At 35.2% G+C, this 70,575-nt stretch overlaps 1 protein-coding gene across 1 annotated transcript; it reads right to left on the bottom strand.

Moving 5' to 3' along the window:
• Positions 1–12,691: 12,691 nt before the first annotated feature.
• On the bottom strand, positions 12,692–44,826 carry LOC134257884 (uncharacterized). Its single transcript, XM_062740462.1, has 9 exons — positions 44,642–44,826; positions 37,448–37,608; positions 27,895–28,098; positions 27,004–27,185; positions 26,759–26,933; positions 20,430–22,493; positions 16,026–19,751; positions 15,432–15,581; positions 12,692–15,291 (listed from the first exon to the last, which is right to left on the bottom strand). The coding sequence occupies exons 1-9, from the start codon at positions 44,806–44,808 to the stop codon at positions 15,164–15,166; spliced, it is 6,957 nt and encodes a 2,318-aa protein (XP_062596446.1). The 5' UTR covers positions 44,809–44,826; the 3' UTR covers positions 12,692–15,163.
• Positions 44,827–70,575: the final 25,749 nt, after the last annotated feature.

Here is a 70,575-nt window from a genome sequence, read left to right as displayed (position 1 = left end):
TTACAAAAGCTGTGAAGTGGGTACTTGTCACAAATTTCTTTTGATATTCATGAAAATCAAGGACCGCACCTTCAAAACACAGCTTGCCGTGTTGTTTTTTGCAATTATTTGTTATTTTTAAAAGTTGGCGCATATACATGTACTACAGACTTAAGAGAATAATATAATTTACTTTTTAAGAGTCTTAATGAAAGTTTAAAATTTGACGAGTAACCAAGGACCACAGATAATGGCTTATTGAGACTTCTTCTTTATATGAATAATTTAACTAAACTAGATATTTCTGTCTTTTTCTTAATATTTTAGGATATATTAGTTATTTTCATATGCTTCCTATTAACTTTTTCTTATTTTCACATATAATAAAGAGTGACTGTCTTATAAATGTACAAAATGATACAAAAACAAAACGTTTTGATCGTTTACTAAGAGAGAAAAAATACTTTTTATGGATTTTTTGCTCAAATCTGTACTTTGATTGCGTTTATAAGCTAATATAGTTCTAGTTTGTTTGAAAAATCATATTTAAGTTTAGTTATTTGTTATTAATTCAACTTACATTTGAAAATTTCTTCAAGTCTTTTATTGTGTAGAAATTATAACTAAATTCATTGTTCTATTATAATTTCGAGAGGCAGAAAAGAGGATATTTTCATACGCCACCATTCCGCCAAAAATATAGTCCCTGCTAATTTTCAAACGTAGTTTACCATTTCTATTTAAAGTTGTACAATTGTGATGAGGAAAGAAAAATATGGTCTTTTTAATCCCTTACACCTACAGTATGTAAATATGTAAAACATATAAGCAAATATACTTTGAATGTTTCATCTAGTCAGAAACCAGAGAAGAATCCTACCTTAAATAATCAAGCACAGGAGTCTGAAGTTTTTATCGTAAATAAAAAATGCGGAAAAAATTTCCCACCCTGAACTAAAAAAAAAACAAGGATGGCAACGTGTTTTGGGGGGACCCAACTAAACAAATAGATCTGGGCTTGGCCAGAAAAAATTCCCGACTAAATCAGTATCCGGAGCGTTTGTGTTATTTATTCAAGTTGAAAAATCCAATCAGCTTGACTACTACGGGCCGTGCATGGCCTTTTTTCAACATTGACAGCTAATCCTGGACTCCATGCCACTAAACCGGAAGTGAATATCGCAGTGTATATTTGACGTCTTCAAAAGCTTGTTCAAATAAAAATAAAATAAATAATTGTTCAATGTAATTTGTTTAAGTTATTTTAAATACAATGTATATTTAAGAGAACTTTAAAAGTTATCAAATCTTTTTCTAATTTATATGACGATAATATGTACCAGGGACAGATAATTCAGTTTTTACAAGGCGCCAAATTTAAATCATTGAAAAGCCAAGTCAACAAAAAGCCAAACAGCTAGACTTAGCGACCTGATGAGGCATTATTTTGTTTGAAAAAATTATTTTTTATTGATCACATATGGTAACATAAAATTGTACCTGAAGTTTTACATGCTATTTTTTGTTTATATTCTTCAATTATACGTCAAATATTCACTGTGGAGTTCACTTCCGGTTTAGTGGCATGCAGTCCAGGATGAGCTCTCAAAGTGGAAAAAGAGCCAGTAGTCGTCAAGCAGATTGTATTACTTAACTTGAATAAATAGCACAAACACTCCGGAGACTGAATTAGCTGCGAAATTTTTCTGACCAAGTCCAGATCTATTTGTTTAGGTGGATCCCCCTAAACACGTTACCATCCTGGTGTATTTTTTAAAGTTGAGGATGGAAAAAATTATTTTCCGGATTTTTTTATTTTGACGATAAAAACTTCAGACTCCTGTGGAGATAGAGACTTCAAAGTAGTGCTCAATTTTTTTTTTTTGAGAATGTAGTTCTTTCCCTACTGGGCTGAGTAAATTTTCTTTTTGATACTGGTTGTCCCATCCCCCACTTTAAGTTCCTGTTAAGGTAGGATTCTTCTCACACAAAACTGTATTTCTTGTATTTAAAAATTAATGAAATTTTCATAGAACAAAGAAGACAATATTACAAAGTGATGATATTAGTTGGATTAGTTTTGACCGTTCTATATTAGAGTCAAGGTCAGGTCAAGGTCATAACCTTTTCCCTTATCATTAAGAATAAAAATAACAGCATCCAATTATGATATAGGGTCTTCTATTTCAAAAGATTAAATTTTTTTTCTTTTTGCATAAAAAGATATTTCCAAATAGGGTCTATACCAAATTGACACAAATAGTTTTTAAAAAATGGATTTTGACTGATCCGAATTTTCTCTGTTTTTCTTAAATTTTTAGGATATTTAAGTTATTTTTATATTGTGCCCTATATTTAACTTTTTCTTATTTTCACATATGGTAAAGTAGTCATATAGAGATACAAAATGATATAAAATCAAAAAGTTTTGACCGTTAAGTAAGAGAGTAAAAACATCTTCTATGGATTTTTAGCTCAAATCTTTACTTAGAGTGGAAACTTTTTTTAAAGCTAACATAACTGTAGTTTGTTTGGAAATTCATATTTATTTGATATAATTTAAAACTTTAGTTCCTCATTATTAATTTAGCTAACATTTGAAAACATTATCAAGTCTTTGATTGTGTACAATTTATAATTGAATTCATAGTTCTTTAATAATTTTGAGAGTCAGATAAGATGACATTTTCATAGGCCACCATTCCGCCAAAAATATAGTCCCTGATAGTTTTCCAACACAATTGACCATTTCTATTTAAAGTTGTTCAATTGTGATGAGGAAAGAAAAATATGGTGTTTTAAATCTCTTTCACATAAATATGTAAGACATATAAGCAAATAAACATTGAATATTTCATCTACTCAGAAACCAGAGAAGAATCCTACCTTAAGCGAGCGCCAAGAGATTCGATGATTTAGACGAATATGAAGATTTTTTTGGTCAAATCATTTTAGCTCACCTGAGCCGAAGGCTCAAGTGAGCTTTTCTGATCACATTTTGTCCGTCTGCCCGTCCGTCTGTAAACTTTTCACATTTTCGATTTCTTCTCAAGAATTACTGAGCCAATTTTAACCATACTTGGTACAAAGCATCCTGGGGTAAAAGGAAGTTTTAATGAAGGGCCAAGTCCCCTCACAAGGGGAGACAATAATCAAGAAAAAACAAAAATAGGGTTAGGGCAGGGCCACAATATGGAATCACAAGTTGTGTATTGAAATATATAGGAAAATATTTTTGAAATCTTCTTCTCAAGAACCAATGGGCCTGAAAAACTTATGTGGAAGCATCCTGGGTAGTGTAGATTCTAAATTGTTCAAATCAAGACCCATTGGGGTAGGGTGGAGTCACAATAGGTAGTGCAAGTGTGAGTGTGTGTGTGTGGGGGGGGGGGGTGTCTGGTAAAGAAGAGCAAATGCCAAATTTACTCTGGTGAGCGATGTGGCCCATGGGCCTCTTGTTTTTAAAGCTACATGTATTTCTATTGTTGTGATATGTGTATTGTTTCATTATGTATATAATTAGTAACATTAAGTTTCTTGAACATTCCAGAGTGGTCAACATGTTCGGTCATTTGATCTAGAACATTCTTAAATTTTGTATATGTCCAGATTGTTCCAGTAATATCATGTTTTAACAATTTCTAGAATATTCTAGATTTATGAATACTGTATAAATACCCTGTCAATTCGATGCATATACAATAATTGTGAATACTTGGTCGTATAGGCACTATTGACATATAACTGGGATATATATTTTCACTGGGACATTGTGTGCAGCAACGGACACTCTGATGTATGTATTTTTAGATTCGATTCTTGCTAAGTTTGTACTTTATGTTTCATATACTTATTATATATTACTGTAAATAAATTATTGTTAAGTTTAAATTGTGTTATTGATCTTTGCTGGCATTTAGGGTTATTCTGACCCATAACAGAATTGGGAGCTCGTCCGGGATAAAGAATTTCTTGCACTTTTGCAGTTTATTGTCAGAATTTTGTTTATTGAACCGTTAAATTTGATTATAAGCCAGCAGAAATCAACATGGTGTTTTCGGTCACAGACTTTCTTAGTTCACCAAGTGTTCAGGTTTTTGATACGTTAAAAAAGGATGACTTGATCGCATTAGGTTTGCATTTTGGGTTAGATGTTAAATCCTCTCAGAGAAAGCAAGACATTAGAATTAAGGTTGCAAACAAACTAGTAGAAGAAAACATCTTTGAAAAATACGATCTTCCAGAATATACAGTTAAATCAGAGTTAGGCTCTTATAAAATGGCAGAATATCAGTTTCAATTAGAGTTAGAGAAAATGCGATTTGAAAGAGAAAAATTAGAAAGAGAAGAACGAGAGCGTGAACGAAAATTAGAATTAGACAAATTAGAAAGACAAGAGCACTTTGAGTTAGAGAAATTAAGACTACAGCACCAACCAGAACCGTCATTTGTCAAGAATGAATTTGACGCAGCAAAAAATATTAGGTTAGTTCCGAAATTTCAAGAAAAATATGTAGACAAATATTTTCCCCAATTCGAAAAAGTCGCAGAGAATCTTAAATGGCCACAACACGTTTGGTCAACAATGTTACAAAATGTACTGGTTGGCAAAGCAGCTGAGGTATACTCTGCACTAGGGGTAGCTGAAAGTTCAGACTATGAGAAGGTCAAAGCAGCAATATTAAAAGCATATGAATTAGTACCTGAAGCATATAGACAAAAATTCAAAAAGTATAGGAAGTTTGATAATCAAACATTTGTTGAATTTTCACGAGAGAAAGAAAATTTATTCGATCACTGGTTTAGATCCAAGAAACTTGATAAAACTTTTGCTAATTTGCGCCAAGTCATCCTGGTAGAAGAGTTTAAGGAATGTGTTTCTCAAGATTTGAAAACACATTATAGAAGATAAGAATGTGAAAACTCTTGAAGAGGCAGCAGTCATATCTGATACTTATGCTCTGTCTCATAAAAAGAATTTTGTATCAAGATCTCAGACTAGCAGTAATTCTACCAATTCAGACACATATAAAAAGAGTGGTTCAGGGTCTCAGTATTCCACAAGTCTCCAGTTTCAATCACAAGGTGGTTTTAAGTCCGGTCCAGGACGTGTTGAAGGATCGTCTGGAATAGGGTCTGATCAGTGAATGCTTTAAACTTAAGAACCACAAGCAGTTAGAGGTGATAGAGAAGCCTTAGTTTCGATTTGTTCTGACACTCCTGATGTCCAGGGTTCACAGTCCAGTTCTATTGATTCTATGGAGGATTATAAGCCCTTTATGTCTCAGGGATTTGTTTCACTCGGCGATTCTAGCGAAATTAAACCTGTCCAGATTTTGAGAGATACTGGTGCTGCACAGACGTTATTGTTAGAGGGCGTGCTTCCTTTGTCTGAGCAGACTTCTACTGGTGGGTTAGTTTTATTACAGGGTGTGGAGCTAGGCGTCATTGATGTTCCCCTGCATAGAATTTGTTTGAAGTCAGATTTAGTTACTGGACCTGTTACTGTAGGAGTTCGACCTACTCTTCCCGTTCCAGGCATTTCCTTGCTGCTTGGCAACGATTTAGCTGGTGGAAAAGTTGTACCAGATCCTATAGTTTGTGAGAAAATCACTTCAGATGTCATGTGTAATGATGAAGATGATGACATATATCCAGCCTGTGCTGTTACTAGAGCAATGGCCAAAAGACGAGAAATGGAGGCAGACCATACTCAAGTCTTTGACGAGACGAATTCCTCTGTTGATATTGATTTGAATGACATTTTCTTATCTGACCTTGATGGCACTCAAACAAGCATGGAACCACACCATATCAAGAAGCAAGAGAAGAAAGAACTTTTACCAAAATTTGGTGGTGAGGATGATGAGTTGCATCCACTAGTTAGCCAAGGCAAGGACATCCTCAGCCGAGAACGTTTACTCTCTGAACAACATAAAGACCCAGATATCATTCAACTTAGTAAGAGGGCACTTCCACCAGAAGAGGCTACTAAAGTTGGAGAATGCTTCTATATGAAAGATGGCATCCTTATGCGAAAATGGCTACCACCTGACGCTTCCTCAGATGAAATGTGGCGTGTTGTTCACCGGATAATGGTCCCAGCTACTTATCGTCGAGATGTCATGAGTTTAGCTCACGATACACCTATGGCTGGTCATTTAGGTATCAATAAGACGTATAATAGGATTTTGAGTCATTTTTATTGGCCTAAGTTAAGAAAGGATGTTTCGAAGTTTTGCAAGTCATGCCATGTCTGTCAGATGGTAGGTAAACCAAATCAGAAGATACCATCTGCTCCTCTCCAACCCATTCCAGCTTTTGAAGAACCGTTTAGTCAAGTGTTGGTGGATTGTGTAGGACCTTTGCCTAGGACTAGATATGGGAACCAGTATTTATATACCATTATGTGTACATCCACTCGATTTCCTGAAGCCATACCTCTTAGGAATATAAAGGCAAAGAGCATAGTTAAGGCCCTAACAAAGTTTTTCAGTTTTGTAGGAGCACCCAAGGCAATTCAGTCGGATCAAGGCTCAAATTTTATGTCGGAGTTGTTCCAGCAAGTCATGCATGAGTTGGGTATTAGACAGTATAGATCAACTGCTTATCATCCTGAGTCCCAGGGGGCGCTAGAACGTTTTCATCAAACCCTAAAAACAATGCTGAAGACCTATTGTTACCAGTATGAGAAAGACTGGGATGAAGGGGTTCATCTTGTATTATTTGCTGCACGAGAGGCAGTCCAGGAGTCTCTTGGGTTTAGTCCTTTTGAATTGGTGTTCGGTAATACAGTTAGAGGTCCTTTGAAATTATTGAAGGAAAAGTGGCTGACTGAGACTAGTGATCTTAATCTTTTAGATTATGTGTCTGATTTCAAAGAAAAACTTTACAATGCTTGTAAATTAGCACAAGAAAATTTGAAGAATTCTCAGATGAAAATGAAAATGTGGTATGACAAAGATGCCAGAAATAGGGTATTTAAACCAGGTGATAAGGTTCTTGTATTTTTACCTATTCCTGGTCATCCTTTACAGGCCAGATTTTATGGCCCTTATGAAATTGAAAGCAAGATCAGTGATGTAAACTATGTAGTTAAGACACCAGGTCGACGTAAAGAGAAACGGGTTTGGTCACATTAACATGTTAAAAGAGTATTTTGAAAGGTGTGACCGAAATTCTGTAAAACCAGTTTCCACTTTAGCCAATGCTAAGACTGTTCAAAATTGTATTGAAAGTGATACGAGTGTAGAAATGAATGAGAAAGATTGTAATCAGAGTGTTCGTTTGAAAAACTCAGAAGTTTTGGCTGATTTGGATGATAAACTTGGACATTTGAACATTCACCAAAAAGAACAAGTTAAAAACTTGACGAGTGAGTATCATCAAATCCTTTCGGATGTTCCAAAGAAAACTAATGCAGCTTGTCATGATGTCATAGTGGGTGACGCTCTGCCTATCAAACAACATCCGTACCGTCTTAATTCAATAAAATTGCAGTACCTAAGAAGGGAAGTGCAGTACATGTTGGACAATGACATTATCGAAACTAGTAAAAGTAGCTGGAGCTCACCATGTATTCTTGTATCAAAACAGGACGGTACCTACCGATTATGTACAGACTTTAGAAAAGTGAATTCTGTTACCAAAACTGATTCATATCCAATACCTAGAATCGATGACTGTATTGACAACATTTGAAACGCGAAATTTGTCTGTAAATTTGACCTGTTGAAAGGCTACTGGCAAGTACCGTTAACAGAAAGAGCAAAAGAAATATCTGCTTTTGCTACACCAGATGGACTTTACCAGTATAAAGTAATGCCTTTTGGCATGAAAAACGCACCGGCTACATTCCAAAGGATGATTCACTCTCTTTTTCAAGACCTTGAGGGATGCGAGGCCTACATTGATGATGTCGTCATATACAGCAACACATGGGACGAACATCTCCGAATCATGTGTGCTTTATTTGACATTTTAGCTAAAGCAAACTTAACTATGAATCTTGAGAAGAGCGAATTTTGTCATGCTTATGTAGAGTATTTAGGTCATGAAGTAGGTCAAGGTTATTTTACACCCATTATGGCTAAAGTGGAAGCTATTGCAAAGTTCCCGATTCCTACAAACAAGAAAGAATTAATGAGGTTTTTGGGCATGGCTGGGTTTTACAGAAAATTTTGTCCAAATTTTTCCTCAGTTGTTAGTCCAATTACAAATCTTTTACAAAAGAGGGTTTACTTTGAATGGACAAAGGACTGTGAAAAATCCTTTCATAAAATCAAATCTGTCCTTATGAGCAACCCAGTTCTGTCAACTCCAGATTTTTCTAAGCAATTTAAGCTTACTGTTGATGCTAATGATGTTGGAATCGGGGCAGCTTTGTTTCAAGAATATAGTGATAAGGTAGATAGAGTTGTTTCTTATTTTTCAAAGAAACTTACAAAATGTCAATAAAAGTATTACACCACTGAAAAGGAATGCCTTGCTTTGTTGTTAGCCTTACAGCATTTTGATGTTTATCTGAATGTTACTTTGCATCCAATTCTTGTATATACGGATCACAACCCCCTGACATTTTTGCATAAATTGTCAAACAAGAATCAAAGACTGACTAGATGGAGTTTGTTGTTACAGGAATACAACATAACAATAAAGCATATCAAAGGCAAAGACAATGTTATTGCAGATGCCTTGTCAAGAGTATCGTAAATATACTAGATTTTGTATTAATGTACCTATGTTTTAATAATATAAGTTTTCATTGACATTCAAACTTTTTAAGGGGGGGAGGTGTTGTGATATGTGTATTGTTTCATTATGTATATAATTAGTAACATTAAGTTTCTTGAACATTCCAGAGTGGTCAACATGTTCGGTCATTTGATCTAGAACATTCTTAAATTTTGTATATGTCCAGATTGTTCCAGCAATATCATGTTTTAACAATTTCTAGAATATTCTAGATTTATATTACTGTATAAATACCCTGTCAATTCGATGCATAGAGATAATATACTTTGTCGTATAAGCACTATTGAGATATAACTGGGATATATATTTTCACTGGGACATTGTGTGCAGCAACGGACACTCTGATGTATGTATTTTTAGATTCTTGCTAAGTTTGTACTTTATGTTTCATATACTTATTATATATTACTGTAAATAAATTACTGTTAAGTTTAAATTGTGTTATTGATCTTTGCTGGCATTTAGGGTTATTCTGACCCATAACAGTCTGACTAAATATTTATGAATAAACCTTTTGAGATTTATTGATAATTCCCTCTCCCAGACTTTAAGAAAATAACTGATTCATTAATTTAATGGCATTTCAAATTTCATTTCAAACACATTCCGCAGCCCTCAAGAAAAAATATTAAACTATACTCTTGCTTGCCTAATAATTTTTTATGTTATATGTAATATAAAAACATAATAGTCATGTGCGATTTTTGTCATGGACTTACACCTTTATGAATATGGTGATGGGAAGGGGGGAGGGGGGGGGGCTCATCACACCTCTGCCGATTTGTGCTTCGTTTGGAGAGGAAAGAAGGGGAAAATATATTCAGTGTATACTATGAAATATCATTTTTCATTGTATGATTTGATCTTATACTCATCTAATATTTTTCTTTGTTTTCAGATTCGTTTCACCAATCCCTCACCACAGGGCGTATTACGCTTCGCTACGGTACCTAGGTACTTGTTTACTGTAAAATCACATATTTTCGTGGGGTCAAATTGTCGTGGTTTGAGGAAAAAAACTTTCGTTCGCAGGCATTTGATTTTGTGGATGAATAATTGTTGAGTACTAATGTATTTACATTTCGTTGTGGACATGAATTCGTGGATCTCTTTATACCTCGAAAACAACGAAAATTAACCCCCACGAAAATCTGTGATTTCACAGTAAGTAGAACGATAACTGGGCAGAGTTTGTCGTTTCACTTCGATTCTAGCCTGGTCCCCTGTCACATCATTGGCAAGTGACGCGGAGTGTACGAAACATTACAGGGAATCAGGCTATCTTCGATTCATCATTCCTAGCTAATCGGGTGGCTCGTACCTCGCACACTGACCTCGGATGTCAAGGGTGTTCTACCATCTTGCTTATTCAGTCATGTGATCTTATCTGAATTTCTTTGAAATATTATACAAAAATCTGACTTACTTTGTGGCATGCCCAACACTGCTTTTGATTTCAAAGCCTTAGAACAAAATGTAATCAAAACTTGTTTAAAATGAAGAATTACCGGTAGACAAATTAAGAAATCTTTCCGAAGAACTTAATGCAGCGCGAAATAGGAAACAAGTGAGTAGGCAGTTTCCGGTGGAGAAATGTATCAACACAGGCACGTAGCAACGGGGGGGGGGGGGGGGGGCTTGGCCCCTCTGCTTTTTTCCCAGCATTACTTATACTACATGTATAGGAAATGTTCATTGAAAGGCTGGTTGCCCCCCCCCAACTGTTTGTGATGTAAGTAAGAAAAATATAGTGTGAAAAATTGGTACTGAAAGAGGTTGACTTCATCCCTCACACCCACTAAATAGGATATTCGACTTCGGGCAACTTTTCATTTTCTTTGTTTAACTTTTTTTGCTTGTCAACTTTTTCAGGTAAGTAAATATTTTTTCTCTGGCTGCCCCCTTTCAAAAATGATGCTACGTGGCTGCATTTGATGTATATCCCCCCATTGAACACATCCATTGAAAGGAGCGTGGCGGAGTCAATTGAGAATTGCTGATTGTCGATTCGTATTTAGAAACATCTCTTTTTCCAGTAAAACTGACAGTTATATGAGGCACCATTTCTATATTTTTGAGTTATTTTCTGATATCATAAAAGATTACTTGATATCAATATTAATTGGAAGTCTTGAAAAAAAAATTACTCATGATATCAACAAAATGTGCTTGTTAAACACTAATGCCCCCGTATGTCAACATAGTAAAGGTAAAATTTTTCCAAATACAGATCAAACAGAATGCATGATACCAAAAGTAAGGCCTTCTCATAAGAATTATACAAAAAATGTTATGGCCAATGATAACGTTTTTAAAGGTAGGTCAAATTCCGCGGTTAAGGTCAAAAGGTCAAGGTTGTTTTTTTAGAAAAGAAAAGCCCAGTCACAAAGATTACATATGGGAAGTACGAAAGCCCTAGCCCTAACCGTTCAAAAGTTATTGCCGATTTTAAACATTTTTAATTGTAGGTCAAACTCCAAATCAAAGGGTCAAATTTTTTGGTATCCAATGAAAGATCTTGTCACAAGGAATACATATGTTAAGTATGAGAGCCATAGTCCTTACCGTTCAAAAGTTGTGGCCAGGGTAAGAATATTTTAAAAGTTGGTCATTTCCCAAGGTCGAGGTCGAAAGGACAAAGTTGTTGCTTTCCAACCTTGTCCATAACTTTTGAGTGGATGGGTCTGTGGCTTTCATGTTTCACAGATGTATTTTTTGTGACAAGACCTTTCTTTGGTTACCACCAAATTTGACCTTTTGACTTTGACCTTGGAGTTTGACACTTTTTACGCAAAAATTCCAAACTTTTACTCTGGCCACAACTTTTAAACGGTTGGTTAGAGGACTTTCATATTTCACATAATTATGTATTCTTTGGGACAAGACCTTCCATTAGGTACCAAAACCTTTGACCATTTAACCTTGACCTTGACCTACTTATTCAAAAGTAACCTTATACTATAACTTTTGAAGGGTCAAGGTTGGGGCTTTCATACTTCACATGTTTAATCCTTGTGACAAGACCTTTCACTGGATACCAACAATCTTGACCTTTGACTTTGATATACTTTTCCAAAACTTCAACCTTGGCCATAGCACTTGAGCGTTTAGGGCTAGGGCTTTCATATATCATATGTGTAATCCTTGTGACAAGATCGTTCTTTAGAAACCAACAACTTTGACCTTGACCCAGGAATTTGACCTACCTTTCAAAAACTTATTTTTGCCCACAACTTTTAAACATGTGGTGCTAGTGCTTTCATATTTCACAGTTGTATTTCTGGTGAGAAGACCTTTCTTGGGGGTACCAACATATTGAATTTGCATTTAGGAAAAGTTTAATCTTTGCTATGTTACCATGTAGGGGCATCAGTGATTTTCAAACTCATCTTGTTATATATATTTTAAGCTGTCAATTATTACTTGGCAAAGAAAAATTTCATATATTTTAGTTTTAAAATTTGTTCATTTTTGTACATCTTTATATGGAGTTCTGATAAAAGGAGACCAAAATAGTCTGAAAATGACAACAACCTCCCAGCCCTCTTAACTTTGTTAATGGACAAATGTTTGGGTGACGGAATCACCATTACTTCATCAAATTTTAGTTTCAAATTATCATCCTTCTTGGGTTCTCAGTGTGTTTCATTTAAATATATAGTATACTCAAAGCAAGATTCCAAAAGAAGTGATAGTTTGTTTAATTTATCAGAAGAGCAACTCAGGCCCTTAGGCCTCTCGTACAGTTATTGACTGGATATAAGGGTAACATATGAATTGTTGAAACTACAGGGAGGAATATTGACAAAGGCTGTAGGCCAACAGCAACTTTTTTCACCTTCGGGTCCAACTACTAATATGTTTACCTAATCAGTGTCTATAACTGTTTTATTCTTTATACCCATCACTAAATATAGAACACTAAAGTGAAAACCTTTGATAATAATAATAATAATAATAATAATAATAATAATACTTTATTTAGAGAAGGTGGCCTGATTAGTGTGACACACTATTCTTCCTCAGGGCCTTCTAATTACAACAACAATATTACATCAAATTAGCAAAGATAAACAACTTAGAAAGTGAGTTATAATACACGTATTATACACAATGTCACGTGATAATAATGATAATCATAATAAAATAGTAATAATAAACAAAGATCTTTATCCCATGTTTAACCCTTTATCCCGTTGATATAGCTCATGTGATATCATTTTCGTATCACACAGTTGTGACGTCACAATGGATTTTGCGTTAGAGTGATGAAGTAAAATGAAGTGGAGTCCTATATAAAAACAGTGCTAAACATTGTTTTTGGTGTAAAAAACATGGGATAAAAAGAATCTCACATGATTTGTAGTTGGATATGATTTTTATCCAACTCGTGTTTTTATTCCCTCGCCAAGGCTCGGGGATAAAACCCACACAACTCGTTGGATAAAAATCATATCCAACTACAAATCATGTGAGATCCTATACATATTTATATGACATAAAAAGTAATATAACGTCACATGAGTTAGATTTAACATTGTATAATTATATACATGTGCAAAAGATACACATAAATCAGAGTAATAAAGTTCTGCTGTTGAAGATATACTTTTCTACATTTCGTTTAAAGATTGGCAGAGTTGGTGCATATTTTATATCTATAGGTAAATTGTTCCAAATATAAACACCCGAATATTGAAGTGAATTTCTTAAAAAAATTGTTCGGTGTTTTGGTAGGCGAAGGTCAAAATTAGATTCTGAACGTAAAGTATAAGCATTAGAAGTTTGACAAATAAATAAATCTTGCAAGTAAACCGGGCTCTGATTGTTAAATATCATGTACAACAAAATACATTTATGCAAAGTTACTAAGTCAAAAACAGATAGCCACCCTAATTTTGCAAATAATGCCTTAGATGGAGCATCAAGTATAATTCTAGCGGCCAAAGAGTAGGCTCATTGGGGGCCGCCAGAGAAACCAAAAACTTTCAAAACCATTCATAAAATATTTAAATTTCTCCGCCGAAATATGGCTGAAATATTGCCGACTCGGCGTTAAAAAACAATAAATCAAGCAATCAATCAATCCAGCGGCCCGTTTTTGGAGCTTAGGGATTCTCTCCATGTAACTACGTGGTGCATTACCCCAGACAGTCATACAGTAATTAATAGAAGGCAGGATAAAGGCTTGTAAAAAGTTTTCTAGTTTTCAAAGGAGGAAATGTAAGAAATTTGAAGAAATTTAATCAGTATATAAACAATTACTTTATCGTTAATATTCAGGTTTTTCTATAAAAATGACACAAAACAAAACGAAGGTAAAATGAAATATTTTTTTAAAAGTGTTACATGTATATCACATACATCATCTAATACAGCACATTTTTTCCATGAAGGCATCCGTCCAGCATTTTAAAGTGTAATATGTGTATTATTATGCGTATTTAAAAACATAAAAAATATGAAAGAAAGTAAAGATAGAAACATGTTGGACTCGAAATTCACCATGTTTATTTTCGAATACTAGTAATCATACCACTGCGCCAACTAAGTCATTGATGTCGGTTAGATAAATTTAAGATAAATTGCTTAATCTTACGATAATATGAGAAGAAAATATTAATATATATTTTCATCATTTTCAATTTGAAGACAACCTTAAACCAAAATTATCTAAACGTAATAAAGTGCAGTCATATCTAAATGAAATTATTCAAAAATTGTTTTTCTGGTTAAGATTGGTCTTTGGCAGCAGTTTGTCTTGGTAAAGCAAACATGAAACAACTCAAAACAGATGCAAAAACTATATTAATAAAGTTATTATGTAGAGTTATCTATTTTCCAGTGCACCTAAAATCAACATTAGTGTATGTACATTTCATATATAATTTAAGCAGACTGATTCATATTTAATTTTGGACTCGAAGCTGCCTTGCAATAGTTTTTTTTTCTTAAAATGCCTTTAAAGATTAACTTTATTGAACATTTGACCAATTCATCTTCCATAAACCGTGCATGAGTATATATGCACTTTAACCAATGCATGCTCAGGTAAATGTCATTTTATAATTTCTACATAGTCCTAACAGAGTTTGTTCGAGGATATCTATTATGTATCATTTTATATAAAATATTTAAACAGAATATCAAGCAAAAGTAAAACACTTCAAAATTGTTTTTGGCATAAATTTATCAATATTTATATGTACGTAGACCTGTATTAGTAATTCGAATGTAGACTAGATACCAACTTGAGGTAGATTGTCCTGGTCTGATCATAAGTTTTGAACTTGGGTATCTTAGCTTTTCTGTCGTCTTTAATATTCGGCGTTCGGTTGTATTCTAGACGCATTCCGAATCAACTTAATGATTTCCATCTTTTTTTAATACAGGGCGTATGCCTTTTAATCATCATTCTAAACCAAAGGTATCACTGTTTTTCATGGGACCACAGATGTTTTCTTAAGAAAGAAACCAAAGTCTGGAATGAGTGGTTATCAGACTCCTCGAAGTTCACATCCTTCCCCCCTTTAAGTTGCAAACGAAGGTGAGGATGTCCTAAAAGTGAAAATTAAAACATTCTGAAAGAACATAGTACCAATGTACATTTGATTTATGATTACAGTGTATTAACCGTTTGATTTTTAATATCATAATGATAAACGAACTACTGAATTACAATTATAATTCCTTCATACCATTAACATTGAAAATATGGAAATCATCTATATCTGACAACGCAATTTGTGTGTCCCGCTCGGAACCCAATGAAAGACTTGGCGGATACCCGGACAATTCGAAGAAAAGTTGCTTCTTTTCCCCATCATTCTTGATAAGTAGAATGTTTCCTATTAAAAAAATCAAAGGTATTAAGAATAACGTTTGCTTTATGAAATTGCAAGGATGTATTAATCAAAAGCGTCCAAAATTCTCATTTTTAATAACTTCCATATAAAGTAAAAATTTATTACATTTACTTTGAAATGCTAAAGCAACATATACATCATATTATACTTAAAATTTGATAAATTTTAACTTGATATCTGTGTCTAAGCACCTTTAAAGACGAACTTGACTCGTCTCTCCTGGTGATGCAAAAAGTATAGAATGCGCGTATGAGAATATTTTTATGAAAGTGTGATTTAACATTTTCCGTTTCCATTTTATTGCTTATTGAATAAGGAAGTCTTGTTAAAACCACACTGAAGTTAATATTTTGAAAGCTATTATTCTCTAGTTTTCATGATGATTTACGTATTAAATTCAAAAACAAAAAATCTAACGTTACTGACCTTTTGGAAACAAAGCTAAGCTTTCTTCTGACTTTGCTGGAAGTTGAATCTGGCCTAAAGTTTGATTGCAATTTTCGGGAAGTGTTTGTATGAAATCCAAGAAAAAATTTACAATACTTGAAGTATTTACACTGGAGAGAAATTCACATCTAAATCGAAATTCTAATTCTACGGTGTTTTTCGTCAAATTATGCTTTGCATAGAGATATGTTTCACAATCCATATCTGTATTCATTTCCAACGACTTAAGATGTATGCATTGCTCATCATCATCTTCCAAAGAGTCAAAAACGAAGTAATTTTTCATATGAATACTCCGATCGAATTCTTGAAGGTCCATGATTTCTACAAATGGCAACAGACAATGACCCATACATTGTTCTACAACAGTTTTATTCTCCATCAGAATATCAATGACTTTTACAAAAGAATCCTCAAAATTGGGTGATACAAGGGGAATCAGATTCGCACACGGCAAAATTACATCTCGACATTCCGCAAACTGTGAGCGCAGATCAATCTCCGTTAACAGAGAAATTCGTTCAGCAAAAGTGATTTTGTTTAATGTCATCTGAAAGGCACTGCACACAATGATAAACATTGTCAAATCATGTTTTTCTGCGAATTCAATTAGAGATTTCGGAATTCTGATTGATAATTTCTTATTTTCAAATTCAGAGTACTTTGGATTAGATTTCCAACAGCAGGGTGTCTTACATCTCTGTAGCTGGTTTTTCCAATATTCTGTGCACTTTTCAGCAATTCCATGCAATTTGTTTGCATACACAGGTAGGATATCAATGTTTGGTTTATCAAACCAAGCTGGAACGGGTTGTGATGCAAGAATATGCGCTGCGATCTTTTGTAAGTCATGCAGAATAATTTTAGCACAGAAAACATCTAGTCCAACTCTGTTGCAAGAAATGTGAAGTTGAGCTTTACTATCTACATCTTCATGTATCACGTATAGAATATCATTAGTATTTTGTAACACAAAACCAGGGGAAATCTTTGTTTGCACACATTCAAATGGACAAGTAAAGTCCTCACTATCAACAATACTGTTAGAATCTTGCAATGACGAGTCGTTTTCAGAACTTTTTACTCGTAAGTTAGGGTTCATTCTACAAAAGATATCGACTACATTTTCCCAAAAGATTGGCTGATTTTTCGATTTGGATATAGCAAACGTCGCAACAAATGAGCAGTTCTTATAAATGTCTTGAAAACTCTTTAAATGTTTTTCTACAACAGACATTGTCTTAGATATGGATTGTACCTCTTCCGGTGATTCAATAGATTCTCTGCGCAACATTTCTTTTTCACTCAAAAATTTGGCAATTTCTAATACTGATAATTCTCCTGACAATAACAGTACGATCGGAATCCTAATACTTGTTTCAGAAAATATCATATTTGTAAATTCGACAACATTTTGAGAATCTAGTCCAAATTGAGATAATGTGTGCCTGTCTGTAATTTCTGAAATATCAACCATTAGAACCTGTGACGAAGTTTTCTTTACAAGATCCACAAAATTTTGAATCGGTTCGTTGTTCTCTTTGTCATTTACAAGTTCCTTCAAAATCGATACATCAGCAAAATGTACAATGTCAGTTATCTTTGAATTTTCCTTTTTACTGCCTCTAGCTTTGACGAATTTCTTTAAATCAAAATCAAAAATAATTCCTTGTGTTTGATCTGACAAAAGCATTTGTGTTAGAACACGGTAAACTTTGTCGACAGACATCAAATTTATTCCTTTGTGAAAAAAGAAATCTTTCAATTTAGGGTCGGATCCTAAACCAACTTCTAATGCACCCCAGTTTATCACCTGTGCCGGGAGTCCTAACGACTTACGGTAGAAAGCAAAGCTGTCTAGGAATGCATTTGCTGCGGCATAATTGCATTGCGAGTGACTTCCGAATATGGAAGACGCACTTGAGTGCAAAATAAAGAAATCAAGATTCATTTCCTTTGTGAGATGGTGCAGATTCCAGGTTCCTTTTATCTTAGCCATAAGGGGTACATCAAAATCCTCAATCGACATTTTTAAAACTGTTTGATCTTGCAACACTACCGCTCCTTGGAAAACACCTCGAATAGGAATATAGGGCATTTGTTGTTTGATGCAGCTTATCACTTCTGTGAGCTTGTCCAAATTACATATGTCGACTTCTTTGTGTATAACATCAACACCATGGAGATGTTTAATGTTCTGAATGCGTTTTTTATTTTCATTAGAGAGTGAACGTCTGGAAAGCGATACTATGATCTTTGCTCCTCTTCTTGATAGATACTTGACGATTGTCCATCCTAACCCAGTCATCCCTCCAACAACGATATAAGCAGAGTCTGCTCGAATTAGATGTTCGTCTGGTATTCTTAACTCGATGTCATTTAAGATTTCATTGATTTCTAAGAGATTGGGAGTTGGAGAGTCTAGCTTTTTATCATTACTTAAAATTGCTAGTAATCTTTTTCTAAGTGATGTTACTTTTCCACACTTTGGATGAAATAAGTCAGCAACATTGATAACATCAAAGAAGCATAGATTGTGATCCATGAATATACTTGGTATTCTACCTTTTAAGAAAATGCATTTTTGTACATTTGGGAAAAGAAGACGGAACATGTGAGGATCATCATAGCCCTCTTCAGACAACACAACTAGTTGAACTGCTTCGAGATTCTGCCTTTTCTTTGAGTATGCAGTCTCACAACATGATAAAATGCATTTCTTCTCCTCAAGAACAGAAACAAGAAAATGAAAAACCGTGGAATATTTTTTACTATAATCGATGAACACAAATGCTTTTTGTTCCACTAAATCTGCAATGGCTAATGCAATTATCACTGCGTGCAAGCTGCCTAGGCTATATCCAGCTAGACTCGTTTTTTCGAAAACGCATTTTTTGTCCACTCTGATTTCTGATTTAAGCTCAATCTGCCCAAATGCTACTACTTCTAGTTCTTTGCCATCAACATTTGTTATACCAACAACTTCACAAGCGGTTATACCAAAACCTTTTATTCTATTTTCTGAACAGTAATGCTCAGGAATAAAATTGTCCTGGATGAAAAAAGTATCCGGTATGCAGGGAAGAGCATGCGTTGGTCTGATGCAATAAACATCAAGAGAGGATGAATCTTCAACACAAGGTATAGCAAAATAAGATGGCATGCCTTTGTCGAAGTTATATCTCAGACACATATTTTCTTGTTTTTTTGGAAAACCTGATTTAAACACCGTCTGGTGAAATTCGTCAGGCATTCTCTTTAGTTCATTTTTATAAATAACGTTTTGGCGTACAGCATACTCAGAAGGAGCAGACGAAGTCCCAGGATCCAATTCCGTTATAATTTTTACAATGTAGTTCATTGAATTCTCATTGAGGTCCTCTATATCTAGCAATGTGAAAGAGAGCTGTGTCCCCTCCTGTGAAACAGCTCGAACCATTCCCCATAATTCAGCGCCAATAACCCGTGTTTGACTAGACTGGCAAGCCTGTGCTTCGTTTGTTATGACTAAAGTGTGAGACGCATATTCGTAAAGTATTTTTACAAGTTCGAGAAAATAATGGGTGGTTTGTTTTACAGCGTTCATCAGCTCCTCTCCGGTTGTGTGTGTTTCTATTCCTGGTAATCCTGGGATATAAATAACATCAAAATTCCGCATCTCGGCTTTCCCTTTTAAGAATAATGAAAACTGGTCCTCTAAATTGTCTGATAATGTCAGGCAACGTATATCTGAATTCCTAAATCTCTTTAAAAAAGCATATTCTAGAAGTGACAAATATTCTTTATTCCAGGAAAGTAAATAAAGTGTTTTTCCTAGCGAAACACTTAAATGCGGTAAACTTATTGCATTCCAAGTTTCGCTGTAAGAGATCGAAAAAATGTCGCCTTCCGTATCAATTTTGGTAACCTTGTAATTTGTCACTTCGGCGACAATACTTCCATCTGTATGTAGAAGAAGAATATTAAAAACTGCAATCACTGAATTTTCATAGACAAGAACTGTATAGCATATCATACGTGCGGACGGTTTTTGTCTTACAGTGAAACAGGAAACTTGTCTAGGAAAAGTTCGCACTTTCATTCGACTCTTCTTTTGAAAATGAATCCCACAGCAAGACTGAAACATGCTGTCTATAATTATCGGATGAAAGAAAGCCTTGTTTAGATTTCTCAATACTTCATCAGGCAGAATAACTTCACATATGCATTCATTTCCGCGACAAACACATTTCTTTATTGTTTGGTACAGTTCGCCATGATGAAATCCAAGACTTTGCAAAGTTGGGTAAACATTAGTTGTGTCTTTTTCATTTTGTAATAAAGATATGAGCCTGTTAATGTTCAGTGAAGTAATTCTTGGAGCACTTGACTGTTTCATCGTACCAGTGGACAATATTGGCTGATTTTCATTTGAAATTGCTTCAAAATGAACAATATCTCCCTTTTCAAATGTTTTCACTACGATAGGTTGTACTGCATCTTTGATGATTTGTGTTCTGTGAATGGTCCAGGAAATGTCTATTTCTGTCACTCCTCTGCTCAGGAAAATTGATGTTCCTAATTCCAAAGCAATATTTCCATACAGTGCACCTGGTACAACTACATTTCCGTCTAAAGTATGGGCATAAATAAATGGTGCATTCTTTCGACTCAAAGTAATCGTAAATTGCTCAATATTTCCATTTCTCATTCTGGTTAACATACTAGATTTTTCGTACTCTTCATCCCCATTTAGTATCCTCTTCATTTTCTCGGACTTCACAAGATACTTACGTTTGCTGAATTGGTATTTTGGACAGGGGAATAATTTCTGAATTGGGACGATATTTTGCCATGCAACTGGGAATCCGTTTTCAAAAATAGTAATAAAAGTTTCTCTAAAAACATCGATTTCATTGTTTCGTTTCATGGAAGGCAGCGCTTCTTCTACAGTTTCGGGAAATATGTTTGACAGGTGGGTTCTCAAAACAGGACTTGGGCCAATTTCAAGAAAAATTGAATTAGGGAAAGTGCGTTTTGCTTCCTTTAAAGCATCTTGAAAGTGTACAGGTTTGAATACATTGTCAGCCCAGTAAGAATTTGATCCAAAGTTTTCATCTGCTCTTTGTCCGGTGACTGTTGATATAATTGTTGTCCTTGGGCATTTTTTCTCCAGGCCTGATAGAATTTGTTCCAACATTTTACTTGCATCTTTTGTCAAATGACTATGATATGCACACTTTACATTTAAAGGTATGATTCTTCCTGATTTGTTAGCGAGTTTTACTTTTAATTCTTCAATAGCGTCTGTATCACCCGATACTGCACATGAGACACTGCTGTGATAGACTGCAATATTTGCTTTTCCGGTCGTAAGATGCTTACACGTTTCTTCTATGACGTCGAGAGGACAATGTTGAACAAGAACCATTTTTCCAAAGGTTTCAGACAAATGAAGAGACCGAAAATAAATTACTTTTACAGCGTCTTTTAAGGAAAGATTTCCGCCTGCATACGCCCCTGCAACCTCTCCAACAGATTGACCAATTATAGCGTCTGGATGGATACCCAAATGTTTCCACATCGCTGTTAGACCAACTTGACAAGCAAAGATTGATAAATGGTTTATCAAAGGGTCTGAGATATCTCCCCCTGTTTCAAAAATCATACGAAGAGAAATGTCGTTGTAAGAACTCAGATGGTCATCTATTTCTCGTACAGTGTTTTCGAAGATTTTATCTTCAGTAATGAGTTGTTTACACATTTCTGGCCAGGTTGTGCCAACACCACAATATACAAATATCATTTTCGGTATTTCTCTCTTAGCAGCTGTAGGATGTAATTTTTTCTGTACAAATTCCTCAACTTCTGAAACAAACTTTGATACGTTTTCAACAACAAAGACTTTGCGAAGTTTATAGTGACTTCGAAAATGAATTGATGTGCTAGAAAGATCGACCATTGAGACTGTAGGCAAGTTATCTAGAACGAACTGAAGTAGATGGTTGGCTGTATTAAATAATGCACTCAAGTCCTTTGCTGACAAGAGAACATAAAATGTCTTACTAAGGCAGCTTTTCATGTTTTGTACTTGAACAGAAGCTCCACTTTCTTCATGGCTCCTGACGATAGCGTGTGCGTTCGTTCCTCCATAACCAAAGCAGTTTACTGAAGCTATTCTCTTCCCCTTGGCATCTGCAGACCACTTCTGAAGACTGTGACTAACTTTCATTTTACAAGCACTAAATGGTATTTGGGGGTTTAATATTTCAGCATGAAGTGAAGGAACGAAAAACCCGTATTTCATCATCAAAAGAACTTTGATCAAAGAGGCCATTCCAGCACCTGCTTCTAAGTGACCAATATTTGTTTTAACTGAGCCTATCGGTATTTCTTCTTCACAATACTTTGAAAAAAAAGATCCTAGTGCCATCACTTCTATATAATCGCCAATTGGTGTCCCTGTCCCTGAAAAGTACACTTTCTCATTTAAGAATAAAAAATAAGAAGAGGCTTAAGGACAATGATGCTCACCTGACTAGACATGACCCTTCTTTTTTCACATGATTTTACCCTTCTTTTCGTTCCGATTAAAAATAGACATCATATTTTGGTAAGATTCTAGTCCTGAGGGTCATAAATTTAACCAAACAGCAGGAGGATGTACCACTTTGACAATCATGGTTTAGCTGTTCTTGAGAAAAAAAACTTTTTTGTAGTAGTACATTGTACAATTTGTAATAGTGATTATCAGTTGGAGGTCCATTCTAATCCAAGGATACATAACAATAAAAATTATTTTCATGCACGTTAAATGTTTTATATTATAATGATTCAGTGTTGCTCTGCTATTTGTGAAAAGTATAATTTCTGATGTATTCCTATTTAAAACTCTGATCACCACAGGGAGAAAAAAAATTCATTCAATTGAAGTGGCACTTATTTGGGTTTCTTGATATTATTACCACACATCATAGCCCTGCTGTTCTTGAGATGATAGTTTTCAGAGATTTAAAAGTTGATCTGAGTATATGTACGCAAATGTATGACCATGTAAAAATGTCGTAAACTTTTTAAACAAGTTTTTCTCCAGAGCCACAGGACCAATTTCATAATTGGGGCAAAGCTTTTGTACAAGGGAGAATTATTAAGAAATAAAAAAAAATAGTAGGTTCATTTAAAATCCTCTAAAGAACCGCTGAGAAAAAGATGACATTATGAAAATTTAAGTTTGTACACAGCGGTTGGGTCGGGCAGTTATAAGCTACAGAACTGTAGCTCTCCGAATAAAATAATATTGACATATCAGAGAGCTACAGTGCCACCCATTGAAACAAGAGGCCCATGGGCCGCATCGCTTATCTGAGTAACTTTGGCCATGCTATTTTTTTTTTACAAGATTTCCCCTTTGTAATACCTATAATGATCCTGTCCTACCCCCAGGGGTCATTTATTGGAGAATGTAGAATCTACACTACCCCAAGATACTTCAACATTAGTTTCAGCTTTTCTTTCCCAACGGTTCTTAAGAAGATCTTTAAAGAATTTTCCTATATACTTCAATGTAAAACTTGGATTCCCTATTGTGGCCTCACCCTACCCGAGGGAGGATGTTTTGAATAATTTAGAATCTACACTACCCAAGAATGCTTCCACATAAGTTTCAGCTTTTCTGACCAAGTGGTTTTGGAGAAGATTTTTAATGCCCCCGTTAAAATTGACCCAGTTGTATTGAGAGGAAGTTGAAAATATGAAAAGTTTAAAGACGGACGGACAGCTGGATGGACGACGGACAACGGGCGTTCAGAAAAGCTCACTTAATCTTTCAGCTAAGGTGAGCTAAAAAAAAGTGTATATTTATTGATAAAAAGTGCGCTGTTTCTCGATTTATTTCTTCATATATTTAAGATGTTCCTTACACATTTCTTCACTACTTACACAATTAAATATTCCATGAAATCGTTGTTTATAAACCTGTTGGGTCTGAAATTAAGTCTCTCGAAAATTTCATTTGTTTATTCGACTATTTTTAATCTCAAGACAATTTGATCAAACGCGCATCGGACGTGACTGGTACATAAAGCTGGAAATACAAGTAGTAATAAAATAGTATACAGTTATGGAATGGGTACGAGGGAAATAGCAAATTTATGGTTGCCCGAGGTAGGAAACTATTTCCCGAGGCGGCGAATTCCATAACTGTTTTATTATACCAAAACAATCATAGGGTGATTTAATTTTTTTTTACCAGATATTCCGACATTTAAAAAAAGTACTATAGAGGCATAAGTTAAGTACAAATGCATACGGTTAAACAGATTGTATGATAAGTAATGAATCGTGTCCTAAAACAATTAAATTATTTTTTAAAAGTATTTTCATTGACATTTCGAAGATAACGTTATCTTCATTTTGCTAGTATTCGAGTATGATTTTGACAACGCATGTCGAAATGTTTTGACGTCATAGTTACATTACTAATAGCATGACGTCACAGACTCGAGATTTCTTGAACGCTCCGCCCACTGAACACTTTGATTGGTCAAAATTACTAATAAATATTCATGAGGGAGTAGTCCCAAGGAGTAGCTCTGCTTTTCCAGGGAGTAGTCCTCGGATGAGTGAAAAATTCTCTTCTCGGGGAAATAGACAGTTTTATGGTATTACTTTTAGGGTGAGTTGGGTTACAATGGATAATAAAGTTTTACATGCCCTAAATGTATGTAGAAAATATTCACACATTAAAATCAGCGATGCCATGCCCATATATAAACTTCGTGTAATGTAGATTTAAATTTGATAAACTCATGGTCTTAGGGGTAGGGTGGAAACACAAGCTACACTTGAAGAATGGAGATTGTGTTGTTACCCCCTCCCCCTTACCAGCTTCTGCGATTTCTTATTAAGCATAAAAACTTATGAATACTAGTAATACATTAATTCTTCCTATGAATCTTTTCTATATCTTTTCTATATTATTATCATTATTATTATTCTTATTATTATTATTATTATATATTCTACCACGATTATTGAAAACATCAACATTAGCAGTAAAACAGGAACATGAATTTCTTATTGTATAAATTATTCATTTTAACTGATCAATACATATTATGAACAAATTTGTAATTTAAAAAGGCTGTTTTTAATGTAACGAAAGCTCAAATCGTCTGCATTCTATACACAGGTGAGCAAACAAATTTTACCTCTGGTGTTAAATGAAACAGGGTAATCGAGACATGGTGACCTAATTCGTTTCTCTATAGAGGAAACGACTATCCGTAGTTTAGCGATTGTAGTTATACATGGTAGAATAGAAATGAAGTCCTTGTTGTCGTGAATGATGCAGAATAACCTCCTCGGTCTCGAAATGTTGTTTGAAAAAATAAAAGCCTCGCCTAACGCCTCGGCTTTTATCTTTCAAACAACATTTCTCGACCTCGGAGGTTATTCTGCAACATTCACGAAAACGCGGACTTTATTTCTTAAATAAACGAATAATAATAAGTTATAATTATAATAATAATTGAATAGGTTATATAGTAAATAAAATAAATGATTTCCTATCTTTCCTGTATTACAACATCTGATATCGTTTTTGCTTTTGTATAGTTTTAGAGATTTGCTCTATATGGTATATCCACTACTAAAGGCAGGAAACAAAAACACAGGGTGTCCTGCTTCCAGGGAAATTTTCAACGTCAATACTATACTGACAGTCAAAAGAAACGCAACATCCTCAGGGGGGGGGGGGATTATATACAGGTTATTACTAGGTACCCAAAAAGTCTTTAACTTTGCCAAATCAATTATTCAACGGTTGAATGATTTTCATTACATTACCAGAAGTTGCTTTTAGCCCTCTTAACAGAAATCAAAATTTTGCATTTTTAATAAAATATTTAACAAAATTTTGGGTTTTCAAGGTTTTGTAGCTGTTAATCATAAGTATTGTACTAAAATCCTGGGAAAAAATCCTTTCCTTTCGGGATGTGATGCCTATATTTCCTTAAAATGACTGATAGCATTTCATTGCTAATGCTGGAAATGGGTTTTTGCATTTCTTTTGACTGTCATTATACTTAACCAATTGAATTAATGCAAGATGAAATTCGGGGAGATATTGCTTAACTATCCTCTTATAGTCACAATCGGTTAAAATGATTTATCTGTCCTGAATTCGCGTTAATATACATGATTTTGTCTAATTTCTCTTCACTGGCATCAAAACAGGAGATGTTGCTAGTACATGTAGGTTGTAGAATATTTCCAAGGGGTTTCGATTAGCTATATCGGGAAATTTTATTTAGCAAAATATTTAAGTAGTACAAGATGACCTCTGTTAATCAACAATCTACATACGAATGCATAAAAATCTTATCCTCAAGAACGGCGAAGCCATGATCAGTCACATGTATACAAAAGCATATTCCGTAGTTAAGTAAATTCAAGTCTGTTCAAATTATGATCCCGAGGATAGGGTTGGGCTACAATTGGCGATTAAAGATTTACTTAAGAAAATGTAGGAAAAGAAATCTACTGATAAAGATCAAGAAGGATCATTGTTAGAAAGGTAATGTCGTGTCCCATAAGCCTTTCCATAACCAATGGTTTGAATACGGAATTTCCTGATTATTTCTGTTCTTATGTTAAGCCTTAAGTCCTTTGCATAAAATTTTTATTTGCTATTTATATTTGTTGTCAATATTAATATTTCTTTTCCTCCTTACCATGTGCTTCAACGTATTGTACAGAGGACGGTGACGTCTTGCTTTCTTTGAAAATTTGTTCTAACAAACGCTCTTGCTGTTTGCCAGAAGGGGATGTAATTGGAGTACTCATATGGCCATCCTGATTCAGCTTCGTATAGATTGTCCCCCATATCTTGTTTTTGTCGTGGATTGCCTTTTAGAAAAAAAGAATTATTCCATCTCGCAAATTTGTAAAAATACAAAATGAAAAATGTTCAACTTACGTTTGTAAGTCTTTTTAACAACACAACACCACATCCTTCCCCACGGGCGTATCCATCTGCCTCGACTGAAAAGGTGTGACATTTCCCTGTTGGCGAAGCCATTCGTGCGCATGACAAGCCAATAAAAGTATCTGGATCTAGAATGACATTGACTCCACCGCAAATAGCCATCGATATTTCACCTGTTTGATATAGAATGAATAGTATTTTGTTTTCTAAATTGGATAAAATATCACTTCCAAATGATTTTGATGACATGCATTTTAATTTCTGGATATTTTCAATTAGAGATTTATTATATACTATCTTTTCCCTTCAAAGATGAAGCATACAATCGTCATGTATGTCCCACTTGATGCACAGTGTATATGTTTGTCTAATGTAGCCTTTTTCAATTCTGTTTTATATAAATTTTTTAAATACCGTGATATTTAGTGAGGTTCTATAGTTCGTCACAGCGTAGTATACTGTGGTTCGAAACGCCGATAATTCACTGAGAAATCTTTCACATACATGTACAAGGTGTACATTCCATTAAAGATGGAATGTATACTTTTTCAAGCGACTAGGGCTGATAAGTTATTCTTTATTTTCATTTCATCTGTTGCACAGGATACAACATAGAAATTGTTAAGTAAATCATAACGTCTTTTGACAAGTGACGTGCGAAACTTTGAGGGATGAATCATACACTTTGATAAAGGATCAAAGATCGGATTTTAATCTAGATTATTCAAATGAACACATTTTGAAGATTTTTTAAAAAAAATAAATCAATAATATGTATTAACTAGAGCAAAAGTTTGTATGTGGATGGGGTTGGATTAATTTAAAGTTCAAGAAACTATCCATCTTTATGATCAAAGCTTTGTTATGTTACAAAATATTCACCATTTTTCAATGCCTGCATTGCTGTATCAATTGCCACCATTGAAGAAGAACAGGCTGTGTTAATCGTCAATGCAGGTCCTAAGAGGTTGTAGAAGTAAGCCACTCTTGCAGATAGAATACTGGTATCAACACTTGTTACTGAAGTATTCCTGCTGTTTTCATTAGTAACACGAAGTAAACTACCCCAGTCATTATTCAGTCCTCCTGCAATAATCATCGGACCACTTATTTATGAGCCCCAAATACTTTTATCATATCACATGAAACACTTAGCATACAGATTCAAATCAAACTGAATCGGGGGATATATGACCTGCCTCGCTTTGTGGACAAAATATTCTGAGACAATAAAAACAAGAGGCCCATGGGCCACATCGCTTACCTGAGTAACTTGGGTGATGCAGTTCTTACCAGATTCCCCCTCTTGCTATACCTATCATGCCCCACTACCCCCTTCCCTTTTATGATTTTAAGAATTTAATATCTACACTACCCATGCTCCCATATAACTTTCAGCTTTCCTGGCCCAGTGGTTCTTGAGAAATAGATTTTTAAAGATTTGTTCTATATATTTCTATGTAAAACTTGGATTCCCTATTGTGGCCCCGCCCTACCCCCGGGGGTCATGGTTTTAACAATTTAACATCTACACTATTCAAGGATGCTTCCACATAAGTTTCAGCTTTCCTGGTCCAGTGGTTCTTGAGAAGAAGATTTTTAAAGATTTGTTCTATATATTTCTATGTAAAACTTGGATTCCCTATTGTGGCCCCGCCCTACCCCCGGGGGTCATGATTTTAACAATTTAATATCTAAACTATTCAAGGATGCTTCCACATAAGTTTTAGCTTTCCTGGCCGAGTGGTTCTTGAGAAGAAGATTTTTAAAGATTTGTTGACAGTTCTATATATTTCTATGTAAAACTTGGATTCCCTTTGTGGCCCCGCCCAACCCCCGGGGGTCATGATTTTAACAATTTAATATCTACACTACCCAAGGATGCTTCCACATAAGTTTCAGCTTTCCTGGCCCAGTGGTTCTTGAGAAGAAGATTTTTTAGTGACCCCACCCTATTTTTGTGTTTTCTTGATTATCTCCCCTTGTAAGGACTTCGCCCTTCATTTTAACAATTTAAACTCCCTTTAACCTAAGGATGTTTTGTACTAAGTTTGGTTAAAATTGGTCCATTGGTTCTTGAGAAGAAGTCGAAAATGTGAAAAGTTTACAGACGGACGGACAGCTAGACAGACAGACAGACGGACGGACGGACGACGGACAAAATGTGATCAGAAAAGCTCACTTGAGCCTTCGGCTCAGGTGAGCTAAAAACTGTGACATTGACCTTAAAATTTGAGATTATTTGAAAATCAGCGTGGATGATGTTTTAGAGGTCCTTATTTGTTTTGCCCCCGAATTACCGGGGTATATTGATTCAATGGATTTTTCAGCTTGATTACTGTTCGTTACCTTCCTATTGCATGCCATAAATGATTTCTGGATTTACATTAAAAGTGTCTACACGTAAAAATATCAGAGGTTGGATTAGTTGTCACGAAAGGGTAAGCATATTTTGCATCCCTATTAAAATACTTTTACTTTAAAAAATCTTGTATAATCCTCTTATTCATATGCCTAAACAAAAACTTGACCATACAAGTGTTTCAATATTTCTGAATCTGGTAAAAATACACTTGCTTATTATTTGTATATTACTTGCTTCCTACATGAAGATTCTTACAATCACAGAAGATGTCTTTATATTTTTAAATTTACAATAAACTCAACATGGTCCAGCAGTAATGTCAGAGCCCTTACCTCGAATGTTCAATTTTTTGGAAGAAGCAAACTTGCCCATGATAAAAATGCTCTGTTTACTTCACACCGAGAGGAAAAAGATATTTTCAGGAAAATTGTTACTATAGAATCAACAGAGCCCCTCATTCTTTCAACACCAGAACTCCTTACCATAGAGGCATTATTGTATTTCTGCTAAATAATGCAATTCCACTCAACAGAGTCGTGCTTCAAAATCAAAAATCCGAACTAAGAAGCTATGTATCTTATAATTAAGAAGAGACATTCTACCTCATCAAAACCATGACATTAGATTTAATTTACTAAATATATTGTACCTGGGAGGGGGGGGGAGAAGATATTAAAAGAACATACATTTTTCAATATCTTATCTATAGATCCCTGCTCTAACATCAAAATCCTCAGCCAGGAGCAATAAAAATCTCAGTTTTGGAAGAAGCATTATTATGATTAATTATCATAACCATGCACTTAGTTTTAAACTCAGGAGCTGAATACATGATTTCCCAACAAATTATGCATAATCAAAAAAGCATCGCCTTAATACCACTTAAACCAGATCCCCTGGCATAGAGGGCAGGAAATGTACAATCCTGGGAGAGGAGCTATTTTCCATCATACGCATGCACTTTGTTTCTTGAATATCCACAAGAACAGAAGATTTTCAAGGAAATAATACACTTTCGGAATGTAAACCATATTGATCCCCCTCCCCCTTCAACATCAGAACCTCTGAACCTGAGGCCAGAACTTACACATTTTGGAACAAGCATCCATGTTCATCATAAACTCCCTAACTAGTTTGTCTGCTAAATATCCCGGGGGTAAAAACGATTTTTGTAGAAATTTTGCATTTTTACTACATGATTATAAGAGTCCCTTTTGACTCTAGAGTCCTTGACCCTAGGGCCATGAATGCCCCAAAACTTAGCTCTTATTACAAATATGTCAACAGTTTGTCTGCATGATCGCCGGAATGAAGAATTTCAAGATTTTTAAGGAAGTACTAATTTTGATGGTTTTTGCCCCATCCCTCAAGCCCCAAGAGGTAGGGACCATGGAATTCACAATTTTCATACTCTTTTATCCATTAAAGCTATATGTATATATCAAAATCGTCTAAAATTGGTTCGCAACGTGTTTGGGGTTCCTCATTCCATATTCCGCATATTCACACATGCGTACCTATTATAACATTTTAACATGGCTAAAGAAAAAAACTTCGATAATTTTAAAAGACTGAAAATACACATGTAGAGGAAAACAAAGTCGGTCCATGCCAATTTTCCGACCAAAATTTATCGATGAGAGATTGCCATGATCGTTAGTCGAGGAAGAAACGGGATCAATTAAATGGAACTGCCCTGAAAATAATTTTAACGTTTAATCGTATAATTTGATGATATCCATCTCGGGCCCCAATATAAAGAAACGTCAATATATGTACTTTAAATTATAACAAGCAAATTCAAAGAATTATGGTCCCCCGCTTTCGGTGTCTTTGTGGGTGAGATGTCATTTTTTATGACATATTATGTCAGATATGAACGCCCTATCAAATGTCATATCACCGAAGTTGATTTTTTTTTTAGATAAGGTCAATCATGAAGGTCAAGATCAAGGGGTAAAAAATCAAAGCATCCTCGGAAATATTTTGTCACAAGTAATGCACATGCCAAATATTCCCTATCAATATAAGGAACATGATGTGTTTGTGAAACACTGATGACCCGTATGGCAACAAATCAACGATTAAACTTTTCTTCAATGAAAAATTAAAAATATTATAACCCAAAGTAGGGTCTTATCACAAGAAATACGATTGAGAAATATGAAGTCCTATAACACCACCAGTTCAAAAGTTATGGCCAGGGATAAGTTCTTGAAATTTACGGCAAAGTCCAAGGTCAAAGGGTCAAAGTTATTTGTGTATTAAGAAAGGTCTCCTCACATGTATTACATATGTAAAGTATGAAAGCCCTAGCCCTAACAGTTCAAAAGTTATGACCAAGGTTAAAGTTTTTAAAGAGCAGGTCTTACTCCAAGGTCAAGGTCAAAGTTCTTGATATTCAATAAAAGGTCCTGTCACAAGGATTAAATATATCAAGTATGAAAGCACTAGCCCTTACCATTCAAATGTTATGGCCAAGGTTAAATTTTTTCATAAGTACAGAAATCTCCAAGGTCAAGTTCAAAATTCAAAGTTGTTTGTATCAAATGAATGTTCTTGCCACAGAGAATACATATGTGAATTATGAAAGTCCTATAATTTACTGTTCAAAAGTTATGGCCAAGGTCATAGCTTTTTAAAAAGTAGGTCAAACTCCAAGGTCAAGGACAAAAGGTCAAAGTTCTTGGTATCTAATGAAATGTCTTCTCACAAGGATTACATATGTGAAGTATGAAAGCCCTAGTTCTAACCGTTCAAAGATTATGTCCAAGGTTAAAGTTTTATCATAAGTACGGAAATCTCCAAGGTCAAAAGGTCAAACTTGTTGGAATCCAATGAAAGGTGTCACGGATTATCCGCGGGTTTATGTAACGTACGTTAACGTTATTGTTACGTCACAATACTGTACGTTATGTTTCTATAGTTTATAACAGAGTCTAAATAAACCACTATACGATCAAGACGCATTTCTATTCTTTCCACAACAATTTTGGTGCCGTGATCGACGGAATGTTTACATAATATACGCACAATGGAAGGAAGACTGAAAGCCGTACGGGCCGGTAACAGATCAGCGGTAACGAAACTTTTCGGACGATTTTTGGATTTGAAAGAAAATACAGCCAGTGAAGTAACGGAGGAAGTCGAAATAATTAGAAGATCTCGCAAAAAAGACAAATTCTACAAGAACTAAATGAACGAATATTAGACGCCTTATCTGAAGAGGACATAGAAGAAGAAATCACAAACACAGATGAGTATATGTACGAATTAGATTGCAAAATTAAGAAAACAGAAAAATTTACGGAAAAAGTTTCATGTGAAACTTTGAACGCCAGTGCTGAGTGTTTTGTACCCGCCTTAGAAATTCATGATAGTAACGTAAACACGTCAGCTGCAATTAACTCAAGTGAAACGGCATGTGAGAATATTTTAAACAATTTTCCTGCCTCTGATCTCAATGAACAAAGCAACCAGGTTTGGCAGAAAAATGTTTTGTCATTACCATCCAACCACGCAACGAATAATCATAGATTACCGAAGCTAAATCTTCCAGATTTTGACGGGGATATCTTACAATGGAATACGTTTTGGGATTCATTTGAATCAACAATTCACCGCAACCAAACTTTAACACCAATTCAAAAGTTTTCGTATCTCAAGGCTCAATTACGCGACGCAGCAGCACAAACCATTGCAGAATTTACTCTCACAAACGCAAATTACGAAACCGCCATAGACCTGCTCAAGGAACGATTTGGTCAACCGCAAAAAATCATCAATGCTCACATGAGAGCACTAATGGAACTGAATGCCCCCCGAAACGACGCCATCAGTTTAAGAAATTATGGAGACTGCTTGGAATCTCATGTCAGGAGTTTGGAGTGTCTAGGACAAAAACAAGAGATGTACGGAGCTTTACTTATTCCAGTCATAATCAACAAGCTACCAGCTGAAATCAGGAAAAACGTTGCACGTGAGTACGATGGTGACAACATTTCACTACACAATCTTCGTAAAGCTATCAGCAAAGAAGTCAAAATCCTTGAATCAGGCCAGATTGAAAACAGCGATCGATTCCACGCAACAGCAATGTTTCTTACCGGAGCCTCAAAGAAACAACGCCATGTTCATTATGGACAAAACCAGAAAACAAAAGAGTCAACTCCTTATATCGAAACAACAGAGATAAAGAGCCGCCCATGCATTTATTGTTGCACAAAGAATCACTTTCCAGGGGATTGTAAGAAAGTTACAGAAGTAAGTGCAAGATTCGACATCTTAAAACAGAAGAAATTGTGTTTCAACTGCTTAGGAAACCACCGCGCCACAGATTGTAAATCCCGCAACAGATGTAAAAAGTGCCAGAAGAAACATCACACAAGTATATGCGACATGAAACTAACGAGGGACGGAGACGAGCCAGAGCCCACCAGATCAACAAGTGTCAACATTGTAGGAACGAGCAAACCAAATACTACAGAAATGAACGTTGAACAACGACATAAAAGTGTTTTATGGAAATCAGCTTCCACTCCGATGAGTCGAAATGTGGACTCCATTCAAGAACGTAGCAAGCTGACTAACGAGATACAGCAACTTAAGTCAGAGCTGAAGACTAAGACAGAAAGGATGAACGCGTTGGAACAAGAAAATGGTACCCTGCTAGAGAGATTGTTACAATTCAACCAACAAAGAAATTTTCAGACTTGTGTGGAGAATGGGATGAAGGATATGATTGAACAGATGAATAAAATTGCGCACAAAAACGGACGTCTGCATAACGAGGTTCAGGAATTAAAGGACCAAGTTGTTAATATCAAAACCTACAGCACTCACTTGGAGCATCTTAACGCTAAAAACATCAGTCTTCAGTCACGATATGATTACGCCCAAAGGCAAATATGTGATCTAAATATCAAAGTACAGACAGTCACGTACAGTCACGATATGATTACGCCCAAAGGCAAATATGTGATCTAAATATCAAAGTACAGACACTTGAAAATCAGCTACAAACCTCACAGGGCCCCGTGGAAAGAAGGGAGAAAGATCACACGTTCGCCGTAAGGATCCGTGATGACACACGAAGGGAAGAAACTCAGATGACAGAAAAACGTACAGAGGTTGGGGAGAAGGAAAAAGAAAAATTTACACAAAGAATACATATATGAAATATGAAAGCCCTAGTCCTTACTGTTCAAAAGTTATGGCTAGAGTAAAAGTAATTTTTATGTAAAAGTGGGTCAATTTTTAAACTCCAAGGTCATAGTCAAAAGGTAAAATTTGGTGGTAGCCATGAAAGGTCTTGTCACAAGGAATACACATGTGAAATATAAAATCCACAGCGCCTCTCAATCAAAATCTATGGGCAAGGTTAAAGTTTATGTGACGGACGGACAGCTAGACAGACTGACGGACAGACGAATGAGATTTAATGTCCCCTCGCTTTCGCCAAAGCGGGGGACAAAAAATACAACTGAAATCAGAGTAAAAAAAAACCATGAAAAAAATACAACAACCAGTACTTTTGTTTTTATTTTTCTAATTACTGTATGTGAATTTTAAGCTTATTCAGAGAATTTGTGTCCCCCGCTTAAAGGTATAAAAGATTGGAATGATTGTATTTAAAAAAAAAAAAAGCTCAACGCTCCGTGCGAGGATCGAACCAAACAAATTTCTTTTCCATTGCACTGGTCGGGTAACGTATCTTCTAAGCCATCATCGCTACACATACAATCGACAATGTGGATTAAAGCACTGAATTCACACATGAGAATTTTTGGGAGAAAGTTCATTTTTTTGTAGTTCCTGTGTTTTTCCTCCATTTTTTAAACAATTTTTTTTATTCTTGGAATTTAAATACACACAAATAATGATTCTACGTAATTCATGGGAAGATGACCCACAGATAAAAAATGTTTATTGGAAAAATTTCTCATCTATAAGCCACTTTTCAAGTCATCTTTTAACAAATCAAAACTAAACATTGAGAAAATATTTCTCTTTCCTATTTCACAGGAACCCGATACATCATAAGAATGAAAAAAAAATCATGTTACAGATCAAAGAAATTTTCACTTATCAGGTACGCTCAAATTCCTGCCGAATACCAATCAAGAGCGCCCTTGTTCTTTCTGGGAAAATGAACGTGAAAAAGAATAGATTTTCTATCAGTATATTTCCCATTTTCTATCAGTATATTTCCCCTTCAAGTATTTGTTTTATTAAGTAATAAACTGTTGCATTGATTCTTTAAGAAATAATTATTGTCAAAAATTATTGCGCCCGAGTACTCTCAGTCTTTTGATGGATTTCTTAGTGGTTGTTGTTATTGGCTGCTAACTTCATTCTTGTATTTTGACAAGATGCTATATGCATCCGACTTAATAGTACATTGATTTGTCAGCATGGTATAGCTTCTGCACTACATACCAGTATTACAGAGGAAAGTGGGTTCATGATATAGGATATAGACAACATACTTAGTAATATATAAAATGGACTTAATGATGTAAAGACAAGCCTTCATTATATACATTAAATTTTCGTGGATTTCGTTGTTGGGTAGATCCACGAATTCAAATGTTCATTGAATTACGAAATATGACATTCATTTGTATAGGCAATGCTTTTGTCCACGAAATTACGTATCCTCGAAAACGTCTTTTTTACAAAATCCACGAAATTTGATGCCAACGAAAATTGATGAAACCACAGTAGGCAACATATTTTATTTAGTGGACTTAATGATATAAGAATAGACTACATAAAATATAAAGTGGACTCAATGATATGAAGAATTGACGACATATTATATAAAGTAGACTTAATGATGTAAAGAATTGACGACATATTATATAAACTGGACTTAATGATATGAAGAATTGACGACATATTATATACAGTGGACTTAATGATATGAAGAATTGACGACATATTATATAAAGTGGACTTAATGATATGAAGAATTGACGACATATTATATAAAGTGGACTTAATGATATGAAGAATTGACGACATATTATATTAAGGTCTGACGACATGTTCATCATATAGATGTTTTGTATCTCTTGGTATTGCATAATTTTTTTTCCTTCTTGTCATTCTCTTCTGATATCTATATTGTTTTCAAAATGTTGTTAAATATAAGTACACCAAAAATTGTGATATAGGTCATTCGCATGATTACCCATAATGGTCATATAAGAAATATGACCCCGTGGTATCTTGTCCAAATGCCTGGTAAGGTACCCTAATTTTTTGTGAGGAATATTGTTTAAGTACCAATACTTCAGTAACAAATTCTCAGGAAAAATCATATATTTTTGAGGAACATGTCGTGTGACCTTAAGTGGACTTAGAATATAAAGAATGGACGAAATATTATATAAAGTGGACTTAATGCTATGAAGAATTGACGACATATTGTATCAAGGTCATAAGCAATGTAGTTTGAACTTTATTGGGTTCTTCCCTGGAGTTGAAGAGTTCCACTAACAGAAGGACCCGTGTGCAATACTTTTAATGTCTATATATGGATTTGTACACCTCTTCTAAAACAATTTTTAATGAAAAAAAAATCTGGAATTTTAGTTTTGTAATTTTTGTGTATTTTTCTTTGAATAATGCAAATTTTTAACAATTTAATATCTTTTCAAAACCCCTGGTAATGCATGCTGATTTTTTGTCTAAGAACATGTAATGATATTGTAAGTGTAAATTTAGAATATCTTGAAAAATTATCAGTAAGTGAGGTACGTTGGGTATGTCCTTAAGTGGACTTACTGATATAAAGGTTAGAAGGACTTAATGTTATTTCGAACTGACACCATGATGCATATTTTGTACCCTTAAGACAGCTGTGGCGTTCCATACAGATCAACTTTATATTTAACGATAATATAACGGTCACTAATACTTGAAAAGAAATACTGTATCCATACGTTCTAAACAAGTTTCATTGAAAAGCCCAAAGCAAACCTTCATTGATGATTATTTGTAAACTACGTAAACATATATTTAACTTCATGTTTTAAGTCAAATTTATTCAGTGTAGAATCTTACCTATGTAAACACCAGTGTTGGAGCTGTCTAGTCTCTCTTGAGTAAAACCGCCGTCTTCGAGAGCCATGTGCACAGTTTCCATAACAAAATGTTGTTGTGGATCAATGACTTCAGCCTCCATATCGTTGATCCCAAAAAATCTATTGTCCCATTTATCATAACTGAAATCGAAATAAATATTTCTTACAGATTTATATCTAATATGTTTTACGGTGTGACCGTTGGGGCGAGCGCAGTTGTACCATCAAAAACACTTGAGATCAGCCACTTCGAACGTCAAGCCGCACGAGATATCTCGACTAGCTGTGACGTCATACGACGTCACAAAGCTAGTCGGAGCTTAAGGAGACAGCCGAGCGTCTGTTTGAAACTATAGAACTAGCGCAATTTTTGTCGAAAAACATTGCAGAGTTATTTCTTGTTTCTTTGAAAGATTTCTACAAACTGAAAGTCTGATATATGCTTTACGTTTTTATTTATTTATTTATTCGGCAATATTCGCGCAAAGGACATTGAGTAGTGCAGGAATTCTGGGAATGTTGCACAGAGAAATTTGGCTGACGTATGTACATATTTCAATCCGAATTTCCTCTGTTCTTACACGTAAGTCTATTGAGCTCGCTTCGCGAGCGTCGCTTCGCGACGCTCGCTGCGCTCGCTATTAAGAAAAATATTGTTGCTAGCGCTCTCGAGTGCTAGCAACTACGCTAATGCATATTTCTGGTAGACGCATGCTCGGCTTCACGGTCGGGCATTCTGGGAAATCTTCACGGTCTTGTAAAATTCTGTGTATGGATAGACTGTTCGATAACCATTTCGTTGTGTCATTAAATAACATTTGCCTTTTCTGTTTAATTCTTAGTTTGTTTATTTAATGTGTAACTGTAACAAACTAAATTTAATCCCTTAAGATACCCCTATTACTTGAATGTAAATATTGTTCGGGAAGTCACAGCCGATATAAGACCTGTTTGGCTTGTTGTGTTTAAGTAGCCGGGGCGGGTACTCAAATTGCATCAGGTATTTGAAAAATTTAATGCAATTTGTAAAATGTTTTCTTGTTTGAATCTTCACGTTTAGTATGGTTGGTTTATTATATTTTTCCCCAGGGTCCTATTTCCTCGGACATTCGTCCCGTTTCATAATTATCAGGTCTTGGGCGGGGTACTACAGCTAATTACATTGACAATAGCCAGTCGACAGCCCAGGGTGAGAGGGAGAGGCTTGCAATGTGTAATGGTTTTGCAGTTACAGCGGCAAGTGTGAGAAAGAGTGCGACAGAGTACGGCAGCCTGACGGACACCTCGGGACCAGAAATTCAAAGTTATGTGTTGATATTAAATAAATAATTCACCTTTTTGAAATATTATCAATTTAATCCAACGTTAATCCAGACGGCATTGTGAAAGTTTTAAAACACTCAAATATGTGTTATTTGTGAAATTATATTCAATTTGTTTTGTGAAAGAAAAATACATTTACCACAGGAAATTAAAAAAAAACAGACTCAAATCTTCAGCAAGGGTGAATGTGTACTACGTTTTAAAGGTTACTCTCCAGGACTGACGTGCTGGTGATAGACATTTCATTTCTATATTTTTAGGTCACCTGAGTCACTCAGGTGACCTATTGCTATCTGTTTTCGTCCGTCGACGTACGTCGTCAATCGGTCGTAAACTTTTGAACATTTTCAGCTTCTCTGCAACCACTGAACCAATTTCAACCAAATAGCACAAAGCATCTATGGGTGAAGGGAAACAAAAATTTTGAATTTCATGATCCCTGCCCCCCCCCCTGGGGCCTGGGGGGTGGGGCCAAAACCACTAAAATTAATGTAATCTTTAAAAATCTTCTTCCTTACTCCTGGACATCAAGCAGTCAAACTATTTGCATGATTGAAATCAGCATCGAGTCCTTTACCAAAATTGTGAAATTCATGGCCCTGGGGTAAGGAGTTCTTGTACTAGGGCGGGGCTAAATAGGTATATAGTGAAAATGCATGAATTCTTTGAAAATCTTCTTCTCTGCTCCTGGATATTAAATAAACAAACTAAGTACATAGTTATAATGAGCAAGAGTGCCTCTACCAAAATTGTGAATTTTATAGCCCAAGGGTCAGGGGTTCTGGTGTTAGGGCGGGACTCTATTGATTATATAGAGAAAATACATGAATTCTTTGAAAATCTTCTTCTCTGCTCCTGGGTATTGAATAAACTAAGTACATAGTTATAATGAGCAAGAGTGCCTCTACCAAAATTGTGAATTTTATGGCCCCAGGGTTAGGGGTTCTGGTGTTAGGGCGGGGCTCTATTGATCATATAGTGAAAATACATGAAATCTTTGAAAATCTTCTTCTCTGCTCCTGGGTATTGAATAAACTAACTAAGTACATAGTTATGATGAGCAAGAGTGCCTCTACCAAAATTGTGAATTTTATGGCCCCAGGGTCAGGGGTTCTGGTGTTAGAGCGGGGCTCTATTGATTATACAGTGAAACTACATGAATTCTTTGAAAATCTTTTTCTCTGCTCCTAGGTTTTATATAAACTAACTAAGTACATAGATATGATGAGCAAGAGTGCCTCTACCAAAATTGTGAATTTTATGGCCCCAGGGTTAAGGATTCTGGTGTATGGGCGGGGCTCTATTGATTATATAGTGAAAATGCATGAATTCTTTGAAGATCTTCTTCTCTGCTCCAGGGTATTAAATAAACTAACTAAGTACATAGTTATGATGAGCAGGAGTGCATCTACCAAAATTGTGAATTTTATGGCCCCAGGGTCAGGGATTCTGGTGTTAGGGCGGGGCTGTATTGATTATACATGTATAGTGAAAAAACATTAAATCTTTGAATATTTTCTTTTTTGCTCCTAGGTTTTAAGCAGATGAACTACCTACATATTTATGAGCAAGGGCCCTAATCTTCAAGAATTGTAAATTTCAAGGCCCCAGGGTCAGTTGTACCATAGAGGGGGGGGGGGCTGTACTTATACTGAAAATGAATGAATTGTTTGAAATGTGCTCCTTTGTATTAATCAAATATTTTTGAAAAGCAAGGACGCCTTTCCAAATTGTGTGCAATGTGTGGATTTAGGCCTAAGAGTCAAGGGTTCATGTGTGGTAGCGGCACTACTGGTTATTGCTGAATATTACTGATTAGTTGAAATGCATTTTTTGTTCCCCTAACCTGTCTACTATGGGTATTAGGTAACCAAACTAAGGAACTGCTAAGTGTATAGTTATGATGACCAAATTGTAAATGCTATAGCATCTGGCTTAAAACGTGGATCAAATTCAATCACTGGAAAGTTGTTGAATAATGCTCAGGTGACCTATAAGGCCCATGGGCCTCTTGTTTTAAATTGTTTTTGTTGTAAAAATTTACTTTTTTGTTTATTAAATTTTGTTAAAATTTCATTCGTTTTATTTCCTTAATTTATTCAAGTTCCTAAAGTGTATAACTCACATCTCAACAGTAACTTATATATATATATACACTTTAAAGTCAACTACACAACAAAAATTAAGGTCATTTATTTTTAAGATTATAGACATCTAGCGTGCGAGTTATACCACCTTTCTGGATAATAGCGTCAACCCAATAAAAAATCTCTTTTTATCTTTTTAAAGTTTGTTGGCAAGACACAATAAGCGATTGATGCAGTGCATCTCCACACTAATATAATTTCAATTCTATAAGATAACTTCATAAAAAAAATACAAGAGGCCTATGGGCCACATCGCTCACCTGAGAAGCTTTGACCATTCTGTTCTTTACCAGATTTCCGACATGTACAATGTAATACATATTGTGACCCCATCCTACCCCACTTATTATAATTTAGACAATTTGAAATCTACACTATCCCAGAATACTTCAACATAAGTTTCAGCTTTTCTGGCCCAGTGGTTCTTGAGAAGAAGATTTTCAAAGATTTTTCCTATATACTTTGATTCCCCATTGTGGCCCCACCCTACCCCTGGGGGTCATGATTAGAACAATTCAGAATCTACACTACCCCAGAATGCTTCCACATAAGTTTCAGCTTTTCTGGCATTGTGGCATTCTGGCATTCCCCATTGTGGCCCCATCCTACCCCCGGGGGTCATGATTTCAACAATTTAGAATCTAAACTACCCCAGGATGCTTCCACATAAGTTTAAGTTTTTCTGGCCCAGTAGTTCTTGAGAAGATTTTCAAAGATTTTCCCATATTTTTCTATGTAAAACTTTGATTCCCCATTGTGACCCTGCCCTACCCCCGGGGGTCATGATTTGAACAATTTAGAATCTACACTACCCTAGGATGCCTCCACATAAGTTTCAGCTTTTCTGACCTAGTGGTTCTTGAGAAGAAGATTTTTAATGACCCACCCTATTTTTGTCTTTTCTTGATTATCTCCCCTTGTGAGGGGACTTCGCCCTTCATTTTAGCAATTTAAATACTGCTTCATCCAAGGATGCTTTGTACCAAGTTTGGTCAAAATTGGTTCAGTGGTTCTTGAGAAGAATTCGAAAATGTGAAAAGTTTACAGACGGACGGACAGACAGCTAGACAGACAGACAGACGGACAGGCGGACGGACAGACGGATGGACGACGGACAATAAAACCTTCGACTCAGGTGAGCTAAAAATAATAGGTAAAAAGAAACCGAACAAATAGTTAGTGCATCACTTCGAATTATGCTTTGATAAAATGAGAGAGAAATATATAGTTACTATATATATATATATATATATATATATATATATATATATATATATATATATATATATATATATATATATATATATATATATATAGGTCTCTGGTGAAATGTTAAACAATTGTGTTGAACAAAATCTAAAAAAAAAAAAGGATCGAATATAATGTGGAAAGTATTCTGGCGGTGTCAGATTGATAGCATCATTCAAAAGCAAATGCAGAGAACTAAAAAAAAAAAGTATATATAAATGACAAAATAATTTTCAAAAATTATAATAGATCATTATAACTATTGTTAATACTTTTATGGTTTGTTTCAAAACATCTCTCACGATTTTTTCTCAAATGCGGTTTGTGGGGTGGGGAGTTAAGGTAACGGTATAACGACCGATGTCTCTGCACTCTGTGATCTATTTTGGTTTCCCCGACACATTTAAATTTCTATGTCAGCGTGAGTTTTTATCAGCCGATGAGCGCGGCCGGTAGAGGGTTCTAAACATTGTTGATCATGCACCTGACTGTACATTGTATATTGCGGACAGACAAGCCAGTCTAGTATTTTTATTGTCTACTCCAGCTGGTTATGTTATCGATATGTGAATAGCTGAGTGAAAAATTAATGTAAACATCACGCTTGTTTAAATGTCTAAACGAAATCAGGCTCCAAGACCATAACTGAGAACAGACTGAAGTCAAAATTTTAGTTTTTTAATATCTTTTGAGTTATATTTAATTAATTCACATAAAAAATTAGTCTAACATTTTAAATCAAACATATGATGAAAATTTTGTATCATTATCTTAATCAGATGTCATGTTGGTTTGAAATATTGACTTATTATCAGTGTTTATTGTCTTGGTGCCAGATCACGTGTGCTTTATGGAATGATTCATTGGTCCAGGCCCTTACCATGCACATCTATAAATTCCTTATTTTATTTTTAGTTTCATTTTCTTTATTTGATAATTTCGCTTTCTTTCTTTATTAATTTTATTTATTCAATAATTTCTTTTCTTTGTTTATTATTGGTTTGCGCTATTTCCAGAAAAATGAAGTTTCTAAACACGCATTTTATAATATTTAGGTGTAAAATGCGCTATGAATATATCAGTCGTGCAAATATATTAAAATTAAATATTATAGGATTATTGAACTTAAATTGGTGAATATTGGCACGAGTTGGCTGTACAAATGCACGAACTGCGAGCTCGTGCATTTGCACGGCTAACTCGAGCTCGTGCCAATATATTCACCAATTTAAGGACGTTCGATCCTGAGATTTTGAGCAAATTTTGGTCAGGTCCTTTATTTATAAAATTCTGCATCATTTTCAAGTTCTTATTTTAAACATTTAATCTGAATTCTACAGTGCAAATTTAGCTATATCCAATGAAAAAAACGCGATTAAATTCCATTCAAGTAGGATTAAGCTAGGGACTATATTTTGTGGCGGAAGGTTTTTTGACGAAAATGATCAGTTTTTCCATTTTGAACTATAACAGTAATGTTAATTTTGGATGCCTATTTTTCCAACCTGGTTGCACACAAAGCTGTTTTTGCAGTGAAATGTGTTATGCTGGTTCTGAAATATCTATTAAATTATTTCTTATGAATTCTATTTAAAAAAGTGTGACAAATATAGTCAATATATTCTGAAAATCCCGGAAAAAATTGAGCCAATTTTAACGTAAAATTGACAGTTTTTTTGTAAAATCTGAAAATTTACACCATATACCCCCACTTTTGATATTCTTTTCTAAATATTCAAGATAAATTTGACCTATTTGCTTAAAATCAGAAAAAGTTTAAGACATTAAAATAATTTTCTTGCTTATTAAAATTTCATTGCCGGAAAAATCACTTTTTATTAGTGCAGAAAGGTCAAATAATTGATTATGCGAAGCAATTTGAAACTTTTTCTTAGTCACGATTTTTAAGTGTCTTTTCTTAAACAAACTTAGAGGTCATTTTGTTTCATGCTTTAATCGGATAAAAATATTGGAGGGAAAACGTCAAAAATTTAATTTTTAATTAAGACACAAATTTCAGTGCAAGAAGGTCATACATGTATTAGATGTACTGTAGCGCCAAAAGAAGCGTATTGACCCCCATTTTTTGATTTGAATTTTAATTAAGCTATGTAGGTAGAAACTAAGAATATACATGGCAAAAAAAGTTTAAGACTTTAAATATCAGGATCGAACGTCGTTAAGTTCAATAACCCTATAATATTAACTTCAGATCTGCATGTGTCCAAGCCCTTTAAAGTTCTGGATACTTTAAAAAGATGGAAAGAAAGGGGCTTTTTTTAATTTATCTTAATAGAAATTTATAAATGTAATTCTTAAAGAAGGCAATACAGGGGCAGTACTTTTATCTATATCTAAAATCTTATCATAATGAATGTAATGTACCCTTTTTCAAAAATTTTTCATTGAAAAAAAATAACGAAAATCAATAAAAAGTAAAAACAATGATTGCTTACCTATGTATGAGTCCAGCTTTCCTAACATTGGTCTTCCGAGGGTTATCTGGATCGGGATCATAATAAGCATCAATATTAAACCTTTCTGGGGGTATATCTTGAACATGGTCTTCTCCATCGCGAAGAACTTTCCAGAACTCATCTATGTTTTCAGCTCCTGGAAACATACAACCAATGCCTACAACAGCAATGGCTGCTTCGTCTTCCATTGTCGAAACTGAAAGGAAAACGCTCTCTATCAAAAGTTGTTTGTTAAATCACACTTATAAATACCATTGGTTGAAAACAGTATGATTAACATCTTCTGAGCATTGCTAAGTTAGCTCCGCCCATTTACGCAACAAATTATGTATATTAAGTATAGTGTATGATAGACCTAGATTTTCGTGTTATTATGGACAGACACGGTACTACCTTCTTGAATTTGGCCATCATTTAAGGTGCAATTTTCGCCTGATTCGGGGAAAATACTCAAAGCAATCCAATGAATTGCCCTGCAAGAGTTATATAATGAAATCCATCTTAAAACCAACTCTTTGAGATACAAGCTATGGTATAAATGTTGATTTTTATTTTTTAAAATCGATATTGGAAAGATAACGCTAATTGTATATGGATATATTAAATTTTATGCCCCCGTAATCGATGTTTCGGGGTATATCGTTTTTGCCGTATCCGTCCGTCTGTCTGTCTACCTTTCTGTTCGTCCGCAAAAACTTTAACCTTGCCCATAACTTTTTTGGAGCTATGACTTTCATATTTCACAAGTGTATTTCTTGTGACAAGACCTTTCTTTAGGTACCACCAAATTTGACCTTGACCTTGTACTTTAACCCACTTTTACACAAAAATTCCAAACTTTTACTTTGGTCATAACTTTTAAACGGTAGATACTAGGACTCTCATACTTCACATATTCATCCTTTGTGTCAAGAACTTTTATTGGATACCATTAACTTTGATATTTTAACCTTGACCTTGGAGATTTCTGTACTTATGAGAAAACTTGAAACTAGGCCATACCATTTGAATGGTTAAAGCTAGGGCTTTCATACTTCATATATGTAATCCTTTGACATTAGTCCTTTCTAGAGAAACCAACAACTTGGACCCTTTGACCTTGTAGTTTGATATACCGTTCAAAAACTTATCCTTGGCCATAACTTTTGAACAGGTGTTTCCAGGGCTTTCATATTTTTCACAATTGTATTTCTTGTGTGAAGAACTTACTTTGGGTACCAATTTTCAGATAAGTATGGTAGTAAATATTTGTTTCATATTAACTCATATTTTAAATTTTTTTGTGAATTATTTTTATTATCTTTTTGTTTACCATATAATTTTTTTTTCACCTAATGATTAGACATATAATAGTCATATACATGTATCTGAGAAGTAAGCAACGCTTCATAATTCAAACTTTTTTCCCACTTGAATCTGATATTCTTTCTGATGAAAATCAATGTTGGAATTTTTAAAGTGAAATTTAGAGCAGAGAGCAGCTTATTTATAAAATTTAAAATACATGTATAAAGATGTATTTGTGCTACAAACAAATGTTGAAAGTATGTACTCATGTTGGGTTGCCCAATACATTGAGCATGTATAATAAAGATCTATAGCTATTCGGTTTTTGAATTTACTGGTTAATAGCAAAAAAAAATGTATTTTCAAGTCCAACGTCAGCTTTAACCCGTTAAGTCTTACTTGACATACTTTTATTTCGAAGAAATATTATATTTTATCACGATTTTAAGAATGTTTTGTTATTTAGCCAAGAATCCAGGAGTGCAGGAAAACATTATTTTGGCAATGGTAATAGGTTGAACCAATTCCATGATTAGATCCATCATCAACGTTTCGGTTTCTTATCCACAAGATATAACAAAATAATTGGTGCAAAGCATCAAATCGGCCGCAAACAAAATTCAGCTTTTCAAAAAGTATTTTCACAATTTTAAAAGCACCCATGCAAGGAAAACACAAAATATTTAAAGCTGAGATAGCGATCATTTTTATTTCAGATTGTCTTCAAAGCAAAATAAATAATTTTTTAAAATTCAGTATAAAAATTTAATTGAATTTGCCCATCAAATAGATTTGTCGATGTACTAAAGTCAATGATAAATGTTAAAGATTTTAATATTGTCATCAAAATGAAGATGAAGCCTCTCAAGGTGAACCACGTACTGATACCCTGGATTTTTGTAAATTCTCAATTTTCTGACGAGAAATGATAATAAAATTGAAACTAATAAAAACAAATGATAAAATTTAAGGCAAGTTTTAAAACATTTTACTCGTGATTTTACACATGTTATCATTCATGACTTATTTTATTGAACTAATAAAAAAAAATGACGTCTCATTTCCCCATGTGCACTTTCTAACACAACCAGAAATAGATCGGCCGCTGCGGTCGATAAAAAAATACAAGTAGGTTGAATGTTTTTATAACCTAGTTCAAAAGTCTTGTGAGTTGTGTAGCGAATTCGAAAGTGCTACGTTTAATTCACAGGACAAGTACAATTGCAGACAAAATTATATGTACATTTATGAGGATAATATCAATTCTACATAACAAATATTTTAAAGAAAAAATTCAAATAAACATTTATTTTAGAGAATAACAAGTATTCATGTATCTCAACAGTACACGCAAGCTGACAGTATGCATAACAGACTATAAATATATAGAGCTCAAGGACGGCATAATTAAGTTATATAAGAATATCATTGTATGTTTCGAAACTGCCGGAATACCCAGAGAAGTACATGATTCTGTGAAATTATTATCTAATTAACTTTTATTTGAGTGTCGCTTAAGTATGTCTGACATTCAACGGCCAATGAAAGAGGACAACTTTATTGTAAACAAGAAAAAGGAAGTGATGACAAAAAAATGTTTCAATATTCGCACGTTTACAAGTCCTCAGTCTTGAGTAGGTACTTTCTCAGTCTTGAATAAGGCTTAACAAAATTAATAAAAAGAATAAAAAATTAGGACATAAAAATAGAACAAGAAGTTTAATACGCAGAAATGTAAATGAAGGCTGTATCACTGAAATTCCCGGTTTTTTGGCATAATGTGCCAATGAATCATGCAAGGGGGTATTTTTTAATATGGAAGAGGAATGAATACAATCTTGATCATAGCAAATCAGCGTAATCTAGATAGAATTTAACAAACAGTTCAATAGCAAACACACAGGATGAAGTACATTGTACATTTGTCATGTATACATACTTTGTGTGCATCTTCGAAAGTAATTTTCATAAAAATAAGCTGTTTGGGGGGGGGGGGGGGGGGGGGGGGGGGGGAAGAGGCTTTTGGTTAAAGGATACTAAATACGCCTTGCGATTTGCTGCACACGTTTAGTTATTACTCGCTGAGAAGGTCAGTATCAAAAGCAGTGCAATTCCAAATCCCCATGTAATAAAAATTCGTATAAATTTATAATGTGTCATTACTAACATAATTAATTAATGTCACGATTTGTTTTTATTTCAAGTAGAGTAAATGAGACCATTTGCATGGTCCTTTCACTCATGCCTACATGCATATGATAATTCAATATTTTATAAACGTTAGAACTGGCAGATGAAAATGGTTATTTAAAAAATTCTATAAAGTACCAATAACTCAAAATGTAAAAGTAATAATATTTAAATTTGTAAAGTGTTTATCTATGGTGTCCGGATAGGGCCATTTGCATTAGCGCGACATCGCTTTCAAATAAACGAGACATCGCGCTAACACAACTTTGCACAACACGCCGTCGCGCTAACACACAACACGCCGTCGCGCCAACGCAACATTGCACAACACGCCATCGCACTAACACACAACACGCTGTCGCGCTAACATAACTTTGCACAACGCACCGTCGCGCTCACACACAACACACTATGGTGTCCGGATAGGGCCATTTGCGTTAGCGCGACATCGCGTACAGATAAACGCGCCGTCGCGCTAACACACAACACGCTGTCGCGCTAACGCAACTTTGCACAACGCGCCGTCGCGCTAAAACACAACGCGCCACAGCGTGTTGTGCAATGTTGTGTTAGCGAGACAGCGTGTTGTGTGTTAGCGAGACGGCGCGTTGTGTGTTAGCGCGACGGCGCGTTGTGCAAAGTTGTGTTAGCGCGACAGCGTGTTGTGCAAAGTTGTGTTAGCGCGACGGCGTGTTGTGTGTTAGCGCGACGGCGCGTTGTGCAAAGTTGCGACGGCGTGTTTTGCAAAGTTGCGTTAGCGCGACGGTGTGTTATGGTGTCCGGATAGGGCCATTTGCGTTAGCGCGACATCGCGTTCAGATAAACGCGCCGTCGCGCTAACACACAACGCACTGTCGTGCTAACACAACTTTGCACAACGCGCCGTCGCGCTAACACACAACAAGCCGTCACGCTAACGCACTGCAAAGTTGCGTTAGCGCGACGGCGTGTTGTGCAAAGTTGTGTTAGCGCGACGGCGTTTTGTGCAAAGTTGTGTTAGCGCGACGGTGTGTTGTGCGTAAGCGTGACGGCACGTTGTGTGTTAGCGCGACGGCGCGTTGTGCAAAGTTGTGTTAGCGCGACAGCGTGTTGTGCAAAGTTGTGTTAGCGCGACGGCAGGTTGTGTGTTAGCGCGACGGCGCGTTGTGCAAAGTTGTGTTAGCGCGACGGCGTGTTGTGCAAAGTTGCGTTGGCGCGACGGCGTGTTGTGTGTTAGCGCGACAGCGTGTTGTGTGTTAGCGCGATGTCTCGTTTATCTGAACGCGATGTCGCAAATGGCCCTATCCAGACACCATATTTATCGGTGATAAAACCCCTTTTATCAGGTTATTCAGCACACGATTGAATATTGAGTTGATAGAAAATTAAAAAAGAGGCCCATCGGCAATATTGCTCACCTGAGTAACTTTGGCCACGCTGTTCTTAACCAGATTCCGCCTTATAATACCTTTTGTGACCTCAACTTACATGTATCCCCAGGTCCTATATATTTCAGTGCGAAACTTAAAATCCCTATATTGTGGCCCTGTCCTACCCACGGGGTCATGATTTGGGAAAAAAAAGATTTTTAAACATTTTTTCCCCATATATCTCAATGTAAAACTTGAATTCCCTATTGAGGTCTAGTCCTATCCCTGGGGTCATGACTTAGACAATTTAGAATCTACACTTCCCCAGGATGCTTCCACATAAATTTCAGCTTTTCTCGCCCAGTGGTTTTTGAAGATATTTTAAAAACCCCATCCTACTTTAGTCTTTTCTTGATAATCTCGGAGCCCCTTTCATAAGGGCTTGGTCTTTCATTTTAACATTTTTTAACTTCCCTTCACTCAGGGATGCTTTGTGCCAAGTCTGCTTTAAACTGGCACAGTTGTTCTTGAGAAGAAGTTGAAAATGTGAAAAAGTTTACAGACGGACGGACAGCTAGACTGACGAACGATTGACAATGGGTGATCAGAAAATCTCACAGGGCTGAGCTTTCAACTCAGGTGAGCTAAAAAAAAACCTGATCAGAACACGGCCTACACGTGTAGGATAGAAGTGAGAATTTTTCTAAGGGGAATCGTACTTCAATTAAAAGGCAATTTATAATTTTAATGAATGAACCACTGCGAAGACCATTCAATGAAACATTTGTTGATTATATGCTGTTTAACGCCCCTCTCTCAAATTTTACTCATATGCAGATGCCTATGGAACGCCAAATTAACATATAAAATATTCGTACCTATCTTCAAATAATTGCACCTATCTTCAAATCAATTGTACCTATCTTTAAATCAATTGTACCTATCTTCAAATGAATTAGAGATAGGTACAATTCAAATATACATGTACCTATCTTTAATAGAATTGAAGATAGGTGTAATTCCATGAAAGATAGGTATAATTCATTTGTATCTAGGTATAAATATTTAGATATAGGTTTAATTATTTACACCTATCTTTAATTCAATTGTACCTATCATTCATTCATTCAATTGTATCTATATATCTTCAATTCATTTGAAGATAGTTACAATTATTTGAAGGTAAGTGCAATTATTTGAAGATAGGTACAAAAATTTGAACCCCTACATGGTATATGTTAATTTGGCATTCCGTAGATGCCACCATTTGATGGTGGGGAGCTGCAATTTTTGTCCTATCCATTTAGCAGTGGGGATGTAATTCGTTCCTGCACCTACTCAGAAACGACACAGGACCTCGGTCTCATCTGAAGCACCTGTCTCCGCGTCCAACAATGGGATTCCAACCCACGACATAAGGATCAAGTCCTTACTCCGTGACTCTAACAGGGACGTAGCAACAGGGGGGGGGGCCTGCCCCCCTCCCCCACTTTTTTCCCCATCATTACATTTACTATTAAAGCTACATTTACTATTAAAACTACTAAAAGTCTTTTGAAAGGCTGGTTGCCCCCCCCCCCCCACTTCTTACCATATTATATATAAAATACATGGTTACTGTCTTGAAATATAAGCGATATTTGGGCGAGGGTAAGAAAACGTGATAGAGGGCGAGGCTTGCCGAGCCCTCTTACGTTTTCGACCCGAGCCCAAATATCGCTTATATTTCAAGACAGTTATCATGTATTTTGTTTATCCTGCAACAAAATTTTACATTTGAACGTCCAAAACAAGCTATTTCCGACAGATTTAGGCACATCTCTGCAGTTGAAACTATGACGCCATGGCGTAAACATTGCAGAATACGTGACGTCACAATGCTTTTAGAACGTCGGAATACATGCACGAGGCTTTATTAGGGCAGTGACCGGATAAAGCTTTGGTTTATTAGGTTACCTTTATTAGGTCAATGCAAGGGGTAGTTGCAGGATAAAATGATATGAAGGATATGTAGTATTGTACGGAAAAAAAATGTAAGTGAAAGGAAGTTAGCTCTGAAAGTTGGCCTTGAAAAAAAGTTAGCCACACTTCCTTTACTTTTTTTTTTTTGCTTGTCAACTTTTTTTAGGTAAGTAAAAAAAAAATTCTCTGGTTGCCCCCCCCCCACCACTTTCTAAAACGATGCTACGTGCCTGTCTAAAACAGACAGTCACACTCGTGCCACAGCGCCACATGCATGGGCGACAAAAAATTTAAAAAAAAAACAATCCCGTTCAGAATATATTATCGATAATTAATTTTTAAAAATGTGAAAGTTTCCCGAAAAGAATCAGAGAACGGGAATTCACTCCAATTAATGATTTTAAAAATCGAACACATTTCAAATGTCTGCAACCAGGCAGTTATTAAACACCTACGCAGATTACTCGCGTCAAAATTTGGATTGAAACATCCTAGAGCTGAAACACCCTAGAGTCGACATTAAATGAATGACTTCGCTGCAGCCAATCGCTTTCCAGGATGACCGAAAAAGAAACAAGGAATCAGCGGTTATAAATATATTGTCATACGATGTCAATAACTCAGTCCTTACATCTATAAACGGTGAGTAATGACAAATAAATAGGTTTTGTTGTTGTTTTCTTCGATTTCATATAGGAACTTGGTCACTGTCAGTGCAATATGGATAATTCATTACGACATGTCTTAAGCAACAATATTTTTAAAGGTGGAAATTTTGGCGGTTAAAGTCCGTGTCAGGATGGTTCATTTGAGTATTTCTTTTACCGTATTTTTAAAGAAACTCACTGATGTTAGAGACTACTGCATGAGTTATGCTAAAATTATCGTATGACGTGTTAGTTTTGAACAATGTTATAAATTATTTACAAACAAGATGTGTTTGTGAAACACTATGCGCCCTGTGGCAACAAATCTTTTAAAAAAAGCTATTTTAGCATATATATCCCAGTCAAGGTCATTGACCTTGGAATCATTTGAAAGAAATTGATTAGTAAAGTATGCCGGATACCAAGTATGAAGTCTCTACCTCTTGTGGCTCAAAAGTTATGGCAAGGTTTCGAAAAAACTATTTTTAGCATAAAGGTCACATGGTCATTGACCTTGGTGTCATTTGAAAGAAATTAATTAGTGGAGTATGCATACTAAATACAGTCTCTATCTTCTATGGTTCGAAAGTTATGGCAAAGGTACGAAAAAACTTTCTTTAGGATATAGGTCATAGTAAAGGTCACAAGGTCATTGGCCTTGATGTCATTTGAAAGGGTTTAATAAGAGGAGTATGCAAACCTAATATGAAGTCTCTATCTTTCATGGTTCAAAAGTTATCATGGTTATGGCGAAGGTTAAAGTTTGCAGATAAAAAGCTATTTTTAGCATATATGTCACAGTCAAGGTCACAAGGTCATTTACCTTGGTGTCATTTGAAAGAGCATAATTGGTGGTGTATGCATACCAAAAATGAAGTCTCTATCTCTCATGGTTTAAAAAGTTATGGCTAAGGATAAAGTTTGCAGACAAACAAATAAACTAACAAACAAACGGACAAACAGACAGACAGGACAAAAACAATATACGCCCTGGATCTATCGATCCGGGCGCATAAAAAGGCATATTTGACTACATACAGTTATGGAATGGGTACGAGGGAAATTGCAAATTTATGGTTCCCCGAGGAAGGATTTTGGAAACTTCACCACCTCAGGAAATATTTTCCTGCCGAAGGGAACCATAAATTTACTATTTCTCAAGTTCCTATTCCATAACTGTTTTATTATATTGAAACAATCATATTAAGCGATTTAATTTTTTTTAAAAATTAGGCCTAGAAAAAAAATATGTTTGTTTCTGCTTTCAGGCTGAAAAAATATAGGGTAGGTAGGAAGGCAATTTTTTTTTTTTTTGAAAAATTTTTGTTTTTGCCTCTTTAATCAAAACATGTATAGAAAAAATATTAATGACAAAAGAAATGGTGTTTTCAAGCATTTCTGTGACTTAAACTTATAATAGAAAGGTTAAAAGCTTGCAAAGTTGGAGACTCTAATTCCCTGGGTGAAATCTTGCACTTCCTGGGACAAAAGCATTAAAAAAAATTTTAGGGTCGGCACTATAAATTAGGGTCGGTCGGGAAAGCGGAAACAAACATATTTTTTTTCTAGGCCTTACCAGATATTCAGACATTTAAAAAACTTTGTAGAGGCATAATTACAAATGCATGCAGTGTAACAGATAGTATATGATAAGTAATGCATCGTGTCCCAGTGACTATGGCGCAACTGTCAATATTTTTGATGGGCCATTTTGAAAATGAATGGGCCATCAATATAACCTAAAGGGCCATCTTAAGAAATAACAAAGTGACAAAACAAATATGAAATACGAGAGAAAACACGTTTTTAATTTACCAAATCTAATTTTTTATTTATTTAATGCAGCAAATTCAAAGGACCTCACATAGAATATGATTGACCCGTATTTTATGTTGAAATTACGATTACGATAGTTTTGGAAATTAATTAGGGAACAACTCTACCATACAAATGAATGAAGTAATGTTCCCAATGTAATAGTTACATTGCTAATACATGTAACATGACATCAAAGACTCAAGATTCCTTGAACGCTCCGTCTACTGAACGCTTTGATTGGCTAAAATTACTCATAAGTATTCATGAGGGAGTTAGTCCCAGGGAGTAGCTCTGATTTTCAAGGGAGTAGTCTTCAGATGAGAGCAATAGTCTCCTCTCGACAGTTTTATGGTATTAATTTTATATAGAGTAATTATATTAGAGGTATTACTGTATTATACAATTATTTAATGCCTGAGCAGTCAATAGACCAGAATATTTTTCCCGAGGTGCAGGGAACAACTCAGTGTGTTCTATTGCCCGAGGCCAGCGGCCGAGGGCAATAGAACACACTGAGCTGTTCCCTGCACCGAGGGAAAAATTTTCTTGTCTATTGACTGTTCAGGCATTAAATAATTGTTTTATTACCTAATTTTATTTTCCGTATTAAGTGTTCACAATTGTATATTCAGTACAGAAGGTTCCCTTACCGTATTGTAAATTTATACCTAGATTTGGTGCATCTGTAATATTAATTAAAGATTGATTGTATAGACTATTGTTTTCATTCCTCTCGAAAAATTTTCACTCATATGGAGACGCCACCACTTGCTGGTGGAGAGGGACCTTTTTCGTGCCAGCAGTGCACCTACTGCAACACGTGACCTCGGTTAATAGGTCTCACCCGAAGAACCGGTCTCCACGTCCCAATTTGTATTTATTAAAGTAACTCTCATTAAAAAAAATATCTGACAATTGAAATCACCCAATTTTTAAAACCAATGTCGAAAGATCAAATAAGATGATTGTTTACCGTGTCGATATGTCTGTGCAGTGTTAAAACAACTAAATTTGAAACCCGGATTTTTTTTTTTTTCTGAAATACGTTGCCGGTCAATAGAACGTGCAGTCTATTGACTGGTCAATAGATCGCCAGTCAATAGATCGGTTTGAAAGATAAGAAAAAGTTCAAATACATACAGAATAGATGAAAATATTGAATTTATAATAAAATAACAAAATTCATTTGATTAGGTAATAAAATAAATTATACTTTAGCATTTGTTTTTAGTATACATGTATCACCAGTCTAGTCGAACCCTGAAACTGGGGTATACCCCCAAACGAGGGTTTTCCGTCACCTGATGCAATGGGCAAGAACAGTTACTCTTGCTGTATCAAATATAAACAAACTTACCTATATCATCTATCTTAAAAGAAAAAAAGACCGGTAATATTTTTATTTCTGCAATAAATTGGTAAAATTTCAACAGAAAAAAATCAACAGGTTAAGTTTTCCATAATTTGAATTTATAATGAGAAATAACGAAATATTTTCTGACATTTCATGAAATAATTTATGAATTTTTGTATGCCGTTTCAGTTATTATTTTATGAAATTATGGACTTTGAATCACAAGGAAAAATATTCTCAGAATGAGGAAAATATGAATTTTGAATCTAGATTTATATAAGATAAAATGTATTCATGTTTTCTCCCAAACAATTGCATTTTTAGCTCAGAGCTTTTCTGATCACATTTTGTCTGTAGTCCGTCTGTCTGTCTGTAAACTTTTCACATTTTCGACTTCTTCTCAAGAACCGCTGGGCCAATTCAACCAAACTTGCAACAAAGCATCCTTGGGTAAAGGGGATTCAAGTTTGTTCATATGAACATGATGAAGGGCCACGACCTCATTCAAGGGGAGATAATTGGGAATTAATTAAAATTTGGTGGCATGTTTTAAAAATCTTCTTCTCAGGAACCACTGTGCCAGGAAAGATGAAACTTATAGGGAAGTATCCTCAGGTAGTATAGATTCAAGTTTGTTGAAATCATGACCCCCGGGGGTAGGCAGGGTTCGACACTAACGGTAGCCCGCTGGCCCGGGACAACTGAATATTGAGGTCGGGCTACTAAACATGCCTTTAAACTTGCCCTGCAGGGCTACTAAGAATTGTACCAAAAATGAAATACTCACTCAGAGCAACAGAAATGATTACAAGGTTAGCTTTTTAGGTCACCTGAGTAAACTCAGGTGACCTATTGCTATCTGTTTTCGTCCGTCGTCGTTCGTCGTCCGTCGTTCGTCGTGCGTTAACATTTGAACATTTTCAGCTTCTTCTCTGCAACCACTGAACCAATTTCAACCAAATTTGGCACAAAGCATCTATGGGTGAAGGGGAACAAAAATTGTGAATTTCATGATCCCTGCCCCCCTGGGGCCTGAGGGGTGGGGCCAAAACCACTAAAATTTATGCAATCTTTAAAAATCTCCTTTACTCCTGGACATCAAGCAGTCAAACTGTTTGCATGATTGTAATCAGCAATGAGTCCTCTACCAAAATTGTGAAATTCATGGCCCTGGGGTCAGGGGTTCTAGTGCTAGGGTGGGGCTAAATAAGTATGTAGTGAAAATGCATTATTTCTTTGAAAATCTTCTTCTCTGCTCCTGGTTATTAAATAAACAAACTAAGTACATAGTTATGATGAGCAAGAGTGCCTCTACCAAAATTGTGAATTTTATGGCCCCAGGGTCAGGGGTTCTGGTGTTGGGGGGGGGGGGGGGCTCTATTGATTATATAATGAAAATACATGAATTCTTTGAAAGTCTTCTGCTCTGCTCATAGGTATTAAATAAACTAACTAAGTGCAAAGTTAAATGAGCAAGAGTGCCTTTACTAAAATTGTGAATTTTAAAGCCCCAGGGTCAGGGGTTCTTGTGTTAGGGGGGGGGGGGGGGGCTGTATTGATTATATAGTGAAAATACATGAATTCTCTGAAAGTCTTCTTCTCTGCTCCTAGGTATTAAATAAACTAACTAAGTACATAGTTATGATGAGCAAGAGTGCCTCTACTAAAATTGTGAATTTTAAAGCCCCAGGGTCATAGGTTCTTGTATAAGGGGGGGGGGGGGGGGGGGCTCTATTGATTATATAGTGAAAATACATGAATTCTTTAAAAATCTTTTTCTCTGCTCCTGGTTATTAAATAGATTAACTAAGTGCATGGTTATGATGAGTAAGAGTTCCTTTACCAAAATTTTGAATTTTAGGACCTCAAGGTCAGGGGTTCTGGTGTTAGGGGGGGGGGGGGCTCTATTGATTATATAGTGAAAATACATGAATTATTTGAAAATCTTCTTCTTTGCTCCTAGGTATTAAATAAACTAAGTGCATAGTTATAATGAGCAAGAGTGCCTCTACCAAAATTGTGAATTTTAAAGCCCCTGGGTCAGAGGTTCTTGTGTTGGGGGGGGGGGGGGGGCTCTATTGATTATATAGTGAAAATTCATGAATTCTTTGAATATCTTCTTCTCTGCTCCTAGGTATTAAATAAACAAACTAAATGCATAGTTATAATGAGCAAGAGTGCCTCTACCACAATTGTGAATTTTAGGGCCCTAGGGTCAGGGTTCTGGTGTTAGGGGGGGGCTCTATTGATTATAGTGAAATACATAAAATCTTTGAAAATTTTCTTCTCTGCTCCTGGGTTTTAAGCAGTTGAATTACCTATATAGTTACGAACAAGGACTGTTATCTTCCAGAATTGTGAATTTCAAGGCCCCAGGGTCAGGGGTACCATAGAGAGGGGGGGCTATACTTATAGACTGAAAATGAATGAATTGTTTGAAATCTGCTCCTAGGTATTAATTAAATTATAATCAAATATTTTTGAAAAGCAAGGATGCCTTTTCAAAAATTGTGCAATGTGTGGATCTAGGCCTAAGGGTCAGGGGTTCATGTGTAGTTGGGGCACTACTGATTATTGCTGTATATTACTGATTAGTTGAAATGTATTTTTTGTTCCTCTGCCTTGTCAATGGGTATTAAGTAACCAAACTAAGCAACTGCTAAGTGTATAGTTATGATGATCAATGATGCCTCTTTCAAAATTGTGAATGCCATAGCATCTGGCTTAAAACATGAATCAAATTCAATCACTGGAAAGTTGTTGTATAATGCTCAGGTGACCTATAAGGCCCATGGGCCTCTTGTTTAAAAAAGCTGAGGGTCAGCCACTGGAATACAGAAAGTTTCTCTCTTGTTTTGTAATGGTCTATGATTTGATCTATACATCATGTTGTGTTCCTTAAATGTAATGCCATTGTAAGAAAGTTAATTATTTTTAACATAATGCTGTACATAATACATAATAAAGCATAGAATAAATTTTAGTTATAGTCTGCATCGTGATCATTACAATGATCTCCAATAATTATATAAATTCTCTTCGGCTCAGACATCAGAGAAAGTTCATCTCATACCGGTAATTGAACAATTAAAAGTTACCATGGCAAATAAGATCACGTTAAATTCTATAAAAATGATATAGATTATGATGAATAAAAGGAAGGTAGACTTTGTGTTAGATTGTTTTTAAATATTATTGAATAACAGTTTTCAGTTGTGCATTTCGAGGCAATGCATGATGTGGAAGGGGGGGGGGGGGCATACTGCATGTATATTTAACTCAATTTCTAAGTTTGAGCATCCATTTTAGTGTTATTAGGAAAGAAAAGAATTGCTTCCCAAAAAGTAATGAACGCCACAGAAAACAATTCAAATTATGTTTATACATGCAGTACGTATACATAAAATGTCTTCGATGATGTACGTCTACCATCATAGCAAAACTATAGATTAAAATACTGGAATCCATCTCCCTCCCCCCCCTCCTTTCATTGAGGTGTGTGTGTGTGTGTTGACCCTGTCTATAAATCAGCACAGTTCTCTCAGCTATCGCATTTCCACTGCGGTTAATTTCTCAAATGTGGGCGCGGTTCACGTGCACAAGTGGACTTGCACGTCCATCACCATACTGTCTTACAGTGATCTTCTGATGTTTTCATAACTTCTATCATTAGAGTGAAAAGAAATTGATCGTTCTTTTTTTTCACTATTTTGGGACCTTTGTGGCAAGTGGATTGTTGTGTGAATTCCGACCCGTACATGTCTTATGCAAGGTATTGAATATTGATCGAGGGAGTCTTGCATCAGGCATCCAGAGGAATACACAATTTTAAATCTTCGGCTTGCAATGGCGATTGAGGGAATAAATATACTTATCTTCTATTAGAAGCAATGAAATATTTTCATAGTATGATTTAAAAACTGACAAATATCCCATCTAGAAGCTGGACAGTCGTCATAAATTTTCTTCGAGAACGACGAAGAACAATGCAGTCTATAAGTAGATCAAGATCGTGAGTGTGCGTGAAGAAGCACGCCCTCTGGTTGGAGAATTTGTGCAAATCTTTTTTCCCAGAATTCCGTCACTCAGAGCAACAGAAATGATTATCAATTGCACACAATGTGTCTGATAATTGTTTTAAAATCTATTTTCAAACATGTTTTATAATCATAATTATTGTTTTTGTAAGTCAAAATGTAAACTTTAAAGGTGATTTAAAATACTCTAAATGATTATAAAAAATTACTTTTTCGAACAAAAAAAATATCTTAGGTACAATCATAAAAATACATATAATTTTTACCCAAAATACAGCCAGAATGCAGGATTTGGCATCTCTATTTTCAAAATTTCCCAGGGGAGGCCCCCCGTACCCCCACCAGCAGGAGGGGGAAACCCCCTCCCGCACCTACCCCCTCGTCGCTTCGCGACTCGGCCACCAGCCTCCGGCTGCTGGACAACTAATATATGAACAGGGCTAGTAGAAATTAGAAATAGCTAGCCCTGCTGACAACTATGGTTTTAAAGTTAGTGTCGATCCCTGGTAGGGCGGGGCCACAATGGTCGACCAAAGTTTAACATAGAAATATATTGGAAAATTCTTTAAAAATCTTCTTTTCAAAAATAACAAAGCCATGATTGATCATATTTCAGGGGTTTTTTTTTTCTTATATAACTGGTACTGATAAACGGCACCATTCCCAATGCAAAAAAATGTTAATTTTCCCAATTCTATGACTAAAAATTCACAATTCAACTGTGAAGCGAAAGATTACAATGATATAGTATTTCTTGTTAAATGAAACATTGTGTGAGTTGACTAATTGCTTTACTTCCGCTTAAATCGAAAGCAGAGAAAGTGGTAATTTGGTGGGACCAGTGGTTCAGACAGCTTAGTGTCATTCATTTTGACAAATTGAAAGCATGGAAATGTGAAAACAAGGGACTTTGATTAAAAAAACAATAAGTACTTGTTGTTTATTCTTTAAAAGATAATATAGTAAGATTTTTTGAAAACTGAATTAGACGCAGGCGACGTCAATACGTTTTCACTGAGTAACGTCAAAGTTATTTTTGGAGCGCCTCACTAAAATGCTCATAAAATAGGAAAAAAAGTGAGATATTTTCAAACTTTATGTATATTTGCATTCAGAAAGCAGGGATTTTTTAAGGGTCTCTCAGGGGCCGAAATTCGGCCCCATTCCCAATGCTGAAAAGTGCATCTTTTTCCCAAATTTATACCTAAAAATTCCCAATATGAAAAAAAAGTTTTAAGTTGTAAATTATTAAAATAAAATAATTAAAAACAGGTGTTATGTTCCCTATGTGCAATGAAGTCATTGGGAATACTACGGATGTTTTTAAAGCGGGATCGATGCTGGAAAATTAAAGTCGAGATCGTTATTTAATTAATTAATGTGCATTATGGCAGTCTCTCCAGTTTGCCTCAGACGGTAATTTTCAGGCTGGGTTAATTAAATTGCTCTCGAGTCTTATTCTTATAAACTGGTCAATCAGTACCAATTAATCATTCATTAGGAACAAACCTACTATCAACTTTTATTTTTAGCAACCTTCTAAAGGGGGGACCTATGTCATCCTACGTCAAAACAGCGTTATGTGACGTCACAATAGAGACGTTTGTTTTTACCTGTTGACTTTTGCAACTGTTATATAGGCATAACATTTTTATTAACCAGTAATGTACACAATTCATAAAGAATAATTTTTTCATCATTAATTGCAGTTTTATGGAGTTTGTTAATATTAGAAATTTCTTTCTATGGTTGATAATTCATAGCAATCTCAGCTGTAAAAAATACCTCGATTAAATATGCTGATATATAAGTGCAAAAAGATTTAAGATAAAATTCAGCAAAGAAAGCGGCTTAAATCAGGGAGTTGCGATTTTATGATTACCAATAATTGTATTTTCTGGATAAAACTAAGGAAAAAATTAAGAAATGTACTTGTAACTATATTTGCTTACTGATTTATGGTACATGTAGATTTTATTGGATAGAGTCATTCTTAGCCTGTAATAGGTGTCGGTTGTTGACGGGGAAATGGGGTTGAGAGGGGGGGAATGATTAGAATAAATAAGAAAATAATTAATCTCTTTAAATTGTTTCTAATCAACAAAATACTCGTTTTTCGCAAAATAAATTTATATTGAAATGTTTGTCTGTGCTTACTTACCTTTTTTTAGTGCAGAAAGGTCAAAAGAACTATATGCGGTATATTACATATATTTGCCCCCCACAAAAGTCAAATTTTGAAAACTTCCTGAAATAAATTGTATGAGAAATATAAATTAACACAAAATATTATAGTGTCAAAGCAGTGTATTCACAATTTTTGTTTTTATGGCGTCACAAACTAGTCCGATTATATATCCTTTTTCAGAAAGAGGACAAAATGGACAAAATTTCTACAATTTTAGCTTTAAAATTTATAGAGCGCAAGTTTGTTCAGGAACAGTATTGACATATTTCATTGATATTATCATTCTACACATTATATCAAAATATTGATCCTGAACACACATGCGCTCGGTGACTTTTACTCAAAATATCGACGAAAAATGTACATTTTTCTGTAAAATTCATAAAAAACTGAAATTTACGTCATGTTTGTGACGTCATTACGTACACATGGCGTCATTACTTACGAAAATATTCAGTGCTTTGAAGTCAGCATATACTCCCCATTTTAAGAACTTAATTAAAAATTTCTCCATCGAAGTTTGATTTGGGGGGCAAATATTAGTTATAACCGAGTAAAGTTCTTTATGACACAAGAGCACGAAAATAAAAGAAAACGTCATATTTCTCGTTTATTTTATCATAAAGGTATACTTTTTTCTTTGTTAAAATAAATTTATGAATCATTTCTTTCAAACGATATGAATAACAACATTTTCACACAAAGACTTTTTAAGATAATACCTGTTATGCATGTCGGAATTGTAAAAAAATACGACAAGAAAAACGGGGTGATACTTACATTGTGTTCCTTTATATTTTTTCATGCATGGTGAATTACGATGAATTTGCCTTCATTTTAAGTCATATAAATTAAATACCTGTTAATTTCGAATGTGATTTGACATTTTTGGTTCTTTTTAGCGAATATTTGGAGTAGAACAATATTGTCTGAAAATGATCTATTTTTAGCATTTCACACTGTTTTTGCACGTGCTTCTGTGTAAAAATAAGCATACAAAGGTATTGTTTTTAATACCTAAAAATTAAGAGCAAGTGGTCAGGAAAGAAATGTCAAATTTTTGAAAATTTCACACAAAGACTTTTCGGACATAGGTCCCCCCTTAAATAAAGGTAAGAAGAGATGACAACGCATAAATCTGTTCATTTACAATTTTATCATACTCTGCGGCTTTGCCATTTTGAAGCTTCTGAACTTCAACAGCCGCTATTATTTTAGTAAAGCTGATTAAAGCCAGTTTCATACAATAAAAGATTATGATAAGAAAAAAGATTAAATAGTTGACTTTTGCTTGTTTTTCCTTTTTATTTGTTTGAAGATATTTTTCCCAATTTCAACCAAATATTGCTATTTTTCCCAATCTTGACGGCCCCGGCCCCTGGAATTAAAGGGTAAAAAAATCCCTGGAAAGAGTCTGGCTATCAAAATTTACCAAAAAGTCAATTTGTGAAGATTTGACCTTAAGGTCCCTTTTCCCGTGACGGCAGTCATATATATATAATCATGATAATAAGCAATGATGTTCCAATGATGTGATTTTGAACAATTAAATTTCATGTGCCCAGCACTCATTCTGTTAATCATGTTAATTGTCTAAGGTTTCTGTCAGAGAATCTTTCAGCAAGCTGATGTTAACCATCACTTTTTGGGAATTGAACAGCAGAATTAAAGATCTGCTAATTACAGAATTGTATATTTAGTATTAAATGTCTTGATGAATTTATTGAACTTATATTGGTGAATATTGGCATGAGTTGGCTGTACAAATGCACTCGCAAGCTCATGTATTTGTACAACTATTTTTAGCTCACCTCAACGAAGTTGGGGGGAGCTTATGTGATACCCTCGGCGTCGGCGTCGGCGTCGGCGTCCCAGGTTAAGGTTAAGTTTTTTGGAGCAGTTTTCTTTTTAATTACTTCTGTGTCCTATATTGATCAGACATGCATAGAAGATGCTTCTAGTGCTTTCATTGTACCAGTCCAAGATTCAGATGCTGCAATTTAAACAATGAAATGACCAGGTTAATGTTTTTTGGAGCAGGTTAACATTTTTGGTGCAGTTTTTGGTGTAGGTTTCATTTCTAAATAACTATAAGCCCTATGTTGACCAAACTTGCATGGATGATACATCTAAGGATGCTCATTATCAGGCTTGCTTCGGATGCTGGATCTGACCTACATTTTCCGGTTGAGTGAACATGTTAAAATTTTATGTACAGGTCTCATTTCTAAGTAACTATAAGCCCTATGTTGACCAAACTTGCATGGATGGTACATCTAAGGATGCATACTACCAGACTTGCTCCGGATGCTGGATCTGACCTACATGTTCCGGATGAGTGAACGAGTTCAAGTTTTATGTGCAGTTCTCATTTCTAAGTAATAACTATAATCCCTATGTTGACCAACCTTGCATGGATGATACATCTAAGGATGCATACTACCTGACTTGCTCCGGATGCTGGATCTGACCTACATGTTCCGGATGAGTGAACATGTTAAAGTTTTAAGTGCAGGTCTCATTTCTAAGTAACTATAAGCCCTATGATGACCAAACTTGCATGGATGATACATCTAAGGATGCATACTACCAGAATTGCTCCAGATGCTGGATCTGACCTACATGTTCTGGATGAGTGAACGAGTTAAAGTTTTATGTGCAGGTCTCATTTCTAAGTAACTATAAGCCCTATGTTGACCAACCTTGCATGGATGATACATCTAAGGATGCATACTACCAGACTTGCTTCGGATGCTGGATCTGACCTACATTTTCCAGATGAGTGAACAGGTTCAAGTTTTGGGTGCAGGTTTTATTTCTAACTATAAGCCCTATGATGACCAAACTTGCATGGATGATACATCTAAGGATGCATACTACCAGACTTGCTTCGGATGCTGGATCTGACCTACATGTTCCGGATGAGTGAATATGTTAAAATTTTATGTGCAGGTCTTATTTCTATGTAACTATAAGCCCTATGTTGACCAAACTTGCATGGATGATACATCCAAGGATGCTTAATGCCTATGCAGACTTAAGTCATATCATTGTTGTCAACAACAATTAAAAGTTGCTGATGTAATTGATTTCTTAACTAATTATGATTTGAAAGAAGCTAATTATGTAGCTTCGAGAATGCCACTCCTCAATGAAAGTCAAAGGATAACAGAGAATTCTACTAGTCTTTTTTTTATTATTACATTTTTTAAAAGGGGAACATACATAATTTTCTAAATAAGCTCCTTTCTATTGAAGATAACTTCAATGTTAAGCTATATAACTTTTAATTTCTCTCTCTCTCTCTTTCTCTCTCTCTCTCTCTCTCCCTTTCTCTCTCTCTATATATATGTATATAACAAAACAATCACAACACCAATATATATATATATATATATATAAAATATATTTAATTACACATTTATAGTATTGTACACAATATTCTTGTTAAATATCTTTGATGTATTCATTGACATATATAGTTTATGTAAATGTTGACAATCATTATCATTTGTTGAGTATATTGGTCAGTGACAGTAAAATTGGAAAATGGTCAGAGAAATAAGTTTCCAAGACATGACACTGAACATACTTCACAAAGTTTTTCCTAATGTACACATGGTCCAGAAGTGAATTGCTTTCAGTTGTGGGACAAGATACAATTTGTTGATGATTTTCCATAAGTTGTAGGATTCTGTGATTGGGTTTCGTCTGTATGTCAATATTGAAGTCTCCCAACAGGAAGTCCATTTGTTCACTGTTGATTTTGCAGTCATTAAGAAGGAAGTGTTGAAGAGTTGGAAATTTTGTTTTGGGTGATGAGTAGATTACACCTATCTTCAGGCACATGGATGGAAGCTGTGTATCTTTGATTTCTATATTAACACTTTCAATAAATTCATGTCGTATATTATGTGATTTGTATTGAATTTCAACACGAATCTGGAGTTTTGACTTGTAATATACAATTATTCCATATGGAGATCTGGATCCATCATCAGTTTTTACATCAAACCTCTGCATATGGTAATCTTGAATTAGAAATTCTTCATTGGAATCTGTTTGACAAAGTTTGGATTCAGCAAAAGCCATAATGTCAGGCTGATAAAGGGCTACATCCTGGAGGACATCCACATAATGTTTATGGAAAGACCGTGCATTTTGATAGTAAATTGTAAAGTTATCTTTTTGGTTGTTAAGCAATTTACTTAATTCTGGTTCTAATTTCATTTCATTTTCCAGTCTCTTCATTTCTTGTACAACAGAATTGTCAAGGTGTATTTTATTTTCATTTAGTTCCCGAATATATAGTCCATTTATACTTTTTACTCGGCTAAGTGAGACATAATGGCAATGGGGGAAACACCTTCCTGTGAAATCAACCACTGCAGCTTCTCTCTCTCTCTCCTTGACTCTATGATAGGTTTTAGCTGCAGCTGCTCGATATATATATATATATATTCTCTATATAATTACGACTTGCACAGATTTATATCTCCCAACCATGAACCCTCTCTTCACTTTCATCACTGGTGCAGGGCTCGACATTAACGCTTGTCCGCTTGTCCGGTACCAATGAAAAAAAATTTCGGACAAGTGAATATTGCTGGGTACTTGTCCGATTGGACAAGTGATTTTTCTATGTAAAGAAGTCTTCAAATAATAATAATCATAGAAAACAACTATTGTAAAGTTTATCGAATAAACACGGAAGCAGTACATAAACCTGAATTTCGATCCCGATATCAATCACTATGTACTAATATCACACTTGATCGGGATCGATGTTCACTAATTGCAGCCATACTATTGTATGGCGTGGATCTTACGACGTTTGTGAGTTTAGAATATATTTGATTGATATTACAGATTCACTTTTGAACATTTATGCTGTTGTCAGGACAGGAAGTCTAGATAAAATTTTGTTTTATATGTGTTTGTCTTATTTATCAATAACAACACTTATAAATCAAGCACATTTAATTTTTTAATTGTTTTCAAGTTGACATAACAAGACATTCATTGAAAAATTTTCGGACAAGTGAAGTTGAAGTTCGGACAAGTAAATATCTTGGTCACTTGTCCGAATGGACAAGTAGGAAAAAAAGTTAATGTCGAGCCCTGTGGTGTCCATGCTTTGTTCATTTTTGATTTGAATAATTGTTTTTTATTTGCACTGCAGACTTGTCCAATAGTTTTATCATCAAATAGTACCCACATGATATCAAATGCTAAAGAATTATCAGAAAGCTTCGAGACATCCACAAGAATTCCAGATGCACCATTTGCTAACCCATCCTCAACGTCAACATTAACTGAAATTTCACACCGCATACCTTTACATAATTCCAAGACTTTTTCCAGTCCCATGGTCTTGTTTGTGTCATCAGGTATGCTCTTTTTCACCTTTTCTTTAATTTCCTGGTCTACATCACCTATGATAAAGTCTCTAGCTTGATGTGTAAACTTGTCTTGATGAGAAATGTTAAATATTCTTGAATTGAAGCTTTTGACTTCTTTATTTTGAAGAAAGATATGAGGAACTAATAATGGGTAGTCTTTTTTTGTTTCGTCTTTTTCAATTTTTCTTCCTTTTAGAATGTTAATATCTTCTGTTGTGTGTTTGCATTCTCGAATACGATTTAGAATAGCAGCAAATTCTTTGGACTCTTTCTGTCGCATGATTTGTTGTAGGTGATACATTTTAAAGTTGTCCTTCCAGAGATTTGTTGCCAGAGGTCCATAATCATCACGCAGGTTTTCATATATCCAGCCATCAAAGACAGGCTTGAGTTGATACAAGTCTCCAACAGCCAACACAGAAATGCCTCCAAACAGCTTTGAAGTCCCTGTTATTTGTTGAAGACGTTGATGAATATACTGTAACATCCTGTTCCCAACCATAGAGATCTCATCAATGATTATTAATTTGGTACTTTGGAATTTACAGCGTAGTGTATTGAGGCGCTCACTTCTCAGAGGTTTGTAAGAGAATCCTTGACTTGCTGGAATTTGAAACAAATTGTGGATGGTGTTACCATTGATGAGAAAAGCTGCTTTCCCTGTTGGAGCTGCTAACAAAACTTTTGGGTCATCTGGATTACTGCCAGGCTGTTTGTTGAAATGACGGATAAGAGCTTGATAAATTGATTTTACAAGTACAGTTTTTCCAACTCCAGCTCCACCAGTAAGGAAAGCGTACAAAGGCTTCACTTCATTTTTCATATGATGAAGAATGTGAATAAAAAATGTGTACTGTTCTTTGTTTAAAGATCGAACTAGAGAAAAATATTCTTCATCTTTCATGTATTTTACCATTACTTCTTGTGAATCATTTGATGAATTTTCCAGAATAGATACATCAGAGGAATCATAAGTAGGATATTCTGTAACCTCCTTTGTTCCTTCCTCAATGTCTGCCTTTTCCAAAGCTTCTGAACAGGGAGCTATTATATCCCAGTGACTATCGAGTGCTTCTTCACTGACAGTTTTTAAATACTCCATAGCTTGATCTAAATCCTTCCATGTATGGTTATATTCTTGCATTTTTTCTAATATGTTTGTTGTTGTAACAAGATCAGTGAACCTCTGAAAGTATGTTTCTCTTTGTCCAATTATTCTTCCTTCATTTCTCCATGGATGGTAAAGAAACAAGCACTCATGATAGAAGTTTTCTGGATCATTTTTTTCGTTGTATCCAACACAGCGTATTACTGCTTGTTGTCTTCTTTTCCTTAATGTGGAAGAACTTTTTGTTTTCTTTCTTTCAGTGCTTTCTTCTGTTTGATCCACAGTGTTCTTCTCCTTTTCATCATCATCACTTTGATTATCAGTATAACAGCTTGCTTTTGATGACACTGTTCCAACTGCTCTGTATAATGACACATAGTCAGCCAGGCATATGTTTTCCATGTCTGGTGATCAATTCTTATATCTTTGAATGTTGTTAGATTCTTCAACATCTGTGGAGTCATCTGGTAAGTTTTCAATTTCCTTTGAACTTTTCAACATAATTACACGGTCTTTCTCAGGTGCTGTGTTGATAAAAATAACTTCTCTGGAGGATTTTCTTAATGGCATTTGAAGGATAAAATAAACGGCTTCTTGAGCAGATACTTCCACATGACTAAGGAACTTGTCACCTATTGCTTTGACTTGCTTCCTGAGATCTAAATTGCCTTCTTTTGCTTCTTTGCATGCATTAAATAGTAAGGTACTCATTCCCCTTTGTGCTTTGGAAATGTAGCTTACAATATACATTACACATGCATAAGCATCAAGGATGAATTGAATGTCCATATTGGCTCTCCATGATTTTAGAAGAACAGGATTATAGCTGTTGATTCTTAGTTCATCTAATTCTCTTTTTAAAAAGATTGTGGTGGTTTGTATAGATGATTTTATAGCATTCATATATTGGTCATTGGAAAGATTTAATTCCTTAAGAAACTTTGAAAATGTCATTTTGATTCCTTTGTTCATAGCATCAAGATATTTTTTTACTTTTTCCCAGTTCTGTTTATGATTTTCTTTCTCCTTTTCAGGAATACCATCTTCTAAAGGGCATAAAATGCAAGTATTTTGCATTGGTGGTTGAGGAAAATTAAATCTACACTCATTTTTGTTTCTTTTTCTACAAGTTCTGCCATGAGCATGGTGTTGATACTGCACTAATTCTTCAATTTCCTCTTTCTTTGCACAAGTGACATACGAGTCAATAAAAGATACAATGTCATTCTCATCATTTTCTCCAAATTTTGGTGCATTTTCTATCCAAATTACCATGTGAATGTGCGGAGAGCCTCGCATTTGAAATTCAACTTTGTAAAAAAAATCAGACACTTTTCCAATTGGACCTAGGGAACTTTTCAATACTTGATTTATGAATATTTGAACTTGGTGATCAAAATGTCTTGCACAAGTGACTGGATCTTTTCTAAGTAAATCTGCCTTTTTGAAGAAATTAAACTGCTTTACATCTTCTTCAGAGTATCTTGTTTTGTCCACAGTCCATCCAAGTATTTGTAACAGATGTGTCCAGTGAGTTTCTGCGGCAGAAAATGAGGTAAAAAAGGTTGGTATTCCAAGTTGTCTGATGAGAGCAAAAATGTCTTTCTTTGCCTGTTCCCAGTAAGGTGGAGAACCTCTAAGATCCCGAAATATCCTAAATCCTTCATCTAGTCTGCACAACTTATTAATGTTTTCTGGATGTTTCAAATATCCTGCTGAGAGATTTTCTGTTTTCTTTGTTTTTCTAAGACAAATGTTTGCTTTGTCCATTACATTTTTAGATTGAATTTTTTTGAACTTGAAGAATATGTTTGGTATGTGACTAGCAACTCTCCTATCCACATTTCGCAGTTCAGACTTGCATATATCACTGTACGACAGCTTTACTTCCCTCTGGCTGTTTTCAGGTCGAACTTTGCCACAAAAGATAGTTGGAAAACTCATTTCTTCTGCATTTCTGTCAAAAAATATGTTTAATGGTGAATTACCCTCTGCAGGAGCAAATGAAATAATTTTTGATCCTTCTGTTTCAATATCTTGTGGGTGAAGAAGTGTATCAAGAGTTCCACAAGGTAGATCTTCTTCAGGTATTTCATTCCATTCATCTTCTTTGTGAACATCATCTTCTATGGAAGAAGTTGATCCTGTTTCTAATTCCAGGTTGCACCTCCAAGATTTGTCCAGTGTTACCCCTGCTTCTTTGTATTGTTCGCTGTTTAAAAGCAACCATTCTACAGCTCTTATAACTTTTTCAGGTCTCACTATCTGATAATTCACATGATGTTTATATGAAAGTTTCCTTTTTAGTTTCATCGGTATAGTTAAGTTTTCATCAAGAGTCCTTGGTAATTTTGCCACTGTTTGATTGATGTTGGTAGGTACATTCACAATGTTTCCATGAAGACTGATTTGTTTTCCTCGTGGAAGTTCATGAAGCTGCACGAATGGAATTCTGAGGGAAACCAATTTTTCTTCCACTTCAGTGAGTTCTAATTCATATGGTCTGGTAGGAAAGCACAAGCCATTATATTTTGAACAAGGTGGAATTTTATCATTGGCTAAATGTTTGCA

This window comes from Saccostrea cucullata, unplaced genomic scaffold (genome assembly GCF_032062105.1).
Source record: "Saccostrea cucullata isolate Sc308-1 unplaced genomic scaffold, CSIRO_AGI_Scuc_v1 ctg2831, whole genome shotgun sequence".
Taxonomy (NCBI): Eukaryota; Metazoa; Mollusca; class Bivalvia; order Ostreida; family Ostreidae; genus Saccostrea; species Saccostrea cuccullata.
The sequence above is the reverse complement of the archived record's forward strand: the minus strand, read 5'-3'. Positions and strand labels throughout refer to the sequence as shown.

Excerpts from the sequence above, each read along its gene's own strand:
- LOC134257884 (XM_062740462.1), bottom strand. The coding sequence starts at position 44,808 with ATGTTTCCAGGAGCTGAAAACATAGATGAGTTCTGGAAAGTTCTTCGC. Across the intron at positions 27,186-27,894 it reads AATGCAGGCATTGAAAAATG|GTGAAATATCGATGGCTATT; the intron begins GTGAATATTTTG and ends TATATCAAACAG. Across the intron at positions 22,494-26,758 it reads ACAATACGTTGAAGCACATG|GGACAGGGACACCAATTGGC; the intron begins GTAAGGAGGAAA and ends TGTACTTTTCAG.